Below are 72089 nucleotides of genomic sequence, written 5' to 3'. Positions count from 1 at the left end.
ACAGAGGGGCAAAGGAGGGTGATAGCGGGGCAGAGGAGGGTGACAGCGGGCAGGCAGAGGGGCAAAGGAGGGTGACAGCGGGGCAAAGGAGGGTGACAGCGGGGCAGAGGAGGGTGACAGCGGGGCAGTGGAGGGGGACATTGTGAGAGGGGCAGTGGAGGGGGGACATCGTGACAGGGGCAGAGGAGGGGGACACAGCGTGAGAGGGGCAGTGGAGGGGGACACAGCGTGAGAGGGGCAGTGGAGGGGGACACAGCGTGAGAGGGGCAGTGGAGGGGGACACAGCGTGAGAGGGGCAGAGGAGGGGGACACAGCGTGAGAGGGGCAGAGGAGGGGGACAGCGTGAGAGAGGGCAGAGGAGGGGACAGCGTGAGAGAGGGCAGAGGAGGGGACAGCGTGAGAGAGGGCAGAGGAGAGGACAGTGTAACAGAGTGCAGAGGAGGGGGGGGACATCGTGAGAGAGGGCAGAGAAGGGGGGACATCGTGAGAGATGGCAGAGGAGGGGGACATCATTAGAGAGGGCAGAGGAGGGGGGACAGCGTGACAGAGAGCAGAGGAGGGGGGACAGCGTGACAGAGGGGGCAGTGTGTCTGGATGCAGAGGGGGCAGTGTGTCTGGATGCAGAGGGGGCAGAGTGCCTGAGGGCAGAGTGTCTGGATGCAGAGGGGGCAGAGTACCTGAGGGCAGAGTGTCTGTATGCAGAGGGGGCATTTTTGCATACAACTAAATAAGTATTTCTGTCCTGACCTAAATACTTGTTACATTTTTTGGACCCAACTACTTCTAAAACAGGACTGCTCAATAATTATTTTGGAGGGGTGCCTTGAAAAAATTTGGAGACTCTTAAGGGTGCCGCGAACTGCAAAAGTTTGGGAACCACTGATGTAATGTGTTAGTTCTAGAAATAATGACTCCTTTCACGAAACAGACCTTATGAGCTCCTTGTCAACAATTACACAATGCTGTGGTTGTTTATTCAGCACTGCACACTTATATAGGTTATGCAGAGAGGAGTGAGCTCGGGCAGCTGCTCCAACTCACAGGAAGTAGAAATTTCCAGCAAACCCAGTGATTTCTTTATGGTAAGGAGCTCATTAAGCGATCTATAGGCTTGTATGAAAGAATCTTTATTAACTAAAAGAATATACAAGCCTCCTTAGAAAAGTGCATTAATGCCATAAGTGCGTGAATCTAATCTATGCAAAGGGACCCTATTCATTTCTAGGGTCAGACATAAGAAGGATAAGGAATTTGAGAAAGAGAAAAGGTTAAAGGTCAGAGACAGATTGGGAATGTCAGTAGTATGAGAATTCCCACAACAACTGTGTGGACCAGCCCCATAGAATTAATTTTTTATAAGCCTTTTGCATTAAAGGGGAAGTCAGGCAAAGCTTGAAATACATGTGAGGTACTCATTATGATTATTCAGTGAATCATATTTGTGGAGAGACTCAAGATCATTAAATAAAGGACTGAGTTCATTCAGTGTATAGGGAACTTGTACTGTGCAGTATGCTAATAATTTGTACATACTCACTATCATTGTACATTATGTTCAATGTCAGGATACAGACAGAAAGATGTTATCATTATAATCAAAGCTAACTAATTCTCAAAAGTTCTGTTTTGTCAAAATAAGTGCAGATCACTATTAATAAAAACAAGGTTTTTGTTAATAGATGTGGCGATTATAGCCAATTTGCTGTCGCTTTTACAATTGCGGATAGTAATTTGTCCGCCACTGGCCCTACAAACAGCAACAGCATCAGATAAAATAAAAAGCCATAAACATAATACATACTTAATACTTTTTGCAGTGCAGCAACCACAAAAGTTTAATACACAGTAATGTTATTAAACCAAAAAACTGGAATTTGTTTACCTGATTGTTTTAAACTCAGAAATAACTTTTGTAATTACCTATTAATTTCAATGTCGGGGGTCATCTCTTTGACATTATTAAGATGCTGCTGCATAAATCTCATTCCTCTAATGCAGAGCTGTAACTAAAAATGTTAGCGCCTAGGGCAAGATGAAATTGTGACTCCCTCCAACACTCAATTGTAACCAAATGAAAGTTGAATATTCATTCCCTGCACCCCCTTCAAATTTGCACCCTGGGCAGCTGCCCCTCTCATACAGCCGAGCTGTAATCCACATATGATGCCCATAGCACAGCTAAACAGCTAAATTAAAAGGTAATTAGTATGTATATATATATATATATATATATATATATATATATATATATTTCTGTTGATTTGGCATTCACTAGTAAGCTGATTATTAAAAATGGCGATCCAAGTGCCACAGAGTGCAGCAGTATAATTACTGGAGTGCTAGCAAAGACTAAAATGTCCTACAAAATCTTTGCCTCCGCAAGCCTGATTGGTTGACCTAGGTGGTTGATCTAGTCCAGCCAATTAGAGGAGGAGTTTGTGCACTGATAATATCACCATTTCACAGGAAACGCCAGCACTGGATTGTTAAGGAATAAGGAATTTTCTAACCAGTAATGGTGCTGGAGAAATGCCATGGTCAAAAGTTAGGGCTAGTTTTTACTTATAATCACGCCACTAGGTGACACTGTTCTATTACTATTGATGGATTTTTTTTATCTGGGAAAAACCTAGTACTGCAAGGATGGCCATAAAACACCATAAAGTTAGTCCTGATATGAAGCTTGCTTATTTCCCACTGAACTTGAGGAACGCTAGGAGTATCACGCTTGTTGCATTTCAAACACCTTGAACAATAATATATTGTTTCAGTAATATAAAATGCATGTGGGAGGGGTCCATTGCCTGCACGCAGGCCAGTGCCCATAGTAGTTAACCTCCGCCACTGTACCAGGTACCTATTGTCAAGAGTTTACAATAATCAGACAATTCACTATAAGATATTGCCCTGACTGTCAGCAACATTACAGAATGTTGCACGTTACCAATATATTATTATTGTTATGTAATGATAGGGTAGACAACTTTTCATATTCCAGTTGTTGCTGAACTGCAATTACCATTATTCAGGGTAATAAACCTTGATGGAATAACTTTATTCATATACGCCCCTTGAAAGGATTGAACAACATATAATACATATCATTTCGTTTATATAGTAACCTAAATCTAAGACCAAAAAGCTGTAAAAAAGCAAAAAAAACCTTCATTCACCAGAGTAGGTTTACATAACCACTAACTTTAAAGCCTAGAACAGTGTAATCACAGTATATAACTAAATAGTATTTACCTACAAATATTTTTGAATAGTATATTTGAGTAACATAGTATATTTGACTATATGCATTATGAAATCTGATTAATTAGATAGCAAATTAAATTTCTATATGTAAAAAAATTTAAGTTGCCTTTTGGTAGTAACCAGTTTTGACAATTAGTACTGAGTATGAAGAAAATACATTTAAAAGTTCTTAACATATTTTCAAAAGATATGTTGGCAATACTAAAATGCAAACAAAAACATATGGCTTACATATAGTTACCCCACTGTCTACGAGTATATATGCATATACCTATTTACATATGTGACAATATGTTACACATGACAACAGTAAGCATATGGATTATAAACATAACTATTGTTTTCACAGTACTTAGAATTATATAAGTAATAATTGGAAAACTGTCCACTAAATGTAATGGGGGACTTTACATATACAGCGATAATTGGTAGAAGAGCTAACAATCTGATCAATGAGACTATGCATATAATAGGATGAAGGCAAGTCATTTGCACAGCATAATTGGTGTAAATGTAGGAATGATCTGTTAATCCTGTTAATGCTTCCCAGAATCCCATCATACCGGTTATTGTTTTAACTCACCAGCTGCAGGCAGCAGATCCCAACCAAGGTACATCTCCCTGTGCATTTGCCCATAGTGGATGGATTGTGATCCTACAAATAGCAGGCTTTGGTGTAGAGAATCTTCATCTGATAGGGAAATCCTAAAAATGTCAGCTCCTCAGCCTAGGATATTCTGCATTGTCCCTGTAAAGAAAAGGCCTGATGGGTTACAGGACCATGTTTAGTAATGCCACCCTACAAATATACATGCTATATGGGAGAGGAGGAGCATTAAACCTTATGTCCTCTTTGTGTTGGTCTATTGTGTGTTTTGTGTATGAGAGGGGGAGGATAGGAGTGGCAGGCAGAGAGGACAAGCCACACACACACCCACCCTATAAGGATTCACCCTCCCCTCCTCTTCTGTAGTAGGGAGCATGCTATTCACTCGTTCCTGGCCAGTCCCTGGGTGTGGAGAGAAAAGGAGGAGGTAAACGAGAACAAGAGAGGGGGCTGCAGACCAGAATTCACCATTTGACGCCCCCCTTTAATACCCACCAGAGAACGAGTGCCAGCTGCAAAATCTCTTTTGTTACATTGCAGAAGAAAAGCAGATCCATTCTGTGTGAATGCAGCATTGTACAGACCTTGTACGTTGGTCCTCTTTCACCTCTCTCCTGTATCCCTACACTGCATCCAAAATTCACATTAGCCTGATTTGATGAAAAAAATCTCAGTATAAGCATGTGACGAATCAGTGAATTGCTGTTTTTTGCATAATATAAGTTGCTTGGTAACCCCCGACTTCCTTTCACAAAGCTATTCTGTAATTCATTATGGTCGATGTAATCCATTATTCTCCCTCCTCTGGCTGTATCACAAAAAATAGCTTTTGCTGCCTCTTTTCACCTTTGACAAAAATCTGTGGCTCTTCCTGACCTTAACCAAGTTAATCAACTGTCTAACCATTTTCTTTTAAAGCTCATCCAATACATTTAACATAACTCTACCCAGTCAATACCAGGGATACAAACTGATAATCTGTCTACACAAGTGAAACGTTGCCCTGAATAGACCCAACATCCCAATTTCACAATAATCAGTTGCTCCCTTTGGATTCACTGAGGTCTCTTTTCCCACTTTCAGACTTGGTATCATTTGCTGATTACTACTGAAAAAAATACATGGGTATCTTGTGGACAAGGATGAACTATATAGTATTTGCTTTTCCCAACATGTCAAAATAGCTCTGAAAGTCATTTATTTGCAGAGTGCATATTACCCTATTTCTGAAAAACATTATAAACTGTTCTGTTAGCAGGACAACCAGGTACCAGTAGATCTTTTTACACTTTTCTCACCAGTTCCAGAATAATCAAATATTTTGTTACCATACATTTTTAGTCTTAGTGTACACAGCATTGTATTAGTCACTTTGAGTGAGACAAGCAAATGCTGATTCTGTAAAACCAATATGTTAATAAAATATACTACTCATGGTACATTGACCTGCTCTGTGTTCACTGCAAGATAAATGGAATTTAAGGAGACCTCAAAATAGTGATCACTATAAGGAATGCACTGTCTATACTCACTGGTTGAACCAAATATAGAACAAATTGCATTCAGGGTCTGTACAACAAATGAACAAAGTGTTCCTCATACTGATCAATAGATTGCTATTTGGATGTCTGCTTAAACTAAGAGAAATGTAGTGCAGGGCAACCCTGCATGGGTGCATGTATAACAGCCCATGTGTACATACTCTAGAAACTGTTAAGGAACCCTCTGACTGCTTCCCAACAGCTCCAATTAAAGACCTAGGTCTTGATTCAGAGTGGAACGCAAGTGTAAGTGTAACTCAAATGAAAAAGTTGCATGCAAGTGTATAAATTTGTATGTCGCATTCAGAGTTAAAGATGCATAAGGTCTGAATGAGCAGCAGAAGCGTCCGCTTGACAACAGACACACCCCTCACACAATTACGTTGACTTTGCGAACATGTACCTTTTATTTTATATATTAGAAAAGCAATTGCTATGAAGCATTATTTAAACTTGAATAACCTAACTAATGCAGCAATAACGACTTCACGACATGTCAAAAAAAATGTATCTTTGATTCAACGTGCTCGGCAAATTCTAATCTATGGCTGAGCGACTATTAAAGGCTCAATAAGTTTTTGCGAATCATTTTCGATCTCTAATTACAAGTGGTTCGCTAGTTCAGGTGTGCGTCATCATCTTTACCTGTTATTTACACCTGCCCCTAACACCGCTTTTTCAGGCATATCTGAATCTGTACGCAACTGCTCGAACACGCTCTTACTGTACATTCCCTACGTTAGAACATCCCTTCCCTCCCCCGTTATGCCTCTTCTGGTGTAAGGAAATGTAAGTAGTGGAAACTCGCAGGTCTGAATAGTCGCAGTTCCATACGTTCAGTTTCTGAGCATGCGCAGTGCAAGAAAACGCAAAGATCCTCTATGCAAAGAGGAGTACATCTCACTCTGAATCAGGCTCCTAGTGTTACTTTGCTGTGCACAAATACCAAAATAAGGTAAATAACACATTACCCTCAAAACTAAACTATATTGATTTTAAGATAAAAACTAGGTACATTCATCTAGTCAAGTTTCCATAGTAATTCATTTTAACACATTCCTGAGACCATAGGCAGGAATTGCTATCTATACATATTTTATACATAAGTGATGCTGATATTAACTCCTGTAAATTATAACTCTGAAGATGAGATCATGTCAGTGTTCATTAGAAAAATGTGCGTACTAAGAAATAAAACACCATACTGTAAAATATTACAGGTTTTAGAAGTAAACTCTGAAATGAATGATATGAGCAGCCTCGTGCCATTATATGATTATGTGACTTATAATATCCTTATAATTTACAGTAGAGGGTTCCATTATGCCATATACTGTATAAACCACTTCTGTAATGTTTTTACAACCCACTTACTAAATATATTCCCTACCTGTCTGTATTCATTACTTTTTGAAACAGTCATGAAAACATTTTTTTTGTCCATTTCATCTCTTTTGTGTCTTTTCAAAGTATAGATAGAGGATGAGAACATCCTCTATCCGGTTCGAGCAAATTGACCAACTTTGCATAATTTGGATGCGATTACAACTGTTTAGTGAATGCAATTTACTTTAAAACTCCTCTGGCTGGTAAAATAGGTGTGTCCCAAGCTAGGTGCCCTTGAGGCTTTACCAGTGTAAGTGAGGATTATTGGGGGGATACACTTGTGTGGATTTGCTAACTCCATGAAAGCACAAATAAGTACTTTAAATATTTTCAGTGAAACATTCAGGACATACCTGGGAGACATGGAAATGCTAGCAAAATTAAGAAATACAGATGGCTGTGTATCAATTATTGTATATTATTGAATAGACAAATGACATAACTCTTGGAAATATGAGCAGAAGAAATAGCAAGTACATTGGTGAGCGTAACCTCCTTACCTGGCAGGTAAATAATTGATTGGCCACATAAGTCAGGCCTCACATCATATATTCCCGACTGTACCAGGCAAGATGAATATTATATGAACAGTGAGATCTTCGCTCCAGATTTAACGCCTTCCAACCCAAAATATTTAAATGCTTTCTGGTAAATTGCTAGTAGTTTTCATATGTTGTGTATCTTGCTGAGAAACGACTAGTACAAAGAAAAAACCCTCCCTTGAAAGAGGAACATAGTTTATTTTTTTTTACTGTGTGAATATTTCTGTACTTGGGGAAAGGAAAGTTGTACAATACATTATTTCAATTATTATAACTTCATTAAGGCTACATTGACACAGACTGTTTTTGAGTGTGATCAGGGCACCGAGGGGGGGGGGAGGAGTGCGGATAGGTACAAAGTCCTGGGGGCCCTGGATTGCCGATGTAGTGTGAGGAGCTCCCAGCCTGGTGTGCTTCAGGTATGTTAGGAGCCCCATGTAGTTGCTGTACCAGGACCCTAATTTTCTCTTGGTGGCCCTGAGCATGACTGCAGTGATGTAGCAAGAAGGACCACGAAAATCATGGAAAATTAGGAAAACCGAGCCCACCCAAACATCGCCGATCCGAGCTGGCTCGGCTCAGCACTTTTGCGCGCCCTTGGAACTGAAAACGAGGCAAAATGTCAATGTTGCATCATTGGAGTTTTGGATTCTATAAGTACCATCCTCCACTGAGTGCCGGCGCCATTTCACAGAGAGACACAGAAGGGGTGTCAGGGTGCTTGGCAGTCTTCAGTGCAGTTGGGCAGCATCATTAAAGAAAGTTAAAGATAAGGGGTGGCAGTGTTCTTCAAAGTCTCCAGTGACATTCTACAGAGTTATAGCTCACACAGAAAGAGGGGGCAGTTTTCAGTACTTAAAAAGAAATTATAGGGCTGGCAGTGTTCTTAACAGGCTCCAGTGACATTCTACAGATATATAGCTCACACAGAAACAGGAGAGGTGGCAGTGGTCAGTGCTGAAAGTAAAATAATAGGGGTGGCAGGGTTCTTAAAAGTCTCCCGTCACATTCTACTTGGCCATAGCTCACCCAGAAACAGGAGAGGTGGCAGTGTTCAGTGCTGAAACAGAAATTCAAATAATACGGCTGGCAGTGTTCTTAAAAGTCTCCAGTCATAATCTACTGTCTTATTTTAGCTCACACAGAAACAGGAGAGGTGCCAGTGTTCTTGCCAGTCTACAGTCTACGTGCCATTGTTCATTGTCAGTGCTGAAAGAGAAATAATAGGGCTGGAAGTGTTCTTAAAAGTCTCCAGTCACAGTGAACTGTGTTAATATAGCTCACACAGAAACAGGAGAGGTGTCAGTGTTCTTGCCAGTCTACATTGATCATTGTCAGTGCTGAAAGAGAAATAATAGGGCTGGCAGTCACATTGTACTGTGTAATCAAAATAGATTTACATCAGTCCACAGAAGACCAGGAGCACCAAGCAGCTGCTGGCACCAGTCATGATGATAGTAATCCCTCTACGTCATTTTCTAAAGCCTATGTTGAAGTGCAGTGTTTTCAGGGAAACAAAAATGTAAAAAAACACCTTTCACCTTGCTAAAGAAAAAAAATATGTAATCAAGGCAAAGTTAACTGCAGAAAAATATAAAATTGCCAACATGCCATTCCACACAGGCAGTGGCAAGGAAAGAATCAGGGGTTCGCCTTTCTCTATGAGTGCTAGTTCTGGAACTGTCAGTGAGGCATCTTCTTGGAAGGTCAGTTATAACGATGCAAGTACTTTTTTACATGTAGAAGCCGAGCTGGAAGAAACTGCATGTTCATATTCAGAAATTACACAAATCTCTGAGAGTCTATCCAGGAGTGCTATGTGCAAGCCTGACCTTTCTGATACTGTACTCTTAAAGATCTGCATCTGCAGCATTTCTGCAGATGTGTGGATGAGCAGCCCAAGTGTAGCCGGTCATACACATATTGAGAATGCCACTTTGGAATTGCAACAGAATGAGGGGGATATTTGTGTAGCTGACAACGGAGCTAATGAGGATGTTGATGAGGATAATGTTGTTTGTGTAAGTCCTGCACTAGTGGAAGCAATTCTTGCACGTGATAAAAAGAAGGCCATTGTCATGACTAGGTATAAGACCAAAAAATCCACCTCTTATGTGTGGAATTATTTTTACCCAATTGTCTAGCCATTTTTGCATTTGTAAAGCCACAGTCAGTAGAGGTAGGGACCTTAACCATCTAAGAACCTCATCCATTTTATGCCATTTGAAGCGAGTTCATGGCAAGCTACTAGGAAAATCTGAAACTTATGCTAAAAAAGTAACAAAAAGCAGTTCAGCATAAGCTTGCTCCATTCTCTCAGCTAAATCCTGGCACCTGCAATCTACACCCAGAACATCTTCCTCATCAATTCATCAATATACTCAGTAGCGATTAGAGTTAGACCTGCATCTAATTTGCTATGGCTAGATGACTCTTCCCCTATCCAGGATTCCTCAGAAAAATTCTTGAGTGTTAGTCCCGCTGCTGCTGTTGGGGGTGGATCTTCATCCAGACCAAGAAGAAGACTACTAGTAGTTTACAACAATTGACTATTAAACAATCCTTTGCAAGAGGAAGCAAGTATGAAAGCTGCCAGCCAGTCGCAAAATGGATCACAGACACCAAGGCGACTATGCTAGTATTAGATCTAGATCCTATATCCACTATTAATACAGCTGGTTTTAGACAGTTAATTGAGGTCTTGTTCAAGAAGGTTCATAATAATGTAATTAGGCTACAAAATACCATTCTACCCACTGTACACTTAACCATAGATATGTGGACAAGTCGAACTGGGCAATCTAAAGATTATATGACTGTGACAGCCCACTGGGTTGGTGATTCACCTTCACCAGCAGGAATAGCAGCAGCATGTACCCAACTACATCACATTTGTCAGAGGCAGTGTCACACGCCGGACTCCCACTGTCTCCGCGGGAGCCGGCGCCTGTCCCCGCTGACTCTGGAGGTCTCCTCCACCAGGATTCCCCCCCTGTTTAACAAACTCACTTACCTGGTTCCACGCCGCTGCCACCGTCCAGCGCTGTCTGTTCCCCTCTTCCGTTCAGCGCTCAGTGTTCTGCGCATGCGCAGAACTGTCTAGTCCTTTTCTGTGCTCTCACTGCCCTCTATTGGCTGCCTAATAGGAACTGCACTATATCTAAACCCTATGACCAGAACTCAATGCTGGTTCTTTCAGTCAGTCCCTGACTCTAGTATTGGTTACAGCTCCTGTGTTTTGCTCCTCTCTGAGGTTCCAAGCCGCTATTCCTCCGGGAACACCACCTCTGGTGGCTTCGCTACCGAAGCTCCGGTCAGCACCCCCCAAGTGGCAACTATATTCTACGTCTGCAAGCCAACTTCCGAGTATCTACGTTGCAGTATCTCCCTGCTATTTCCACTCCCAAGTGGCAACGTCGCTAAAACATTACCGGCATCATCTCGATCAAGTGGCAAGTTTATCCCTAATTGATTCTACGCTCTCTCTATTGTGGTTCACTGGGAACTTCCTTAGGGGACCGCGACCTGCAAGTGGAAGCCGCAAAAGCCCATATTCCCTTGCGGGAATCACTGGTGAACACCTTTCACTTGTTAGACTCCGCGCCCCTAGCGAGAGTAACGCCAATCCCGGCTGAACTACTAGGATCCGGTTTTAACCCTACTGGTACGTGACACTAAGAACCAGCCATGTCAGATCCTGATAGAGAACCTTCCGCCAAGGATATGCTTCAACACTTGGTTGGAAGAGTGGAGCGCCAAGATGTGGTTCAGATGCAACTTTTACAATGTCTGCAAACTCTGGCTACCCGTTTAGACGCACTACAGGTGGCTCCGCCTCAGCCGGCTATTCAACCACAACCACAAGTCGCTGAGGGTCCTCCTGCAGCTGCTTCCTCTCTGCGTTTGCCAACTCCCTCCAAATTTGATGGTGACCCTAACTCCTGCCGTGGTTTTTTAAATCAATGCTCCATCCAGTTTGAGTTATTACCTCAGAATTTTCCTACCTCCAGGTCTAAAGTGGCTTATATAGTCTCACTCCTATCCGGCCAAGCCCTAGCATGGGCCTCTCCTCTATGGGAGCGTAATGACGAACTCCTCAACGATGTTACAGCCTTCACCTCAGCATTCCGGAGGATTTTTGACGAACCAGGACGAGTAACATCTGCTGCTACAAGCATCCTAAGACTCCGTCAGAACTCACGGTCTGTGGCTCAATACGTTATTGAGTTTCAGACTCTATCCTCCGAACTCCAGTGGAATGATGAGGCGCTTGTCGCTGCCTTTTGGCAAGGGCTGTCAGAGAAAATCAAGGATGCCCTTTCGACTCAAGAATTACCTCCCACCTTAGACGCATTAATTTCTCTCTGCAACCGGGTAGATCTCCGGCTTCGGGAAAGATCGTCCGAGAAAGACTTTCCTAGACGTACTACCCTCCGGCTAGCTCCTCGCTTTCAGCCACCCACGTCTACGGATGAGCCTATGCAACTGGAGCGCTCCCGTTTAACTCCGGATGAAAGGGAGAGAAGGATGAAAAACAAATTATGTCTATATTGTGGAGATTCTGGTCACCTCCTGGTTTCTTGCACCCGGCGTTCGGGAAACGACAAACCCTAGCCTGCACTGGAGAGGTCAGTCTGGGGACTTTTACTTCCTCTCCAACTTCTTTTCCAGATCTAACCTGTTCTTTTCCTGTCACCTTGCATCTTCTTTCAGGGCCCAGGTCGTCCAAAGCCTTGTTGGATTCAGGAGCAGCTGAGAACTTTATATCACAATCGTTAGTAACACAACTTGCGCTACCCACTGTTGCGCTGAGGAGGCCCATGGCCACTACTGGCATCGATGGCTCCCGTCTCCCTCACGGCAGTATTCTTAGACGTACCAGACCTATCTCCATGCAAGTGGGGGCCCTCCACTGGGAAAAAATTTCCTTTCTCGTCCTGCCATTGACCATCAGCCCAATCATCCTTGGATTACCATGGCTCCATCTTCATTCACCCCATCTGGATTGGCCCTCATCACAAATCATCGCATGGGGCCCAGCATGCTCTCACCACTGCCTGACACCAGTCAAGCCCCTCGGCTTCACGCAAATTCCAGAACCCACTACGGTTATCCTACCGCACCAGTATTCTTCGTTTGTGGATGCCATCGGGGACAAAGAACTTCTGGCCATGAAATTGGCCCTAAACGAGTGGCGCTATCTTTTGGAGGGGGCTCGTCATCCAGTTACGATCTTCACGGATCATAAAAACTTACTCTATCTCCAGACAGCCCAATGCCTGAATCCACGTCAAGCCCGCTGGTCGCTTTTCTTTACCCGATTTGATCTGCGGGTCACTTTCAAACCCGGAATAAAAAATAAGAAGGCGGATGCATTATCTCGGGCTTTTCCAGGTAATCTGGGAACAGACACTTTGCCGGAACGTCCTATCTTGGACTCTAAATGTCTAAAATTATTTTCAACAACTCCAGCTCCTATTCCCCCTCAGGGGAAAACTTTTGTTCCTCCTCATTTACGGAAGAGTCTCCTACGCTGGTCCCATGCTTCACGATTCGCAGGCCATTTTGGCTCCCGTAAAACATCAGAATTACTCTCTCGACAGTACTGGTGGCCCAATTTCCACTCTGAAGTTAAAGATTTCGTGGCTGCCTGTCCTACCTGTGCTCAAAACAAAACCCCCCGCCAAGTCCCACAGGGGCTACTCCACCCTCTTCCACTACCTACCAAACCGTGGACTCATATTAGCATGGATTTTATCACTGACTTACCCCCAGCTAATAAATTCAATACCATCTGGGTCATTGTGGACCGCTTCTCTAAAATGGCACACTTCGTTCCACTCATCGGTCTTCCGTCCTCAGTATGTCTGGCTCAACACTTTGTAAAGGAGATTTTCCGACTGCATGGCTGTCCCGCGGAGATTGTCTCGGATCGTGGGGTGCAGTTTGTCTCAAAGTTCTGGAGGTCCCTTTGTCATCTTCTGGGCATCCGTCTGAAATTCTCCTCCGTGTATCATCCCCAGACCAACGGCCAGACGGAAAGAGTAAACCAAGATCTTGAAACGTTTCTCAGGATATTTTCCTCAGCCAATCAGAGGAATTGGATGGATTTATTGCCCTGGGCAGAATTTGTTCACAATAATTCCTTTCATGAATCCACATCATCCACTCCCTTCTCCGTGGTATTTGGGCACCATCCTCGCATGCCAGAATTTTCAGCCCTCCCTCCCACCCAAGTACCAGCAGTTAACACTCTTGGGCAGGACTTTCTATCCATCTGGTCTCGAGTTCGGAAGGCGCTTAAAAAATCCTCCACTCGCTACAAGTTAGCGGCAGATAAGAAACGCAGAGCTGTTCCTCTGTTGAAGATTGGCGACAAGGTATGGTTATCTACAAAGAATATTCGTCTTAAAGTACCCTGTATGAAACTGGCTCCTCGCTACATTGGTCCTTATAGGATCATTCAAGTAATCAGTCCGGTTTGTTTTAAGTTACGACTACCATCCACTCTGCGTATTGCTAATGCCTTTCATATTTCCCTATTGAGACCGCTCATCATTAATCGATTCACTGTGCCCGTTACATCTACTACTCCTCTTTCCCTCCAACAAACTGATGAATTCGAGATCAGCCATATTCTGGATTCCAAGAGTTCTAGGGGAACAATCAAGTATCTAGTTGACTGGAAAGGGTACGGCCCCGAAGAGCGCTCCTGGGTACGGGCTGCAGACATCTGTGCTCCTCTTCTGCTGAAAAAATTTCATTCCAGTTTTCCGAAAAAACCAGGTCCTAGGTGTTCAGTGCCCACCTTTAAAGGGGGAGGTACTGTCACACGCCGGACTCCCGCTGTCTCCGCGGGAGCCGGCGCCTGTCCCCGCTGACTCTGGAGGTCTCCTCCACCAGGATTCCCCCCCTGTTTAACAAACTCACTTACCTGGTTCCACGCCGCTGCCACCGTCCAGCGCTGTCTGTTCCCCTCTTCCGTTCAGCGCTCAGTGTTCTGCGCATGCGCAGAACTGTCTAGTCCTTTTCTGTGCTCTCACTGCCCTCTATTGGCTGCCTAATAGGAACTGCACTATATCTAAACCCTATGACCAGAACTCAATGCTGGTTCTTTCAGTCAGTCCCTGACTCTAGTATTGGTTACAGCTCCTGTGTTTTGCTCCTCTCCGAGGTTCCAAGCCGCTATTCCTCCGGGAACACCACCTCTGGTGGCTTCGCTACCGAAGCTCCGGTCAGCACCCCCCAAGTGGCAACTATATTCTACGTCTGCAAGCCAACTTCCGAGTATCTACGTTGCAGTATCTCCCTGCTATTTCCACTCCCAAGTGGCAACGTCGCTAAAACATTACCGGCATCATCTCGATCAAGTGGCAAGTTTATCCCTAATTGATTCTACGCTCTCTCTATTGTGGTTCACTGGGAACTTCCTTAGGGGACCGCGACCTGCAAGTGGAAGCCGCAAAAGCCCATATTCCCTTGCGGGAATCACTGGTGAACACCTTTCACTTGTTAGACTCCGCACCCCTAGCGAGAGTAACGCCAATCCCGGCTGAACTACTAGGATCCGGTTTTAACCCTACTGGTACTTGACAGGCAGGCTACTCTGTGTATCACCCGCTTTACTAAGAGGCATACCGCTGACAATTTGTTAGAAAAACTAAGGGATGTTATTGCAACATGGCTAATCCTGCTTGGACTCTCCTCAGGATATGTCATTTCTGATAACACCAACAATATTGTGAATCAAGAGGCGATAACAAGGTGGCATTCCACCCTGTATATGCTTCTAAGGATGGAGTAACAGCGAAAAAACATCTACGCTTACTCCACAAGCCACGACATTGGACACAATGGAGAATACTTTCCATGTTGTGCAAGGTTCTGAAACAATTTGAAGTAGTCACCTGTGAAGTAAATTCAGACACTGCTAGCTTGAGCCAAGTGATTCCCTTAATTAAACTTTTGGAAAAGCAGCTTGAGAAACTAAAGGAGGAGCTGAAACAAAGCAATTACTCTAAGTGTATCAGACTTGTACATCAAGTACTTTATTCACTTCGTCAGGATCCAAGAGTTATCAAAATCTTGAAATTGGATCATTACATTTTGGCGACTGCTTAATCTTAACTTTAAGAGCTATGTCTTCTCTTTGTTTCCAACTGACCCAGATCTCAAGAGATGCATGGAGCTCCTGGTGAGCAAGATGACAGCTCAAGTGTTACATGACAGGATGTCGTCTTCTCCTTCAGTTTCTCACTCAGCTGCTGCTAGCAAAAAAACTTAGCTTTCCTAAGAGACCCAGTAATGATGCAGATGACTCAGCACAACATTTTGACATCTGCTCTGGTCTAAAAGAATTGACCAAAAAACCATGACACCTCTGCCGTAACTCCACCTAATCCTACTATCAACATCCAAAAGATGGTGGAGGATTATTTTAACTACAGCATAGAAATAGACAAGTCAGACAGTTCCTTTACATTCTGAGAGGGAAAAAAAAGGAATTTGGAGATCCATGTACCAACTCGCTTTGCAATACCTAAGCTGCCTATCCTCCAGTGTGTACTCGGAAAGAGTTTTCAGCACAGCCGGGAACCTAGTCAGCGATCGAAGTAGGTGGTTACTTCCTCAAAATGTGGAAAAGTTGATGTTATAAAAATGAACTACAATTTCCACGAGGAAGTCCTTTACTGCCAATTACATCAAAGTACAGAGACTTCTGTAATGATGGATTTCAGCGGGGATGAATAATAATGTGTGAGGATGATGCACACACTGATGAGGGTGAGGATGAGGCTGAGGATGATGACAACAACATCTAGCCACAGTAGAGTTCATTAACAGCATTGTTATCTTAGGTGCCTTAAGCCCATTATTAGCTTGTTTTGTGGGGGCCCAAACAAACCAAGCACTTTAGCCCCAAAAGTGGTATTCCTTGTCGCTGAAGTGCTTGGTTTGTTAAAGTGTGCATTTCCTTTTTAAGATCCAACATAAGGGTGGGTTGGAGGGTTCAAGGACAATTTCATTTTGCACCACTTTTCCTTTCAGCTACCGTTGTGTGCTAATGTTACCAACATGTGCTATAAACTGTTGTGTGCTTTGCAAAACTTAGCTTTCGCCAAGACACCCATTGATGATGCAGATGACTCAGCACATCATTTTGACACTTGGTCTTTTCTACTGTAAAAGAATTGACCAAAATTAGTGACACCTTTGCCATAACTCCACCTGGTCCTACTATCAACATCCAAACAATGGTGTAGGATTATTTTTTTTCATTTTTTTTAACAGTATAAAGACAACAGTTTTATTAACAAAGAACAACGTTGCTTGCAGAAGTAATGTAAGCATGGATGCCTAAATAGACGTGTATATGTATTACTCAAACCTTCCACCTTGCTGCTGTTTCATCAGTATTGCACAAAGTGTTTGTAATCTGCACATTACATCAAAGGTACCTAGCTATATTTACATTTTTTGGGGATTGGGGTCGATTCGACACAGCCAATTTTTGGACAACTGGCATATTTACCCTTGTGAAGTTTGTTTTCAATCATCCATTCAATTGCTTCTCTCTTGTACTTGTGACCACATACTTTTTTTTCCACTGGGTTCACCATCTCCAAATGTGCTATAGGAGTGCTCTGGGTGACGGCGATCTCCTCGTCTTCAACTTCCAAAGCTTCATCTGCAGGGGCCGTTGACACACCAATTTGTTTTATCAGGTCTCTTAGCTGTTCTTTAAACTTGACATATTTATCGCCCTGCCTCAGGGCCTCCTCTGTATTATTCTTCTGAAGCGCAGTGTATTATTATTATTATTATTATTTTTATTTATAGGGCGCCACTATGTATCCGTAGCGCCGTACAGGGACAAAGTACAATACAAAGGTGAGACAGCACGATACAGTAAACAAAATGCACAGTAACTCCGAGATCTCAAAGCACAGCTAGAGGGGCGGGGGAGGGGAGAGGGGAAGGTCCCGCATACGGCGGAGCCCAAGAGGGCACGGAGGGCAGGGAAACCCCCAGAGAGGAGGGAGCAAGAGGGAATGGGGAGGAGGAGGGCAAGGTAGCTGGAGAGCAGAGTTAAAAGTGGTGAAGACAGGAGGAGAGATGACCCTGCTCAAAGGAGCGTACAATCTAAGGGGTGGGGTAGACAGACAGAGAGACACGAAGGAGGATAAGGGAAGGGGAGTGAAGGGGAAGAGGCAGAAGATCTGGTAGGGAGTTAAGTGGGAGACTGGAAGTGTATCTCTCATGTCCAAGCTCTCTTAAATCCGGGATCTCATCCGGTAGGCCACGTTTTAACTTAAGTACGGTCTCCTCAACTGCATCTATATATTGGTTTAAATCTCTGTTCAATGCAGCGTATTCCAACATGTCGGATTTCATGCTGCTCACATGTTCCACGTTACGGTCTGTCTGAAGCAGATCTGATGCCACTCCAGTTCTAATATCTATTCCTGTGTCTACATAAGTTTGGCAGCTCTTCAGGGATGAGAGGGAGGTATCCACAGAGGAGAAGGATATTAAAGATGCAGCACAAGCAGACATGGTTTAATAATGTACAGTTCATTGACAGCACTGTTAAAGCAGCTAAGATATTGGTAGCTTGTTTTGTGGGGGCCCAAATAAACCAAGCACTTCAGCCACAAAAGTGGCACACCTTGTCGCTGGAGTGCTTGCTTTGTTAAACTGTACATTCAATATCTTACATAAGGGTGGGTGGTTGGGTGGGTCCAAGGACAATTCCATCTTGCACAACTTTTTTTTCTGCCACTGCTGTGTGGAAATGTTTAATAGATGTGCTATGAACTGTCATGTGTTTGTGTAGTTGCTATGTCGCTTAGCATCTAGCCAGCTCACTGCAGTCTTTGTCCGAATGTCTATGAACATAATATTGTGGTCTGTGAGGTGGTCAAAATTGACTGTATATGACTGGAAATTATTGTTTTTGAGGTTATTAATAATGTAGGAACAAAAAAGAGCAAAATTACGGGATTTTAGCATTTTTGAGCAATTTTTCTAAAAAATACAGATCCAAAACCAAGACCAAAACACAAACTTAATCCAGATCCAAAACCAAAAACCAAATGACAATGGTCCTGTCACAGGTAGTCCAGTACTAACATGATCACAAGAGTCAATAACCGTCACGAGATCAGTAAACTAATATTCTTGCGTACTATGTTTTATTGCAAACATTGAAAACAATTGAATTTCATGGCAGGAAAAAGCCTGCAGATCCATCTAGTCTGATCTTATTTTGTGTGTGTTTGTTTTCATAAGGGCAGGGTTGGGATATTTTTGGGGTCAGTGGTACTTTGTTTAATATTTTCCAAGTTTTAACAAGAGCAATATGTTTGTCCCATGAATTATTTTACTGTATGATTGGCTGCCATGCTACTTGCAACGGCTCGCTCTGTTCCTCAACTGGCCAGGACGTTATTTCATGCTGCGAGCAGTGCTTGTATAGTCTTGTATATACGCTGCTGTCATTTTTATTGGTTTTTGCGATCATGTGATCGCCTCTGACACTGTAGAGGGGGGGGGGGTGTTCATTGCTGGGAGCCTCCTGACTGGGTAACAGTTTATATAGCAGGGAGGAACTCTCCACTCTGCCGGTTGTGCCTGCACCATGTTTACCTGCTGTTTTGCTGACTGCCTTACTGATTATTACCTGTTGTCTGATTATCTGCCTGTCCCTGGGAATTTTGCCGACCTTTTGGCTTGTCTACGGTTATCTGGGCACGCTGTTTGTTCTCATACATTTGCACCATTACTGGCTTGCTTCTGTATACTGCTGGTGTACTATACTCCCAGTCACTATATCACTTCTTTATCTGGTATCCAAGATAAACGTTTACTCTTTCAGTTTAAGTTCTGGGGCATCTGAGTACCTGTCAAAACATTGCTGTCTGCGGAAAGGTGCTTGCTATAGGTAAAGACCTCTCTCATATTTTGCTCTAAAAGTTATCTAGGAATCAGTGGAAGTCATTACAATGATGCCCCCCACAACTGGAAGACTTTTCAATTTATTTACCACCCTTTCTATAAAAAACTTTCTTAAGGGCAATCCTGGGCATCTTGCCCCTTGATACTCGGATCACCGCAGGGGGCAGGAGATTGCTGATGGCAATTTCCGCTGCAGCTTGGAAATCCATTCTCCACATGTGGATACAGAACACCCCTCCCACTCTCGATTTAAATAAAAAATGTTCTTCCTCCCAAGGATGGACTGGCTAGAGGCATCCCTCCAGAAGGGCAAGTTAATTCGTAGATTTTTCGAGACTTCGGAAAGCTATATCACTACATTACCAGTCTCCCTGAGGGAGCAGCTCAGTGTTTCCAGATAATCTGGTATGAAACTAGAATTTTCTCCAAGACCCTCCAATTCCCCTTTTGGAGGTTGGTGTGTGCCCTTCAACTGGTCTCTCCGTGCCTTGGGCCAATATTACTCATGATGGATAAAGAGGGGGGAGCGGAACCTTTTAATTCTTTTCTTCTCATTTAGTTATTCCAATTTCCTGATAACCCAACGCTATGATATAGGTGATCTTAGCTGCCCGAATGTGTTGAGAATTTATTTACCTGCCAAATGCATTTGTCAGTTTTGAAATTCAGAGTGATATGATATTGTAATTTTTCATGTATCGCACCACTGGCACATGAGTACATATATGTTATTTCTACTTAAAAAAAATTGTCATTATTGCTTAAAACTTGTTTTTATTATGTACATATCTGGACTTCTGCAATAAAAATGATAAAAGAAAAAATAAAAGTTCTTAATTATTGTACATTTTAGTCTTCCTCCAATTTCAAAGTGTGTACACTTGTTGATGTGTTACCTATGACCTATTAAGTGGAATATAGCCTCTCTCATCCTGCTGCTAATATATTTTTCCTGTGCACTCAAATATTCTACCGTTTCCCACTGTTTGGCCATGCTGCTTACTTACCTTAATATAGCCTAATATTATAACTAAAATGTCCCCGTTGTTCTTTACTTTACTTCAGTATTCATTCTGAATTCTCCTATTAGATTTCTGTAACTGGATCACTGATAAATATATTTTGGTATAAATTTATTTAAAGGAGACAGCGCAGGCTGCTTATTTATATAATTGCCAATGCACTTATTTTTGATATTGTGAGATAGGAAATCGTTATTTCTGAGACCAGGGTAGAAAAGTTGTTTTTTCTGTATACCCTTGCTAAAGGAAATACCTTATTTCTGATATATATCTGATACAATGAGCCTTGTTTACAAAGTATTTTGTGTATTGTGATGTGGAAAAATGGCTTGTTTTTGGTTTTTGTTGTTCTATGTGAATATGTAATCCGAACTGTCTGATGAAAGGCCCCATGTTAATTAGATCTTTTGATGTGTGAAGGTCCAACATTTAAGGCAGGAACTTTTAATTAAGACTGGCTCCTTGATTCTCTGCATCTGAAAACTAGATGCAATACATCACAGCGTTTCTAGAATTTCACACATAAGTGTAAATATGGCTAGCTTTCCAATGCATGTAAATCCATGTTTGTGTAAATAGAGTACATCCTGATGCTAAAAATAGCCTGTGTCTGAACTGTATAAAAGATGAGCTGTTTGAACATGTAATGTATCATTCTGATGTTCCATCTGACCTGACCACTGATACCTTAAATCAGTGGAACTGTCCTTGTCAGGACACTTGAGCAATAAACATCACTCTGCTTCAAGAGCCTGCTTGACAACTTCTTCAATATTGCTGTAATCCTGTGATCTGCCAATTAGACCCTAAATCTAATCTGCTCTCCGGCTGTCTGAGGTTTAGACCCAAGCTTTTCCAGTACCACCGCTCTGCCTGCTACCCATGCAGCTCTGGTCAGTGTGATAGGCTAGGGAGGATCCATCAACAGCAACCCGGTTCCATAGCAAGACATCCGGAGTTACCAGCTCAAGTGTACCAGCACAGGAGTACACTAGCAGTGACAGTTACCCAGAAGGAAAGTGGTTCTGAGCGCCATAAAGGAGCTCAGCGGTGGCATTTTAAGCCCTTCCTACTGCGGAAAGAGGGCGCATTTGGGATAACGAAAGGGAACGGTGGCAAAGTAAGCCCAGCCGGTTCCCAGCAACGACAGGGTGGCATATGCGGTCCATCCTGTCACAGTGTCACATGTGCATTATTGTACTTATGATGTTAAGATTCCACACTGAATCCTCTATTTACTCTAAATCACTATGCATTTGTTTTATCCCTTCTGGGGCAAGAACCCTTACTCATTTTTGTATCAGCTAAAAGGTATAGCTTACTATCTTTTAACAGCAATGAAATTCACAAACTGCACACAGGTGTTTGTGTACCTTGTTCAGGAAAAATAAGGAAACACTAGGTCATTGGGGCGTGGCCTCTACCTCAACAAGATAGTGATACTTATCACCAGTTGAGTTATATCCAGTGATAATGATATCATCGGTGGAGAAAAAAAAACATTTAGTTCTTTTAATACGCTTCAATGTTTCCATCTGGACACACTGATTTATCTACTTTTAATTCCGAGGAGCAGATTCAATTGACCGTTTTAGTCTCTAGAGCAGGGGTGTCCAACCTTTTAGCTTCCCTGGGCCACATTGGAAGACGACGAGTTGGTTTGGGCCGCATATAAGATACACTAACAATAACGAAAGCTGATCATCCAAAAAACCATAGAAAAAATAGTTTATATATATATATATATATATATATATATATATATATATATATATATATATATATATATAATCACTTTTTTTTCAAATCCCCCTATACTTACCTTTCAATCGCCCTGTTCAAAAAATCCTCTCTAGTTATTATACTATAATCACTTTTTGTATTGTTTCGATGCAATATCAATAAAGTGCATTTAAGCCAGGCATTGTATATCAGGGTGCCCTGACCAGGCCTGCGGTACCTGACATATACATCACTGACCCCAAATTGTGACCTGCTTTGCGAATTGCACCACTATGCTAGTTAAGGGATAACAACTTATAATGGGCCAAAGAGAATAATATATAATGCCCCATTAGTATTACAAGTAGAAGTATGTAGTAGGGAGATAAGGTCCATGATGCTCCAGGATCAGGTGACTTTCATTCACTAGTCAGCGTCCCTTGAAATAATAAAAAAAAAAATCCCCCTTAACTTACCTTTTAATCGGCTTGTTCTCCTGTCCTCTTCTCTTCTTTTCTCCAATTCTGTGCTGTTGATTGTTCTTTTCGCGCGAGTGACTCCTTTTGTGCTGCGCTCCGCAATGGATGTTGGGCGTGATGACATCACGCTCGACATTCACTGCGAGCACCGCACGGAGGAGGAGACAAGGGAGGGAGCCGGAGTACCAGCTGACGTGACCGCAAGGTAAGTATTTTCTTTTTGCAGGATTTTTTTTTTCCACCAACAGTGCTGCCCCCTTGCCACAACCAAAACTCCTTCTGGGCCACATTTACAGGCGTGCTGGACAACCATGCTCTAGAGTAACGCGCCCTGCACACTATTACCATTAATACAGTAATTTTAACCCAGATTTCTGCTTGCGGCCATGCCTGAGCCATGAGCAAAAATCAGCGTTGACATTACCGTACTAGCAGTAATAATGCGCACTAGTAACGTAGTAAAGGTAATAGTGTGCGCCCGCGTTACTGTCATGAGTAACATGGCCAATTGATTTCCCCTCCCCCCAAGAATTTTAAGTAACATCTTTTCTGTAGTAAATATATTTGTGACTTAAATACAGAAAGGTATGTATTTTCCCCCTAGTGTAAGTGAACTCTTTGAATTTTCAATAGTAAATAGCAAAATTAGTTATTTAGGCAGTCTGTAATTTCTGTATTCATCATATTCACCCCCTTCAGTTCCACCCTTTGTGTTTTGATTTCAGTCATGTATCAAAAGAACATTTTGGCAGTTTTATACTGATTGTGCAATATTTTCTAAAGTTTGCGCTTTAGCACATTGTGGTCTGTGCTTAATCTCTTTTAGACTTTTATATGCATTTTTTTATCCTCCTATGATTTTGATGATCTGATTGGCACAATTGTTCTTAAAAACAGTACTAAAGAGACAAGCAAGAGATAAAGTATAACAAAAAAAAGGTGCTCTAGTCAAATGCACCTGCTGCATTTTGGTGAAAGAAAAACAATTCTAAAGTAAAGGGAAAAATTGTTAAATTAAAAAAAAGTTGCTTATGAATCTCTCCTCGCTCCATTTGAGAGAATGCAGGTTGAAATACAGCCAATTATCTGGAGAAACTGGAAGAAAAAGAAACACTGCTACAGCCATGCAGTGACAAGCATGCACCAAGTAGGGTTTACTTCCAAACATCTCCAAGCTGTTCTGTCTGGAGAAACAGTAGTTCTATATCTCTTGAACTACTGTATCCTGGCTTGGGGAACCCTGAAGCCCATGGAGTTAAAGAACTTTGCCAAAAATATAAAATCTAGCACTCACTGTCCTATTTGATTACAGAACTGAAACCATTTGAGGTTTCAAGAACCCAGCAGTTTGGACAAAAATAGTATCACATCACTTCACAGGTAAGCAAGAGACCAGATTTTTTTTTTAAACAAATTCAATATTACATTTTAAATTCCCCCCATTACTACATTTTAAAGGAAATCTATACCAATATATAATTTTCAATTCCATATTTTCCAACTGTTCCAATTTTAGAATGACAGTCCCATTGTTTGAGGGTCAAAGGGGGATGTGGCCTTTGCAGGAAATGTATATGGTATGAGCAGTTCATGGCCTAGTTTGGGAGAAGGGTGTTGCTTTGTTTGTCTCAATTTTCTATTTAATTGTGAAGTATGATATTGTTGTTGTAGGACTTTGTCTACTTTCCAGGATGATGCTATTAATTCTGCGTGCAGAGTTCACCATTCAGTAGAGATGCCATGTATTTTTATCTCCTCCCAGAACTATCCTGTCAACATTGCAGAGGTGTGATAACCTTCTCATAATACAATAACTTGGGGTCATGGCCTAATGGCAAAAGATGTGTGTGAATAATCAAAAATATAACAAAAAGCAGTAAGAGGTAGTAAACACAGCCCTGGTTTGATATGCTACGCAAACCAGCATAGCATATACAGTCCCCTGTGCGAAGTACAATAAAGCTAAGATATTTTTAAGGTTTCAGTCACTTTAAGTAATCAATGAAGTTTAAAACTGTTCTACTGGACATAATACATGATAATTATCCAATAAGTTTGAAAATATAATAGTCTTGGTTTTCACATCTCTTAAATTCACAAGAGATATGCAGGCAGTTATTACTACTGTTAGAGTTCTACATTGTTGAAACAATGTTACAGCACTCTGAAAAGAATTGATTAACTTTTAGACATGAATATGATGTACCCCAATATAACAAATAGAAGAGGGGTGGTACCTATATGTTACATCACCATTTTACAAATGTCACCTATATGTTCTAAAGAGAACGGAGAGAAAGATGGCTTAGACTGAATGCCACTGTACCCAAGCCGGTAAGCTTAAGAATATCCAGTTTCAGGTCCTGTATAATACAACTAATGCTGCTGCCTTGTAATAACACAGAGTTTCCTGTCAAGCTGCAACAATTGTTATTCCCCTTCCTAATGTAGCAGGTGTTCCCAAAACCTTAGATTATAAGGTTATTTGGCGATGGCCTTCTTTACCTTGTGTTTCATGTCATTGTGTGTAAATTATTTTGGAATCCCCTCAGCATAGAGCGCTGCAAAGTATGTCATCATAAAAGATAATTCTGGTAACATCTCACAGTGGAGTCAGTTTTGTTTCAAGAATTGTTTTATCCAACCTTTATACAGAGCAAATTTTACTGTACATTACTATTACACCGCTGTCTTGTTGCAAAAAGCCAGCCAACACTTTGACTGTCCTATTGATTTGTTGCCCATCACTATGCCTCCCAGGCCAGGATGTAACTAGACTTGTTTGTGCCCCATGTGAGAGAGAATGCTAGTATTCTCCTGCTCTTAAACCACCCACATATCGCTAGTGGGGCAAGCATAATATAAATCATGCCAAATAATGGATACAATAATAGATACGTATCCAAGACTTCACCCGTACTGCTCCCCTCCATTGGAACAAGTTCCCCCGCTCCATCAGAACTTCCCCTAATCTGTCCTCTTTCAAACAAACATTAAAAACACATCTTTTCTTAAAAGCCTTCCAGTCACATGCCTAAACTCCCACCTGTCGGCTGCCTCTCCCTCTCATCCCTTCTTCCCCCCTCATCGACGCAGTCTCCGTTTCACCAGTCTCATCCTTGTGTCTCTGTCTGTCTTCCCCTCCCTTTAGATTGTACGCTACTTTGAGCAGGGCTCTCCTACCTTCCGTTTCCATCACTTTTAACTTCGCTCTCCAGCTACTCAGCTCACCTCCTCTCAGACCTTCTGCCCTCTGACTCCTCACTTCTCTCTGCTCCTCTCAGTGGCTCTTAACCTGTCATCTGCGCCCACCCTCTTGGGCTCAAGTTACCAGCCTGTACTGACTATTCCCCACCCTCTCTTTCTAGCTGTGCTTTGAGCTTCCAGAGATATAGTGCTTGTTACTTGTACTGTGCTGTTTCACCTTGTACTGTGCCATTGTTTGTCCTTGTATGGCGCTACGGATACTTTGTGGCGCCCTATAAATGAAAATTAGTAATACTACATTTATCCCCCCATCTGCCTCCCCTCCTCTGCCACTTGCCTTTGGCTGTAGTACCAAGTGAACAATTTATGCCCTCTCATAACCTATATAAAAAGGATATGCAACAATACATTCAAGAAAATCTTGACATCGCCTTTATCCATCCCACTACCCACTCGTGCAAGGGGTTTTTGTTTTTGAGGAGAAAAAAAATATATAAAATATTTCTACCACTACTTATAGAAGATTAAATGCAATCAGTCCCCAAGCCCTGACAGGTAAGCATTTCTTTTATACATACAATTATATGGAAAAAAAAACAAAACCTAATTAACATTTTTCCCCACACTTACAGTCACAGATGCTCTATTAAACAGACAGCAAGTGCCAATCAAGAATATCAGTGGTATGTCTTGATATAAAAATGTTCTCATTACAATACAGTGAAATTTGTATTGTTGAATTTAAAGGATAGTTCTTTATATTGTCAATTATAAAACAGCCCCAGACCATTATTCCTCCTCCACAAAATATTACAATAGGCAGAATGCACAAGTAGTAAGCGTGCAACTGTCATCCACCAAACTCAAAATCGTCCGTTGGACTGTCAGATGGTGAATGTATTTCCGCTGCTTCCACACTGGCAGCATGTTTAAACACCACGTCATTCTATTATTGTGCAGGTGTGCAGCAGCTTGGCCATGTAAACCCAATCCATGAAGCTCTTGCCGAACAGTTCTCGTGCAGACATTGTTTCCAGAGGGAGTTTGGAAATTGGTGGTGTGTTGCAAATTAGGACAATTTTTACGTAGTACAGAATTTGGCAATCACATTATGTGATCTTGTGTAGCCTACCACATCCCAGACTAGACATTTCCACATCACAATAACAGCATTTACAACGAACAGGGGCAGCTCTAGCAAGGTAGAAAATTGATAGACTGACGTGCTGGAAGGATGGCACCCTACAACAAGGCCATGTTGAAAGTCACTAAGCTCTTCAATACGACCCATTTTATGGCTACAGTTGGACTATGGATATTGTTAGGCTTTATGCATCTGTAACCAATGGGTGTGGCAAAAATGGGCAAACACTAATTAAAATGGGTGTCCGTATAGTTTTGGACACGTAGAGTGCGTGCATTGCCTCACACTGGTCCATACAGTAAACAACCATTATTTATACAATGTTTAATTTGATTCACCTAGCTTACAGTAGGTTAAGCTCGGAGTACCTTGTAGGAGTTCAAGCAATACAAAAAACTTAATTTATTTTTTTTAAATCACACAAATGCCTTCAGAAGTTAGACTTGAGTGGTAAGGTTTGGATATAAAAGGTTATATTCTCAATCAATGTGCAGAAAAGATCCCAGGTATGTTTCAGTCAAATAAACCTATGCAACATCATTTCTTAAGATTTTCCCTTTTGGTCATGAGAAGAAGGTTTTAGTTTATTTAACTGCAGACAAAATATTAATTTATTATCTTGCTTAGGTATGTCACACTCCTGGTTTATTTCTTGCTAGAAATTCACAACCAGCTGACTACCACAACACGTTTCATGTTTTTCCATCAGTCACAATCAGATAAATTAAAGAATGAAGGAGAGGTTGTGAAGTAACTGTACTCTGGCCCTGGTCAAATCTAGCCTCTGGAGAATATTTTAATAGGTTTATACTCTATTGAGCACCCTTGGTTACCTTGGATGGGTGAGCCTCCTTGAACAGACAACTTATGTGGCATGTTTGGTGTAAACTACGGGGCAGACATTGACAGTAGTTGTAGCCTACTTTGTATTTTCTGTAAATCATATATATTTTCCTTAATGAGATGTCAAATTTTATTTAGTCAAACTGACTGGTAGTCTGTTTCTTTAGCAACACACCAGGAAAGAAACAAATGAATCGTAAACTATTAGATGCAAGCCCAAATTAATATTTTCAAAACCAGATAATGCAATAGGTCATCTGCTTTCATACCATAAGAATTCTATAAAAAGTTATTTGTTTCTCAGAGTGAAAAATAAAACAAAAAAACCCACAATTCACACACATGTAATAAAAGCAGTTTATCATACAAAAAAAAAAAATACACAAAAAAAAAAATTCAAAAACACCTCAAATATGAGGGAAACACTATGCATCAGTCAGCCATAAACAATATGTTGACATTATTGGGTGGTCAGGGTATGGAACTATTTTTGTTTTCTTTTAAGAAGTCAATCACAAGTTGATCTTTGTACATTTGCTTTGTACATATGCTAGGACATAAAACAATGCCACAAGAAAATAATGGTACTGGAACTACTAAAATTATGGCTCTAGTACCTAGCTTCCCAACTGATGCAGACTGTTATAAAACCAAAACGCCTCTCTAAACAAATGGATGTGTATACTGCTTGATCACTGGATTTCACCCATGTATAGTCTTTTGTCACTGGAAGCAGAAAGAACTGTAGGGAGAGAAAAAAAAAAAAAAAAAAAAAAAAAGTCAAGATACTTTACATTCTTAAAGAAATAAAATCTGATCACATTACAGCAATATAGAAAGTCTACACAATCACACTGAATTGGCATGTTTATGACATTTCCAGCGCCAACAAAAATAACAGAAAATTGATTAAATCTTAGGAAACTCACCAACTGACTCTTCGGGATGGAAGACCACCTCATTGACAGAGCCTGCATGACCAGGGAGCTTGTAAAGAATCCTGCGGGATGTGGTGTCCCAAACATACACAAATCTGCAGTACAATAAATTAAAAGAAAAGGTGAAGTGAGCAATCTACTGGTGGACAAGGGAAAGAAAGCATCCCGGGAGTGAGAAAACAGCCAAGAAATAGTACAAATATTTTTACCTATCTGCTGATCCCGCTGCTATTTTGCTGCCATCAGAAGACCATGAACAACGCAACAAATTCTGGAACAGAAAGAGATCCGGTTAAATATTTTTAACAGTATTTGCACTGGCAAAGCAAGACAAGGAAAGAAAGCCACTAACCTTTTCAAAATTGTGAACATTCCCTTGGAATATTTTAACACATCTTTCCTTTGGGGCAAACGGTCGAACGTCCCATACGCGAACTATAAAGAAGGACATTGGCAGTGAGTGGGGTACTCTTTCAATTCAGAGGTCAATTTCCTCCTTGTTCTACCACAACTGCACCAATTGCCACCTCCATGCAGGCATAAACATTTACTGCATTGCCTCTTCTGCAAGTGCAGAACCAGAACTGGAGCCATAGCAAAACTAGTGTAAAGGAAAACGGATTTTGGCTTCGATTATAGCTGTCATTTTTGTAGTGCACTTTAGAAATTAATGCAAACATCTGAACAGATACTATGGGCAAAATCCAACTGTGCACTAACTTTCAGAAACATTCAACACTGGTGCATTTTATACACCATTATGTGTGTGTTAGATAATTTTAATACAATGTTGGTGGCACTGCACTCAAAGGGATTTTATTATGCCAAAATATAAAATAGTACAATGCTGTTGACAATGAATGAAGGAAGGAATATGCAACCTTCAATCCTTTCTGGCTCTGTGTAGAGACTGGTGCAGGCAACACCACGCCCTAACAGCCCATTTCAGGGACAGGAAAGAAACCTCAACTCTTATGCAACAGAACCCAACAAACCAAAGAGCTGTGTTAGTAAGAAATGTAAGACATGGAGGGAACAGAGATGGACATAGAGAAGATAGGAATAGAACAGTAATGGGGTAATACTGGGGCAGAGAAAAGAGAACAGTTAGTGGCTATGACAGCTGGAGGAATTGGAGAGGTTGCTGTGTGATTATGCCCCTTTTCATCAACTGACTATTAGCAAAGAAGTATTAGCTACTACTTATTTCTTATAACATGCTTGAAACCTTGATACTGCAGTTTTAGAGCATTAGAATATTACCAGTACAATAAAACAGCCCCTTAAGTCAGAAGTACATTTTACACTTGATGCCACACAAGCCATTTGTCTCCATGAAAATTTCTCTACGGCTATTTACATAATTGTTATAAATTAAAGGGATGCTGTCCTGGCACATGGGCAATAGCAGCAGCTTGCAGACACTGCATGCAGCCATTTTATTCACATGTGTGACCATCACTGCAACTTGAGGTTCTCATTTTTTACTTCTGTGTACAAACCGTTGTTTGTCAAGTCAAACCTGCTAAATTACATTGTTATGCCTCCTAAGCCCCTAATATTTGTATTACCTGTGTTATCCATAGCATTTGAGAGAAGGTAAGAGCCTTCAGAACTGAGGCTGAGGCCTGTTACAGAGTCCCCATGTCCCCTCATTGTGTACATCAACTTGTTCTGCCTCAAATCCCAAACCTGGCAAAACAAAAAAGTCCATTTGTACAGTCAACTATAAAAACCTGTGTTTAAGTCAATTCCATATATAAACAATTTATGCAACTATTTTAAAAAGAGCAATGTATGAAGTAGTAATGAGCAGGGCTTATTTTCTGGATTGCACATTTCAGATATAATAATGCGAGATAAGCTTTAAATTAGAAAAATAATTGATGAGCTCTCACCTTTATGTCATTATCTATCCCACCCGAGATGATCTGGTCACTGGTGTCATTGAAAGTGACAGACAACACCTGATATGTATTTTGGAAGGTCTGTACTGACGCTTTTTTCCTGAAGTCCCAGAGCTGCAGTGCATGAGAGAAGAAAGTTGGGGAAAGAGGCAAGAGATGTAAATCACACCCGACACATTACAACGTTAACCTGAGTCCAAACCAACTATTGCTTCATTATCGCTTAGAACACCTACACTTAGGATAACCTTCATCTGCTTCTACCAATACAATGCTTCTACCTCCCTATAATCAATTCTGACCAATCTATTCACATGCGTGTGAAAAAGAAACCCCCAAAAACCACACACAGAAGGTGATAGCTCCATCTAGAATACAATTGTTTTTAGTATTTTATACAATTCATACTCCTTGCACACGGTCAGCAACACACTTCAGCACAGTAAATAAACTTTTCAAACCTATGAGGCATTTTCTTAATTTCTCAGTTTGTGCTTTTCCTAGTCAAGCAGGGTCCCAATTTGCTCATCAATTTTACCCATTAAATTAACTTCAATGTATTCAACATCCAAGTGTCTACTATAGCCAGCATAACTATACAGAACAGCTGTACTGACCTTCACTGTTCCATCGTCACTGCCTGTACAGATTAGCTGTGGACCACGTCTGGCTGGGTAACAAGAATTCACAAATGATGTGTGTCCTTTCAATCGTTTCACTCGCTCTCCTGTTTCACAGTCCCAAATGGCAACAGTTTTATCAGTTGAAGCAGAGAAGAGCAAGCTGAAAAAGACCCAGGAATACAAGTCACTTATAATGTTCTTAACCAAGCATTAAAACACATCCGATAATAACATACATGAGTTTTTAACGGAACAGCATTGGTCAAAATATTTAAACAGAAACCAACATTACTTGAGCTACAGTTGCAACTCAAAAAACTAAACATTGAGTAAGAAAAATGAATACGGGGAAGACTCCATTTAAAAAGTTGACTAAAGTGTTTTAAAAGGAAACTTTGCCAAAAGTCTACAAAGTTTAGTAAAGATAATACTTGCAAGAGTCCCATGTCTGCACGGAGCAGTTTCCACCAGTTAGCTGCCCACATTTGGTTCAGATGGTATTACTATAGTTTCAAACGGGTGTTCAAGTACAGTCCCTGTTAGATTTTTATTCAAGTTGTCAATGTAAATATAGTAGCCACAGCAGTAGCAACTGTAGTCATTTATAAATACTGGACAGTTATATGTATCCTTGAGCTGCAGTGATGTTTATGTGTTTGTTTCAATAATTGTGATACCATTTTAGATTTTAGTACATTTGTTTATTTACAACTAAGGGTTTCAGTTTAGATGTCTTAAGAATCTGAGCAAATTACAAGATCTGTTAAATTTTATTTTCTTGTTGTATTCTCTTGGAGTTGCAGGCTCTAATTATAGCTGATGTTGCTCAGCACCTTCAAATAATTTATTTTTTATCAAATGATCTGTTACATGTTTTATCCAAATCACATCAGATAAAAACAATGAGCTTCTTAGAAACATACACAAAATGGTTCTAAGCCACGGCAAAATATTGCTATAGTTCTTAGCTTATTATGATCACACAGAGTAAACAATCCTCTATCACTACTTAATACAATTATATTTAAAGACCGTTTATACTGCACTACTGCCATCCTTTATAATCATGGAGAAGAACACTTCGATCAGGGAGAAATGGATTGGTGTCAGCAATGCCACCGATAGGTGGATAAAACTTTGGGAGAAAAGGATAAGCCCCAAGAGGGGTTCTTGTGTTTCAAAGTATAATTCAGGTCTACTGCAGGGAATTCTTACATTGCCCATTTAATATAAATCATCTCAAAAAAGGATAAAAAGCAGCTCTCTGGTCTAAACAATTATCACAAAAGAAAACTTTGATTCTATTACATACATCCGAGGATTTTTATTTCCTCAATTTATACCTCAAGTATGGCTTAACAATATAGACAAACTGATGTGTTTCTGTAAATGTAAAACGACTCATTCACTGTAAATATTACATTATATAATACAGGGTGTTTGGAAAGTCACTGTGCACTTTTCATAAAGCAGTGAAAACAGTGGAGAATTGAAGCACTGGAGAGGTTGCCCATAGCAAACAATCAGCTGCTCCATATAATTTTATAATATGCAAATTAGAAATGTTACCTCAATGCTGATTGGTTGTCATGGGCAACTTCTCCACTGCTTCAATTCTCCACTGTTTTCACTGCTTTACGAAAAGTGCACAGTGACTTTCCAAATACCATGTATTACATTACACACCATATGAATATTTTTTCCAGAAACATCAGCAGCAATGCAATATTATACCACAAAAAAACAAAACCAATACAGATCTCATTTAGTGTTGACAAATATTTTGGTTCCACTAGCCAAAGCAAAGCATAGCAATTATAATTAATTTGCATCAGTCTGTTGTAATGCTGAATGTTCAGTTCATTTATAAAAATATAGCAAGTAAAAGCATTGGCTACTTCATAAGATAAACTATTATACTATTATACTATGGTAGAACATGTTCACTGCATTCATTAAAATATATCAAACAGTGAGGTCCATTGATTAAATCCATTATAGAATGACAGCCATAAGTTTGTATTGAAGCAATAAACGAATGTCAGATAATAATAACTACAACACTGGATGTTCGGACCTCAGTGGCTTTAGTGCATGAATGCACAAGCTGTTGTGGCCCGAGGATTACATTGGAAGATTCTACTCATTTGAAGAGGCCACAATAATATAAAGAAAAAACCTAACAGAACCCACCCCCCAAAAAACCCAGCTTGCTTAAAATGTAAAATATGTATAACTATAGTTTGTGTGTGTGTGTGTGTGTGTGTGTGTGTGTGTGGTGCATCCCATGTAGTGAGTGTGGTCACATCCCATAGGGAGCAATGCCATGCTCTATATACACCAATCAGCAACCACAGCATTAAACCCACTGACAAGTTAAGTGAATGACTGACTATCTCGTTACAAAAGCACCGGTCAAGAGGTGGGATATATTAGGCAGCAAGTGAACAGTCAGTTCTTCAAGTTGGTGTTGGAAAAATGGGCAAGTCTAAGGATCTGAGCGACTTTGACAAGGGCCAAATTGTGATGGCTAGATGACTGGATAAGAGCATCTCCAAAACGTCAGGTTTTGTAGGGGTTTTCCCAGTATGCAATGATTAGTGTCCACCTAAAGTGGTCCAAGGAAAGACAACAGATGAACTGGCGACATGGTCATGGGTGCCCAAGGCCCAATGATGCATATGGGGAGTGAAGGCTAGCAGGTCTGTTACAATCTGACACAAAGCCTACTGTAGTGCAAATTGCTGAAAAAGTTAATGCTGGCTATCACAGAAAGTTGTCAGAACACACAATGCTTTGCAGCCTTCTGTGGATGAGGCTCCATAGCCGCAGACAGGCCAGAGTGCCCATGCTGACGCCTGTTCACAAAGTACAATGGGCACACGACAGCCAGAACTGGACCTTGGAGCAATGAAAGAAGATGGCCTGGTCTGATGAATCACATTTTCTTTTACATCATGAGGATGGACGGATTTGTTTTAATGTCGTGGCTGACTGGTGTATGGCATATATGCATTATTTGTATATGTAACAGTTTTAAATGAATAAATGTAGGATTATAATTATAGTTACAGTGAGTGAGTGGTTTGCATTTAACTCACAACCAGCTCCAAAAAAAATCTAATTCGTTTCACATTTACCTTTCCCACACAACTGTGAAACGACTTTCCTGTTGCTAACCTACCTGCCATCTGTATTGTAGTGCAGTTCCATCACAGCTCCGCTGTGACCCTTTAAGGTTGCATAATTATCACAGTCTCCATATACGCTCCACAGAACTGTAATAAGAAAACATTAAAGTGTATAGCCTATGAAAACAACAAAGACACACAGATTGTACCTCTAAGCTACTTGCAATGAAAGACCATAACATTCTTTGTACAACCTTTGCTATTTAGGCACCCCTCCATCACTATCAATTTCGGGAAATTTCTCCCAACATTAATGGATTGCAGCTACCCATTGCCAGCGCTGAGCGAAAAGAAACTGCAGTGTTGGCAATGCAAACCAGCCAAAGCTGTTCAAATACCCAGTACCAATAAAGTTTGAGCATATTGGTGTCTAATCCTCATCTCTATAAAGTAGGAATGCACTACCATGTGTCAACATATTTCTGGTTCCAATGACCAATGATGTAGAGGGTAGCCCACATCCAAGATTGGAAACCAGCAACAAGTGATCTAGCAAGTTATCACTTATTTTTCATCATAGTCTATATTGTCACCTTTCTCCAGCACTGGCAAAGCAACAGCTGTAAATTGGTAACAATGAGTGCCTGCTACCTGCTCATTTGAAATGATTTGATGATTTGTGGATTATGGTAGAAGTAAATGTTCTCCAAAAAACCAATGGCTGTTCTTATTGGCTGTCATGTCACTAAATAAATATTTATATTATATAAACAAAATACAAAACAGACAATCCACCCAATATTCCCAAAGCTGTGTGCCAATGAGGTTACTTCATACAGTTGTGAGGTATTGGACACATCAGAAATAATGTAATTACCAACTATGTACCTCAACATATTAGTTAAAATTGCTTACGGATAAGTCTGTCAAATCCTGCAGATGCCAAGGTGAGTCCATTAGGGTGAAATTTGCTGCAGTAAACTTCTCCTTCATGTCCAGACAACAGCATGATAGGTGCTTGGAGACTGGATGATCTTGGTGGGCCCTACAAAGAAGTAACTGCAATAAGTTCAAGCTTCAAAGAAAAACCCAATTTCACAACAAGTACTTTGAAATAACAATCAAAAGTCAATGTACAAAATCAGTAGAGCTACTTCTAATTTAAAGTTACATCTACCTGTTGCGGTTTCCGTTATTTCCATGAATAGCCTCATCTAACTCAGGTTATTAGGTGCACCGTATCCTTCCATCCTGTGCGTCATTAGCTTAAGTTCACTGGATTTTAAGTTCCAGCGCTACAAGGGTATTCTTGCAGGGACTTTGAACTCATTGGGGGGGGTATTCAATTGACTGCGAGTTTATTCCCCCCGCAGCGTTAAAAGGAAAAAATAAATAAAATTCTACTACTATAGTGACCATTTTTAATTAACGCAGTGTGAAAACTTGTGCAATTCAATTGAAAAAAGAGGGAATGATGCTCCCTGCCCCCGCACGTTAATCATTGTGTTTGCGAGTTTTTAAGGGAGTTTTAATGCGGTCATATAGAACACAAAAAAAGGATTTGCACACATTTTCACGAGGCTGAAGTTCGCTTCTTATTCGGCCAGCTTCTTATTCGTTTCTAATTCATGCTCCAGCTTCTTGTTCAGAAAAGCTTATTTTTAAAGGATTAAATCAATTTCGATCACTGATTTCACATCAAATTAACACTACAGGGGGTCCCTTATACAAAATGTATTAGTATATCGCCTCACCCAACAAGGTTATGGGCATGAAATCAGGGGGCAAAGTGGGCAAAGTCACCATATTTTATCATTTTGAATAAGAAGCTGCAGATTTGCAGGGGTTAAATGCCGTTGGGCCAGCAATTTGACAGTGGGAATCAACACAGGGTGGTCAGTTACATATAAAACATCTGTCTTTTGCCTGGCCCAACGCTGTTTTGGGCATGCAATCAGGTGGCAAAGTGGGCAAAGATAGCATTGTGAGCATTTTGAATAAGTAGCTGCAGATTTTCAAGGGTTAAATGGCGTTGGGAAATTGTGTGTACTGCTGGTGCAGAGATGGTTCTGAGGCCCAAAGCGCAGAGAACTAGGGCAAAGGTTGGTGTTAGGCAGGCTGAACCCTTTGTTCAAAAGGTGGTGGGTGCCGAGGTTGGAACAGGTGGTGTAGCAGGGGGTGAGAATTGTGGGGAGATCAATATTGTGGGTGTAAAATTTCCGTTCAAGTCTGTAATTCAAGTAGGTGGGGAGCCTACTAAGGTTTCTGAGGATACTGACACCATGTTTGAGGTAGTTCGTAGTTCAGGTGGAAATAATCAAGTGGATAGGGAGCAGGATAGGAGGGAGGTGGGATGGAACCAGGGGGGGAGGGGGAGGAAATATATCCAGAAGGGGGGACTCGGGGGGGGACAATTCCTGGGATTGACGGTGTGGTTCGGTCAGAAGAGTCTTTGGCCAGAAGTGATGGTATACAGGATCCGGGGATAGGGTCAAAGGCCTTATAGGTGTTAGGTAATATAACGCTGAGAGGTAATGCCCATGCCTTGGGCGGCCAAATGGAATTGGGCGGCCAAATGGAATATGAGGTTTAACACAGATATATGTAAGGTTATGCATTCAGGGATCAAAAACAAGAACGCAATCTATAAATTAAATGGAATTAATTTAGGAGAATCTATAATGGAAAAGGATTTGGGAGTGCTCGTAGACAGTAGAATAAAAAGGGGCATAGATGCAAGGGAAGACAGTGTAATTTTGCCACTGTATAAATCGTTGGTAAGACCTCATCTTGAATATGCAGTACAGTTCTGGGCACCACTCTATAAAAAAAGATAATTTGGAACTAGAAAGGGTTCAGAGAAGGGCGACAAAATTGATAAAGGGTATGGAGTCATTAAGTTATGAGGAAAGGTTAGCCAGTTTAGGCATGTTTACTTTAGAAAAGAGGCGTCTAAGGGGAGATATGATTACTATGTACAAATACATTAGGGGTGAGAAATGTGATTTTGCTAAGCTGACGCCATCTTGTTGCCTTCTAGCCATTTTGTTCTGTTATAGTTTAAATTCAATTAGATGCACCTGTTTTGTAGGAGTAATTTATTAGTTGCAAGGCTAAGCTTATAACCTTGAACATACCAGACAGGAGATAAGCCAGCCCCCCTCCTGGGGAGTTCTAGTGTGGATAATGAGAGAATATACTAACATCTGTGTGAAGGGAGCATGAGTGGTTAAAACCTTTAGGGGCGTAGTTTTCTGCAATACGTGATTTTTGCTATATATATATATATATATATATAGATAGGAACTTGTAACTAATAAAGCAGAGTTTATTTGTACACTCAAACCATGCAGTGTATTTAATTCTCTCCAGCTGATGAGCTCATAACTGAATCTGACACTTACAGGTAAACAATCTGATATAGATTCGACAGCATTCAATACAGAGAGCTTTCATTGGAACTTTTTACCCCAAGGACCATACACAGGACACGTGGTCATCCCCTAAGGTTAGAGGAGAGGAAATGATATGGAATTCATTGCCAGGGAAAGTTGTGATGGCAGATTCAATAGATATGTTTAAGAAAGGGTTAGACAAATTTTTAGCGGAAAGGTGTATCCAGGGATACGGCCGTTAATTTAAAATGAAGGATAGTAGTGGATATAGGGTAAAAATAGGACTGCAATATTGAGTCTGGGGGGATTTTCACAATTGAGATTGGCGGTTGCTTACTCTGGATTAATTTCAAATATAAGTGCAGGATCGCAGGAGATCCAAAATAGGTTGAACTTGATGGACTGGTGTCTTTTTTTCAACCTCATCAACTATGTTACTATGTTACTATGTATAATCTTTATTGATGGCTCCCCAACCCATACAGTTTGCTACCATTAATGTGGCATCTGTGCGTTCTGATCGAGCTCGTTATTTGGCCCTTGATTTTTTCAACATGCTTGAGGTTGATTTTTTGAATTTGCAAGAGACTAGGGTTGGGCGCCTCGCTGATCTCCACAAATGCAAATGAGAGTGCAGGCGAGGTCCCTCCTATTGGTCTCTTGCGGCCGAGCCGTACGGTGGAGTGGCAGTCCTTTTTACTGACATGGTAACCATTCAGCGGATTATAGAAATAAGCATGGGCAGATGTATGGTTATGGATGTTTCCATAAGGGGGCAGGTCCTGAGGTTCATAAATATTTAAGGTCCACAGACCGGCAGGAAATGCCTTTTTTTTAGGGAAATTAAACCTTACCTTACGGGCCAGCAGATTGTCTTGGGTGATTTTAACAACATTGTTAGGCCAGAGGATAGGGAAGGCTCGTGGACATCGCTGGGCCATGATGCAGGTTTATTAGTCAATATGGTAAGTCAGGCTGGGCTGGGAGATGTGCATATTCGTCACTCTCCAGACCTCACGGGGTTCACCTTTTTTAGAGGTAGAAGTAGGTCAAGAATAGATAGGTTTTTCTTAAAGGGAGCTCTGTCACATCAACTCCAAAGTTTATAGCGGTAGAGTTCTTGGATCACGTTCTCACCCCTCAGAAAGGCAGAGGCCTGTGGCGTCTGAACTCCAGCCTTCTGATTGATGAGGAGGTTAGACAATCCTTTAGGGACTTCCTTGAAACCCAAGAAACACTTTTGGACACAGGTTGGGCTAGGCCAAAGTGGTGGGAGGAATTCAAAGGAAGAACTCGGAGGTTCTTTAGGGAACTGGTAGTTCAGAGGAATTGGCTAAAAAAGAACGTCTGCCATGCCTTGAGACGGAAGCTCAATTTCCTGATTTCTGTGGGTGGAGATAGTGGGGAAATCTCCCGGGTAAAATCCCAGATAAGAGTGCCAGTATGACTGTTATGCCTCTTTGGTTTTGGAAAGGGACTATGGTAAGTACCACTCTCCGGATCCCTACCTTAACTGTAAGAGTTCGGTTGATACGAAGGAGGTGAGGGAACTGCGCGATGACAGAGGGGTCCTCCAGAAAGACCAAGGAGGTAACTTGTCAGTCATGCACTCCTTCTACTCTGGCTTTTTGTCTGGGAAGGTACTTATCAGAAAGAAGATGGAACGGTTTCTGAGGGGGGTGTCTGGGCTTGGTGGCCATCAGGCTTCTGTTTATCCCTTGGATTCTGAGATAACGGTGGACGAAGGTCAGGAGGGCGATTGATAGTTTATCAAATAAGAAATCCCAGGCCCGGATGGTTTAACGTCCGAGTTTTATAAAGCATTTGTGGACCTCCTGGCCCCGCACCTAGTGGCGTTTTTTAACGAGAGCTTGGGTAGAGAGTTACTCCCTCCCTCCATGAGGCAGTCCGCCCTTATTTTGCTATCCAAGGGGAAAGACCCATCCAGGATTAAGAATTGGCGCCCCATCGCTCTTGTCAATTCTGATAGAAAGATTCTGGCAACGGTCATTTTTAACAGGATTATGGAAGTATCAGGCCTGTTGCTTTCCATTTCTCAGCACTGTACGGTGAAGGGTCGAAGCATCTTTAATGCTGTTCTTGGCGTTCGGGAGGCCGTGGAGCGGTGCAGGGCTGAGAAGTGTGGCAAGTACCTTCTGGCGCTGGATCAATCTAAGGCGTTTGATTGTGTCAATCATGAATATCTGTGGGCACTTCCTGAGAGGTATGGTCTGCCAGTGAGGTTGGTTGATTGGCTACGTACCATTTATAGACAGGCCGAGAGCTTCCCTCTTGTAAATGGTTGGGTGGGTCCTACTTTTGCGGTGTCATCTGGAGTCAGCCAAGTTTGTCCCTTGAGCCCTCTCCTCTATGTATTTGCGATTGATCCTTTTATCAGGAGGATTTAGAACGGTGCAGTGAAAGGAGTGCAGCTGGCTGTGGATGTTCCCTTGAAGGTAGCGGCCTACGCTGATGATGTCACAGTCGTCTTGTCAGACATGGCCGAGGCACGTGGCATTGAAAATCTAATCTGCGAATATTCTGAGGCTTCGGGCTCAGAGATAAGCCAAGAAAAGAGTCAAGTTCTCTGGTTAGGGGAGGTAGGACAGCAGTTTGTCTATCCGGATGCGCTCCCTCAGGCCAGTCAAGAGGTTAAAATCTTAGGCATTCTATTTGGTTCGGGTGATTATGCCCAGTGAAATTGGGAATTGAAACTGGCAGATGCCGCCTCTAAGGTAGATAACTGGAAGAAGTGGAAGCTGCCCTACAGAGAACGGATTGATTTGATCAAGACTTACTTGATCTCAATTTTTTTGTACGTCAGTTACATATGTCTTGTCAGAATCATTAAGGGTCAAGGTCAGTTCCTTGTTCTTTCAGTTATTATGGGGGAACAAGTTGAACTTCATCAAGAGGAATGTGACCTATAAACCGAAGGATGAAGGTGGCCTGGGAATGGTGGTAAACCCAGTGCTGTTCTTTAGTACTTCTTGAAGCTTCATCTCAGGAGTCTCTTTTTGGAGTCTCCCTCTCGGTGGGTAGCTGGCTTTCGTGTGTGGGTGCACCCCTTTCTCAATGCATGGTTGGAAGGGGGTCCCGAATTTTTTTTCGAGTTAAGCATGGATACCTCCCGGCCTATGTGGTTCAGGGTTTAAAGGTGACAAGGAAATGGCAGATTGAGGTGGATGAGGCAAAAACAGACAATGGACCACTTCTTGCTTCAGTGTCCTTTTAATATAGAGGTTTACAAGGGAGTGTCCCACGCCTTATGCCTTCCCTGTCTTTCGAGGCTTAGTTACCCTGAGTGGGTGTATGGAGCGCTGAAAAGGTGTGGGGATTTTGATTTAAGCACTCGTTTTTTAGTTAGCGTAGTTGTTAGGTTTTACACATGGAGCGCACGGTGTTTAGTGTCCATTAGGGGCAAAATCCTTCCCTATAGTGAGGTGGTGGATAGTATTCTGCACGAGGTTTCGAAAATAAGGGACATGGAGAGGGGCCAGATGGATGCTGCGAGCTGGGGTACACTTTGGCGGGGGCTGAGACCTCCCTAAGCGGTAGCTAACACATGGCAGTCTCTCCATTCTTGGCTATCTGTCCTGTTTTATCACTATTAGATTTTGTGGAAACCCTTTTTTCTAGTAAGGTTTACATACATTTAAAGTTTGCTTTCATTACCTGACAGTAAAGGATGTGAGGGTGGTATTCTAGATTGCTGGCTGGGTTGTGGTAATGAAAAGTGCTGTGCTAAGGGTTGGCATGTTTCTCTCGTGGAAAGTTTTTGTTTTGTGCTTTTTTGTCTTTTTTTATATTTGTGAAGTGGTGTTTAGTTGTTTTGAGATGGGATTGTAGTAGAATTGGGTATGAAGTTTTTGCTCATATTGGTCCTTTTTACCCTTTGGATAATGTATATAGTCTATTTTATCTTGGACAAAGTGATACAGGATTTATTTTTGTGGCAATTTTTTAATAAAAACATCAACCACTGCAAATCTGCAGCTACTTATTCAAAATGCTATTTGTACCCACTTTGCCACCTGATTGCATGCCCAAAACAGCGTTGGGCCAGGCAAAAGACAGATGTTTTATATGTAACTGACCACCCTGTGTTGATTCCCACTGTCAAATTGCTGGCCCAACGGCATTTAACCCCTGCAAATCTGCAGCTACTTATTCAAAATGATAAAATATGGTGACTTTGACCACTTTGCCCCCTGATTTCATGCCCATAACCTTGTTGGGTCAGGCAAAATAGTAATGCATTTTGTATAATGAACCCCCTGTAGTGTTAATTTGACATGAAATCAGTGATCTAAATTAATTTAATACTTTAAAAAAAAGCTTTTCTGAATAAGAAGCTGGAGCATGAATTAGAAACGAATAAGAAGCTGGTCAAATAAGAAGCTAACTTCAGCCTCGTCACATTTTCATACAATAGATTGCATTACATTGATAATATCTACATTACAGTAGTTTCTTTAACATATTTTTTTTATTTAACTATTTTTTACTATAGAGTCATCTATTTGTATCAAAAACATTCATAAATATATTTAATTAGTAATTTTTTTATGTTGTTTTTTTCCCATTATTTTTTCACCAGAAAATCAACTTTTACATGTTAGGCATTACTAATAAACATAGCTTATCTATTTTGTTTTCATTATTACATGATTTCAAACAGTTTTACTACTTAATAGTTTTAACTAGTTACTGTCTGTTATATCACTGCATGTGTAGCCCACATAAACCAAAATATATTTTTATCTGAAGGGAGAATATTATGGATACACTGGTATCACCACTCACCGACACCACCAGCTCAGTGCGCGGCTTCTTGGCCGGGAGCGGGACCAGCTCCATCCCTTTCCTCTTGCTCTGCTCGATCATCTTAGTCTACTCTACAGATACCAGATAACAACATAAATAGACGTGTAGACCTCTCACTGCTGCTAACAACCTGGGCCGCTCTGTTCCGAGCTTCCGGCACCTTATGATTACGTACTCGTCCTGCGACGGCCGTTTGTCTACGTCATAGCATTAGAACGCAGTGATTGAATAATGCTGGTCTCGTGGCCAACCAGTGGAAGCTGAGCGACGAACACAATAAGAGGGAGGGTGGAGTTTAGTCGCTCTGCCATTGGTCCGGATTATCAGGTAGCGTGTGGCCGTTCCTCTGTGATAGGGCACTGTTATTTTATGGGGAGGAGAATTAATATGGCGGCGGCCACAAGGTAAATACAATTTATGTAATACTTATACTTGTAGATACAGGACAGATATGAGACACCCTGGGGGCTCCTATCAAAGCGATGAGATATAGACTAATGTCTTCCTAATGGTAATTGTATGTGGCTTGCATTTCAAAAAAACTACAGCCATGGATATGAGTTCATAACATGTCTATTTTGATAGTATTACATAGCTGATCTTGTAGCCATACATGCATATCACAGTGGTTCCCAAACTGTGTGCCTAGGCTCCCAGGGGTGCCTTGGCCAGGGCCAGTCGTAAGCAAGGTGGGTGACTACTTGGTAATTATTTTGGCTTAGGGGTGCCTTGAAAACTTTATGAAGACCCTAAGGGTGCCTTGAACTGAAAAGGTTGGGATCCACTGACATATCCTATTGTATTTGCATTGTATCTCACAGTCATGTGAGATACAATTGTTTTTCATTTAAAAATTGTTTATTTGATATGAAACGACCTTAGATTAAATAGCGGTCAAACTAGACATCTCCCGTGTGCTTGACAGACCATCAACACAACAACCATTATTCATAATCCATCAAGTGTTCAGGAAATTATCAGTGTGTATTGAATTCACTGTACAGAACAATAATTTCTATTTTGACAGCTATTCAAGCTGCAGGAAATGTAGTACGTGCTGAACGTACCAGGAGTGCATAGCAAGCATCTGTGGGTATGCATCTTAAAATTGTTTACAGTATCTAACGCTTATCTGTTTACTCTGTTTCTTGGCAAAACAAAACAAACATTCCTTTTTTCAGTGCAGATTTAGTGTAGCACTGATTTAAAGAATTGGTTGCTATGACGTGACCTGCATAGCAACTGTCTGCTTTAAACGCCATTTGGTGAACACACCTTCTCTAGGTGACCTCCAGCATGCAGCTAAATTCTTAGCCACAAATTACAGCCTTTGGCTATACAATCCTATATTCCAGGGTTTCCCAAACCCAGTCCTCAGGGCTCCCTGACAGTGCAGGTTTTCCGGATCACATGTGACATAATTAGGACCACCTGTGGATCTGTTACAATGTGTCAGTCAGTAATGAATACACGCAAGGAGATATGGAAAACCTGCACTGTTAAGGAGCCCTGAGGACTGGGTTTGGGAAACCCTGCTATATTCAATTCTGTATGTAATTCCTCTGCCCCCACTGCAAACTCATGATATGATTCTATTTGAATCTGGGTGTAACTACACTCTGGTAAACGTTACTCCATACTTGCCAACTCTCCTGAATATCAGGGAGACTCCCTGAAATAGGGGTGATCTCCCTCACTCCCTGAAGAGTCTGGCATTCTCCCTGATGCTGAGCCAGTACAAGATGTGGTTGGCTTCGCCATCTGTGGCATGATGACACGGTTCAGAAATTGTGTCCTTTGTCCATGTATTGATGCCTATGGAGGTGGCCATTTTCATGGAGACCAAGATTTAATCAAAGACTGACAGGTAAGACAACATGACTTCAGTAATGGAGACAGAAATGTAAAAGACAGTTCAGTCTCTAGAGATTCATTAGCTGCTTTTCTTCAACGCATAGTTGCCTACTCTCCATGAATGTCTGGGAGACTCCCGCATTTGTGGGAGACCTCCCGGGAGAGCAATGCAACCGCCCCCACAATAGATAAGTGGTGGGGGTGGGGCTTAATGATGCAAATATCACGTCATCTTAGCCCCCTGCTGTAATTGCCCAAAATTGTGACAATTGTTTAGGGGTGGGGCCAAAATGATGTGATCCATCAAGCCCCGCCCCCACACGCCCACCTTCCCTGGGATTTCCCTAAAGCCAACGAGGAAACGTTGGCAAGTATGTGTTACTCGACTTATGTAGACATACACAACAGACTGCAGTATATGTACACACATATCTATAATAAAAGGTCACAGCAGAATGCATAGAAAATTGTAATAATAAACAAAAGATCAACTCCAAGACTTCTGTCGTATTTGCTTGGGAATGTCCGAGTCACCCCCTTACTGTGCATGGTCTACATTAATCTGTTCCTTCCCTCCCACATTTAACCTCTCAAGTTGTAGGCAGTTGTAAGTGTAATTTGTGGTTGAAAATGCAATTATATTCATTGGCATAAGTTCAGTTTCTGAACATGAGCAGAGCAATTTTATGCAATATACACTATGCAAATGGCCGTATGTCCAAACATGAATCGGGCCCGTAGTGTATTGCAAATATGCATTCGATAGATATGTTTCTCACCTGTGACAACATTCAGTTTGATTGCAAATTGAATATTGCTGAAAACTTAACTAAATGGAATACTACAGTATTTTTTCCTACATTTCTCTAAGAAATTGAGTATCTTTTCTAGCGGCAACTCACATGCACTCGGGGTACATTTGGTCTGCGCTGCATTCACCGTTTGCCAAGGGATCAGGATTGCAATGTAATGTGCTGAATATGAGTAGTAGTATGATTTGGGTATATGAACAAAGCTGGGCTGCAGACTACTGTGTTATAGTTGCCAGTCCTCACAATGTTTGCAGTGCCCTGCAATTCTACTGTATTTGTGTACTGCGAGTTGCTTATGTTAACTGTGTTGTTCTGAGAGCCGAAATATTCACTTCTTTACACTTCAGCAAATTAATGCATAAACATAGTTTGTTTTTTCTCTTTAGTTAATTCACCTCCTACTGGTCAATATGACCAAAATGAATAAAAGTAATCTAACCATTGCACTTTCTTTTCTGCAGATATGTACAGCATATTAAATAACAATAATCTGACGCCACTGGTTTAATACAGCAATGGAAGATGTACCAGAATTGTATGAAATCTTTCAAGGGGAGGTAAAGGAAATTCATGTGTCAAGATAATTTATATGTATTGAATCATCTACTGTATTACACATTTTAAAGTTTAAAATATATTGTTTTAAAAGAAGAATGCACTGCCTGATAGAATGCTTATACTAGAAAAAAATCATTGTAAAAATATAACATTTGAGACTTTATAAACCAGTCCATCCAAAATATTGCTGTAAATAACCAAAAGCCTTTATATTGGTGATAGAATATACATTATCTGTGTTTCTGTAACTTTGAGATGAGTACAGATTACTATCCCTTACTGTAGCTTATTCTAAGCTACAGTAAGGGATAGTGTTATGTTTTTATTCATGACAAATCCTTCTCTGAAAGTAAAGAATTAAGGCCATAACTTAGGGGGGAGGGTTAATGGTCTGTGTGTATATTCCATGCATGAACATCCATTTGTGTAAGTACTGCATGCTAGCATAGCATTTTATATATAATAATTAGCCCAGCATATACCAACAGTATCCAACATATCCCGGATGAGTCAATGTTATTGTGTCCATCCTGCAGGTAAGTGGTGTTTACATGGGAGGAAAATACATGCCATATTTATAGACATTATTCTAATAATGAAAGTGTTCTTTATAGTTGGTGATATAAATAAGTGTTCTTTATTAGGATATAACCTGCAGGAGTTAATAGAGTCTGATTTCACTTGAAAATCTAAAATAGAATTGGATCATGCCTTTTTAACTGCTAAATACATCACTTTTTTTATTTTACCTAGTTATGATGTTTGAACAATACTGAAACTTATACCAATTCTATTTTTACATAGGTTGCAAATGTGACAGATTATGGAGCATTTATCAAAATTCCAGGGTGCAGAAAACAAGGTGAGTAAAGACACACACCGATGTTCTGGTCACCGGGGACAATGGAGAAAAGCAATACAATGACTTTATAAATAAAATATTGAGTGAGTTGCTTTGTCTTTACCAGGCCTTGTTCATAGGACTCACATGTCATCCAGCCATGTTGACCGCCCTTCAGAAGTGGTTGATGTTGGCGAGAGAGTGTGGGTGAAGGTCATCGGTCGTGAGGTACAAACAAAATCAGGTCACATTTTTGAATAATGTATAGACTGGAAAATGATTTAAAAAGTACACTGAAGTGAATAACCTATAACCAGTTTCCATGGAAAGTATATATGTCCTGTCACTGATATATAATATATATCCTGCGTATTGTGTATTTCTGCATATTACATATTGGATAAAGGAAGGAGGCATATTTTCCTGAACCATGTATGGCTCCAGATCAACTTCTGGTTGCTACAAATGCAACATAAGCATATGATGTTCTTCGTTGCTATTCACTCTCTTTTCTGCACACTGTGTGATCTTACTACAGTATGAAACTGTGGCAATTGAGTAGCACCTGCTACTTTCTGATTTCTCCTGTTTTGCTCTTTTGATGTGTTACTGCCAGGTCTGTGCTGACTAAGCTTGGTTAGTACGTCGTAGATCAGTAATTCTGCAAACACATCCCTCATGACTTTTTTTGGGGGGGTGAGCCATGCTGCCCTTTTCGGCTCATATGGTAAATATAACTTTGGTTACAGCATTGCCTTCTATTGTTTGCTATTTATGTGACCTGTGCCATCTATGATAGTGAGTACAGATCTTGCTGTATCACAAGCAGGTGAGAGATGTGTTGATGTTTTCAGCTTTTTCTTCTGGTGCAGCACGCTGCAAATATTGAAGCCTGATTTTTGAATAAACTTAATGGGAAATTAACCTGAAAATTTTGGATTTCCTGTCATGCGAAGAGAATATTATGTATGTCCTTGTTAAGGAAGTGTGTGCATAATCCTTTCCAATGTGCAGCTATTACGGGGAAATGAATTCATTGCATTGTTTTACAAAATGACTGCGATACGTTGAGCAGAAGTAGACTGTAAGCTTCAATTTCTATAATAGACCTAATTGAAATATCTAACTGTAGTTTGCTGTTTTACAGCTTAGTATAAATTGAGTGACATTATGATTAGCTGTTATTTCTTATATGAAACCCATGTTATCCAAAAAGTTCAGAAAAAAAAGTAGAAAATTGCTGCTTTTCAGGAATAATGTCATTCACATATACATGATCACTGAGATTCTCAGAAACACTGCTAAACAATGTTATGAGGGGAATAGCACAGGAAAGTAAACATAATGTAGTGTATTTTGGTTACAATTCTCCAAATGACAGTAAAAAAAGCTCAACTGGAAAACACTTAGTCCCAATCATTCTAGACAGTAGATCCCAGTACTTTATAATGTTTTTGTCTTATAATGATCTATTCTAACTACTGTATTACTACTTGTAAACAATAGGTGACAGGACTCTCCTTTATAAGGTTTTGCAGTTCTTAAGGTCTGACAGATTTCACTATTCGCTTTCCAGATAAAAGATGGAAAGGAAAAAATTTCCTTATCCATGAAAGTTGTGAATCAAGGAACTGGGAAAGATCTAGACTCAAACAACGTGGTGCTGGAGTAAGTATTGTCCATGTCTACACCATTTCTCTCTTAAATATGGCTTTTCCATTTAATTCAGTGGAAATGTAATTTTGCTGATATGAAAGGTGGTATATACTGACTTCTTTGTTTTCTATTAGGCAGGATGACAGGAAAAGACGGCAGTTTCGGGACTACAGCAAGCAGAAGATTATACTGGAAGCTGTGCTGAATACTGTGTGTAAGAAGTGCGGCTGTAAAGGTTGGTTCTCCGTGCATTAATCTGCAGCACGATTTCATGGTGGGAAACACTGATGTGAATTGTTTTAAATGGATTGACAACAAAAGAGTAAGGACTACTAACCATTGTAATTAGGATGTGTGTTACAATACTTAGTCTTAAAATCTTAATTTAGATTTAGAACCATTGCATTGAGAAATATAGGGTTGGTAAATCATCAGTCCAGAAAATTTGATAAGGCATTAAAAAACTTGATTTTATTTTAAATTTGTAAGTGATACAAATGATATCAATAGGTACATTTTGCGACCATAATGACATTTTATGTACACACGTTAGGGATATAGGTGTTACTGTGTGAAGGTTGTAAAGACATCACACACTTTCACAGGTGGCTCGTGGGAGCTGGAGAGATACACAACTTGACAGTTATGTATGATGTATTTACAGAATGTGGTGCTATCAGCCATAAATGTAGACTATATCAATATAGCAAGCCCATAGATACATACTGTATATTTATGTTCTTGTATAGACAGATGCTACTTCTACTTGCGTAAAATACACACCTGAAAAAAAATTGCTCAGAAGTTTGACCAAATATGACCAAAATAACAAATATAAATAATAAAACATAGTGTAGATCATCTTTAATAATGTTTGCCCTGTGTTATGTAACTAAAATATTTGATTAAATACATTATTGTACTGGTTATTCCAGGTCACTTTGCCCAAGACTGCTTCATGCAGCCTGGAGGAACTAAATATAGTTTATTACCAGAACAAGAAGAAGAAAATGAAGGTGATCACATGAAGAACGACAGGCCTGCTAAGAAAAAAAAGAAGGTAAAGTGTGGAGCTAATAATTGAGAGTTGCAACAAAGGGGTTGTGGAGTATCTATCAGTAATAATAGGAGTTCTAAATCTAAAAATACAACCTCAACTGTGGTACCTGTGAATAATGCATAGTATTTAAAAATATTACTACCCCACTTTATTATTATTATTATTTTAACCTTTATAGGGGCCCACTTGAGTTCCCCAGCGCAGTACAGATGGAAAACAAGGCAAGACAGTACACTATATAAAAGTACAATTCAGTAAACAAAAGCACTACAACTCTCAACACAAAACCTGTGCCCATTAGTGTGGGTGCAAACAACAGGTTTACAGCCCTTGAAGGAGGACTGTAGTCAATGGACAGAGAGCCCAAGGACCAGACAAATGGTTGACACATGGGGGTGAGCCAATGTAAGGTCATATGAGGGCAAGAAGCAAGTGTGGGAGAGATGGAGGATGAAAAAGGGTGCGGTAGACTACATGGTGAAATGGTTAAAGGAGGACTGGTAGGCTTGTGTAAACAGGTGGGTTTTCAATGACCATTTGAATCTAGGGGATAGTCTGGAAAAATGAGGGAGATCGTTCCAGGAGTGGAGTGGCAGTACGGGAGAAATCTTTCATAATGGAGTGAGATGTGGTTACCAAAGGGGAGAGAAGGCAATGGCCATTGGTTGACCGGAGAGGAGACTTGCTTTTTCAGGCCCGTGGTATCAGTGCATCTCTGTGGTTGTAAAACGACAATCCCTCTCCGTATAAGCTTGTATTCACGATCACCCACTGGGGTACACTTTACCATGTGGTATAGAGCCTCCTTCAGGACATGGGCACTTTAAATAATTCTAACAACTAAATGCTCCTCACTCTTATACCTCCCCATCCTGTAGGGAAGTCCGTTTTTTACAGTGCCCTCAGGACGGCGTTTCTTTTTGTGGGCTGCCTCGAAGGCCTGTTCCTTTTATTTATTTTTATTTGATTTTTTTTTAGCGGCAGGTAGTCTTGCTGGACTTTCTGCAAATGGGGGCAGGGAAGAAGTGTCATGTAGGCAGTCTGCTGCCCAACGTGGGATGTCTCACAGGGCCTTGCACCTTTTCAGCTGCAGGTTGTAGCTGAGGCCCGTTGCTGCCACCTCACAATCGGGTAGCTAGAGCAGCACCAGACCGCACCAGGAGAGTGGCATGGTAAGTCCTCCATCCCAGCACGGGGAAGTGGATGTTAAAAGACTGTCAGCTTCTGTGTGGTGAGGCCTGGAGCCTGCTAAGCAAGGCCGCTGCAGTACCAGGGCTCCACTTGGGAATCAGGGTTAGGTGGGGCCTCCTCATGAGATAGTCCCACACTAGGCATAGTCTCAGCACAGGGGGGGGGCTGTCCTCTAGGACGCAGGCTTCTTATGTGCTGGGCCCTGGGCGGAGATGTAACAAAAAAAGACCCTTGCACCATATCATTCACCTCTTCCCTGACTGATTTCAGCTGTGTTCTGATGATCAGTCTAAACTAGTCACTTTGCCAGCATCCCTGCTGCCTCTTTACCTGCTCTTCCTTATGATGGGGATAAAGAGAGGTATATGACTGAGAGTTGCAGGTACAAGCAGTATAATTTACACTGCCCTCTCTGACTAATTTCAGGTGTGTACTGAAGATCGGACACTGTGACCATTAGCTATGCTCTCCTCTTATTTCTACAGCATCAGACGATTGCTTTGGGATTGTGTGCTATATTTGTACACAAATTCTGCTGAGTTTTATTGATACCTGGTACATTTATCAATATTGTGTACTTTGTATCTGCTGGTTTTTCCAGCTCTTTTTCTCATCAGGTTGGATAAAGAGAGGTTTCTGACTACATGACCCTTGGGGAGGTGCAGGTACAGGTAGCATAATTTGCACACCCCCCTGACTGGTTTCAGGTGTGTACAGATTATCAATATACTGTAGAACAGACACTGTGCCAGCAGTGCAACTCTCCTCTGTCTCCCCAGCAGCAGGTAGTTACTTCTAGCTGGAGTGGGATTGCATTGGGGATGGTGTGGTATATTTCTGCACAATTTACTGAGTGTATTGCTGTCTGACGATACCTGGTTCTTCTTTTCTGTATTGTGTATTTTGTATTTGCCTTGGTTTATCTTCCTGTCCTGCCAAATAAAGGGAGGTCTAGGATGGCGAGGCTTCATCTGTGACTTGTCATACTGTAAAATATCAGGCTGTGACCAAGTGAAAAGTCAGACAGATGCCTTTGGCGGGAGGCCAGCTGTCAAATGTGCTGGCTGGAATCACCTCTGGTTGGGTGGAACCAGCCTGGACTAAGGCACTAGCACAATCTAGTTATGCGTTTACCCATCGTCTCGCTTCAAGTCCACTGGTTGTAGGAGAAGAGACCCAGTTTTAACCAGGCGATATGCCTGGTTAAAACTGTACAGGGTCTTGTAAGAGTTTCCTTCTCCTTAGAAAATATCAATAAGTGAGAACACTTCACTGACTAAGTTGTGGAAAAACCAGTCCTGTCTTTGTCAGGTCCTGGAGAATGTTGGTTTCTGAGTGCTCTTCCCAAGTAGAGGGGGAGGTAGCAGAGCAATCCAACAAAAAGAGTTCCTTGTTTGTGACAAGGAATCTACAAGACAGCATGGTGTGGATGATTTAGTGTGGACAGTTCCCAGGTACTATACATCTAGGACACTGGGTAGTCAGCAAAGTCTGCAGGATGCTGTTTATAAGAAAGAAAAAGTAGTTTCTTTCCTTCCTTCTTCTCCGCAAAATAATTGCTGTGCGAGTTGAGGACCCATCCTGTACATAGGTTAGGTTATATGCAGATATCAGACCCTTTATCACTTACCAGAGTAGGTTACAAGGAAATTCCCCCTAGGGGGTTGCCTATTTAGCGCAATTGTCTAATGCCAAGTCTTTTCTTATCCACAAATACCACAGCACTTAAGAATGTTACAGACAGAAAGTTGACACCATTCTTAAAACTGTTAGTGGCTGGTGCTTTAAGGAGACCCATTTTTAGCTTTAGATTGGGTCAACTAGAACACAGAAAAGTGGCCACAGCAACTCTTTGCAGGCTTGCAGTCTGGGTGACATTGATCTGTAATGGCGACCTTGTCGGTACACATCTGGAAAGAAAATGTATATCTGAGGACAAAGCCCTGGATGCTGATCAAACCAGGGGCCATAATTTTATCTTGATGGCTCGCCAAGCTGAGACCAAACGGCTCAATGCTTGGGAGGCAGATAGAGTCAAAAAGACTCTGGTGTCCTTGTCTTTTACGGTGATGTCTATTCAAGGTTGACTTGTATAAGATTATTAGCCAGGCGACAGGTGAAAGAGTTCCTTACTGGTATATCTGCCAAGAGCTCAGGACTCTTGGTTTCATGCCTTTTTGCTCTAATGGTAAAGGCACAAAGGTATCACTTCGGCAGTTCCCGGCTCCTCGTGGAGCACAGCAGGCTATGTTCCACTAAGATGCCATCAGCCAGGTCCTCGAAATAACAGGCTGCATGATGGGGTCAGTGGTTCAGTTCCACTTCAATTTATCCCCTCACACAGGAATGTGATTTCCTCCCTTCTCACTACCTGCGCACCAGCTTTAATTGCCATACGTTTAGCCAATCCCACATTACTTACAGCGAGTGTGATTTTCCTCCAGTGTTAGTATGACGCAGAGGGAGGGGTTATTTTCCCAAAAGCTGGATGATCCTCAGGAACTCATTTTCAGGTGGACATACTCAGGGTGTCTGTTAGCTCTCAGATGCTGCTCCTCAGGAAGTTGAGATGGCAGCATTAACAAGGCCTGTCCCCTAGCTATATAAAATTGGACAGTTGGGACAACAGATACTTGCCCCAAGTGCTGAGGCTGTCTCCTTTCACTGTCCATTCTTGCAAAGCTTCTGATAAGTGTTCTAGAATTAAAAGCAATGCTAAATGCTCTAGCTCAGGGTTACCTTCTGTCATCCCATACAGATTCAATTAGACAATGCCACCGCAGTGACATACATCATCATCAGGAATGTACAAATAACTCTATAGCAATAGGCTTCAAGAATTATTAGTGGTTCCCTCTAATGGTTTTGCTTCCCGCACCCTAAAAGGGTAAACAGGAAGGAGTCTAGGTTCAGTTGTGGTACCAGACTGGCGAAGCCGGTCATGGCAGATATTGGCACAGCTGGCTTCAATGGTGTAATCGGTGAGCTCCTTGTGGACGGCGCAGCATGGGGCTTCGGCCGAGCAGTTTGGTGGGGCAGCCACGTGGGGCTCCGTACATACCTTTACAAGTCTAAGGATGTTAGGTTTGGGTATAGGGTGCTGCGCAGTACAATGTTGTGAGCAGCACCCTACCCAAAGGGAGTAGCTTTGGTACATCCCCATGGTCCAGTGTCCCCCTGTGATGATGGAGAAAATGAGATTTTATACTTACATTAAATCCTTTTCTCTTAGTTCATGGGGGACACTGAGTGCCCACCCAATTACGCTCTAGTTATCGTGGGAAGCAGTTTACCAAAGTTAAATGTTTCTTTTTCAGGGATGAAGTTGTTTTTCTCTTTCATGTTTGTTTCTGTTCCTGTCATGTGTGGCTTGGTACTAAAATAACTGACTTCTCAGCAGGATGGGGAGGTATAAGACGGAGGAGCATTTAGTTGTTAGAACTATTTAAAGTGTCCGTGTCCTGAAGGAGGCTCTATATCCCATGGTCTAGTGTCCCCCATGGACTAAGCGAAAAGGACGTAAAACATAAGTATAAAATCTCATTTTCACGTCTTGCCTCCTGTGAATATGGCTTGAATATAGATATAATGGACAAATTGTGTCCTGTCTTCTGAAAATATTATTTGGCACTGATAGCATACTAGTATTTTAAAGAAAGATAGCCACAGCCACTATAACTTTAGGGTGGATTTGAAATAATAATGAAAAAAAAATAAACATTACGTCAACCAGACAGCTTGATATACATGCTATTTTAATGAGAGAAATTTGCTGTTTTTGTCTCGTTTTAGTAAGTAGCAATACATGTAATATGCTAGCTGCCTTTTGGTAATTTCTTTAGATCGTAGTTGAAAATATTTGTTTGTGTTTGATATAATAACAGTTTGGCAACTGGATCATGTGACAAGACCACATGCTGATCTTAAACAAATCTACAAATTAATGCCTAAATTAAGAAAACAAAGCTTTGGAATGGCCAAATCCAGACCTCGGCCCCTTTGAGATATTGTTATTGTGACCTTAAGACAGCTGTGTATAAGCAATTGCTAACTAGAATCTAATTGGTTGCTATAGACAACATCTCCACTTTTTAAAACCCGCAGTTTAGTAAATATATCATCAGATAGCATAAATAGTTTGGGGAATGAGGGGGAGTATTAATCAATCGGCCAATGGCTGAATGCAGAAAATTATAAAAGAATCCAAGATGACGACCGCATGGGTGTTTCTGCAATTTTGACTGCCTCATCAGAGGACCACTCTCTTTCCACTACAACATGCCTGGATTTTGGTGTTCGTGCACAACTACAGACAGGTGCCTTCTTCAAAAAATTCATCCGATGATGGAGGCTCCAATGCCTGCTTCTGTCCTCCTGTCCACAGTTACTTCTGGCTTGGTAGCGTTTGTGGTGCACAGAATGGATCTGGACAAGGCTGGCTCAGGCTGAATGGTAGCTGCAAAGTTTCCTGCCTGCACTGTGTGACTGTGGCGCTCCTAGTGAAAGTTAGTGTCTTTGATGAGGTTGTTGGGGCCAAACGGAGGTGCATACACTCATTTGTAATTGCTTTTGTCAGTGCTGTGGGATCGGGGTTTCTGTTCCATCTGCACAGTTCCACGTAACACCAAGATAGGAATATGTGAGATGGCAAATATCCAGTTTGTGTACCTGTTTGCTGTGTTATGAATAGGTGTTCTATGGTGAGTGGGATGCAAAAAACACTACTGCAACTTCAGACATAACACATACATATCTAGCCTATGGAATGTGAGGCTGAGCAGTGAGTGACTTGTCCTGAATCGCTGTACTCTGTCACATGAATCTTTAGGTTCCAGTGCTGGAGGTCTGCCATCCTGTTCAGCACAACCACGGACTGATTGGATAAAGGACTTCCTTGTGATTTTACCAATGCTGCTATTGATATGTTATTTGTTTTTACAGCCATTAGTGTGTTTGCTTTGTGTTTGTGAAATGTGTAAGGCAAAAGCTAAATCCGTACTGTTTAACATAACAAATGCAGCATGTACAGTAGCATGGGCTACTAATAATTTTTCAGTACAAACCTGGAAGAACGAGTGCCATGGGACATCTTATGAATGAGAGCAAATTTCCCTCTGCTCTGTCTTGTGTTACAACAGTAGCAATTCAAGCCTGAAAAGTGCAATGGTTAAATGCTGCTGTGCAGGACTTTCCAAAGGCATAATAATAAATAAAATGTCACTCCTCAACCTGTCCAGGCTGATAAAAGCCAGCACAAGTTTATAAGAGACTTCCCAAAATGTTGTTTGAGAAAACAGCAACAAAATATATCTCATAAGTGTGCCTTCTTTTTTTTTAGTTGTTTAAAAACAAAAACTGTTAAGATTACAGAACAAAGTTTTATTTCAAAACTATTGTGCTTGTTTTGTGCAAAGCATTCATGTCATAGCATTAAAACAACTAATTATGATTTTTGACCTTGTAACTACAGTAATTTTACTACACTGCAAGCATTGTTTAAACTTGTGTAATTGGATTTGCACTTTGAAAGCATAGAAATGTTGAACAAATCCATGTTACAATGTACAAGGAAATGTTCATGTCTCTGCTTATTTTCTGGCTAACACAGTACTGCAATAATAATAATAATAATAATGAAAAAATATTTTTTGCTACACATTTTGCTTATTAGATAGCTATGCATAAATACACAAGATTTCTTATTATCTACAAAATATTATTCTAAACAAATGTTAATGCATGATATATTTTAATTTTTTTCTAAATAAAAATGATATGTTTATAAACAGTAAGAAGCCTGTTTCTTGTAAATCCTTATCCTGTCCTCTCCTTTCATTTTTTTTTCCCATCAGGAAAAAGAAAAGAAGAGAAAAATACATCGGCGAGACAAGGAAGATTCTTCTGAAACGGACAACTCCTCAAGCTCCAGTTCTAATAGTTCAGACTCTGAGCCCTCCAGAAAGAAAAGGCGCCACGTGGAGAAGAGCAAAAAGAGGTCAAAGAAAATGAAGAAGAAACACAAGAAACACAAACAAAGGGAATGAGTAAAGGGACCACTGTTTGTTTACATTGGTCTAGTCCTGGTGAGCCTGGGACTGGCTTTATATATCCTCTAGAGTAGCAGGAATCCGTTTCTCATGCAAGTTGATAATAGATGATTATGCGCAACTCAAGCAATCAGATTCTCATAGTCCAGGATTTAAGAATGTAGTCACAAAACAAAAACTGATCTTTGAAAAAAAAAAAAAAAGTGGTTCTAGGCTCCAAACAAACCGCATTATAATTATATTCTATAATTGGGTATTGCGTGTCCTCTTTTTCCTCTGGGGAGTCTGAGACAAGGAGAAGATGTACATTTGGGATTATCATGTATGCATTTGTGCAGTGTTTAAATGTTTTGGGACGCAAGTTAATCCTCTCATTGTTTGAAAAGTTTTCCATAAACTGTGTACATGAGCCTTACTATCTGTTCATTCGCTTTTCTTCTCCTCAAAAATATGTCATTAAATAGTATAAACACTTCTTGCAGGTTTCGCTTTTCCCAACCAATTTTGTTCCTCTCTGATACATGTCCATTGAAGGAACTGAACATTGTACAAAGTGGCCCTTAGTTTTCTGCAGGGTTGTGCATAGAAAGTTATGTCATTATTGCCACCATCTTACTAAATTTTCTCTGAAGACTTGTATGTATGTGTAGACATATGTTTGCTAGAATAAGATTCATGAAAGATTATGTAGTTATAAACTGGTTAAAAAAATATTGCACAGAAGATACAACAATTTATAATTGAATATACTCCTGGCTTTTTCCCTTTGACTTTTTTTCAGTTTTTTTATGATTTTTTTTTTGTTTTAAAGTGTATTTTCCTTGAGTTCTTGATCTAGTTCTAGTGAGTACTCTTCATTTTATGACCGCTAGACACGAACCTCATACTAAGAGATCGTTTTTGGCAATAGAAAATTTATGCAACTTATAATGGCGTTAGGCCTAGGTGACCAGGATCGTGCAGCAGTGAGAAATGGATGACAATTTATACAACATGGAAAAAACACTGCACTCTAGATTCTGCAAACCACCCAGCGTGATAGAGCTGCTAGCAGTTATTCAAGGTATCCGCCCTTGACATAAATATACAATAATCAAACAATAATTTCCGGCACTTATACCAGATGATGTAAAATAACAATATTGACAGGATGTTCAAACTAGAATATAATGCTGTACCCTGACGAATAATCTGCTTTAATGCTCAGAAATATGTGCTGGTAACAATAATGAGAATAAAAATGTGACACGATATATACCACAATTGTAAAATGTGGGCTTGGTCTACATCGTTAGTCAGGAGTCTAGATCGGTTAAACTGTTTTTTGGAGACCCCAAGACAGCTACCTAGAAAGAAGAGACACGTTATTTGGCCCGGAATTGGATTCCATCATTTCCCAGGCTACAGGAGACAAAATTACTTTTTTGCCTGTCAATGTTCTAAGGCCTAGGACTCCCAGGTTCATTTAGTTAATTTGGTTAATTTAGACAACCCTTTCGAGGGGGCCCATCTGGTAGGGGCCAGACACTCGGGTCCAGAGCTTCTGGCACCAGGGGACACTCGCTCCGGGGTAGGTCCTCCTCCTCCACAAGCCGTCCCTCTTCTAAGCTCCCGGATAAGGCAGCAGCATGACGCCCAGCCCCCCTTGTTGGCGGATGTGGGGGAACGTCTGCTACTGTTCAAGAATCAGTGGGCAGAGTCCTTGGAGGACAGTTGGATTTGCAGGATCATGACAAGGGGTTAAATAATGGACCTAGTGGGCCCAGCCCCTCGAAGGTTCTTTGCAACCAGCTTGCCCCGCCATCCACAAAGAAGACTCCAAAATCTTTTTGGTCCAAAAGCCGGATGGCTCCTTAAACCCAAAGCAGTTGAACCTTCACCTGCAGGTGGTCTGATTTCGAATGGAATCCCTGAGGTCTGTTATCAACGGACTGGAGGCAAATCAGTTTATGGCGTCAATAGATATCCTGTTCCTATCTGGAAGACACATCAGGCTTTTCTCAGATTCACGGTAGGATCTGCTCACTATCAGTTCAGGATTCTTCCATTCAGCATGGCGACTGCACCAAGGGTGTTTACAAAGATTATGGCGGTAATGGCGGCTTATCTTCATTCCAGAGGTGTGCAATTGATGCCCTATCTGGACGGCTTACTAATAAAGGCTGCCTCGGCTCACCTGCTCGAGCAACATCTTCAGCTTACCATCAGAATTCTGGAGAGGCATGGCTGGCTCATAAACCACCCAAAATCCTAGTTAACTCCTTGCCAGAGAATGACTTTTCTGGGACTCATAATGGATACCAACAGTCAGAGAGTGTTCCTTCCAGAGGACAAGAAACAGTCCCTGCGGGACTCGGCGATTCGAGTTTTGTCCTGCCGGAGACCGTCGGTTCTCCTGTGCAAGCGCTTACTAGGAAAGAGGGTGTCGACCTTTGAGACTCTCCCTTATGGTCGAATCCATTCTCAGTGCTTCCAATGGGACCTCCTAAAGAAATTGTCAGGATCCCATCGGAAGTTAGAATGGCAATTGATTCGCTTATCACCGGAAGCGGGACAATCCCTCAGATGGTGGATAGTCTGGGACAACTTGTTAGTCGGCAGGTGCTTTGCCTCTTGGCCTTGGATCTTAGTATCCACGGACGCCAGCATTCGGGGGTGGGGTGCTGTGGCCCTTCATCTGAGACTTCAGGGGCTCTGATCTGCTCAGGAGACCTCTCTCCCCATAAATATATTGGAATTAAAAGCCATGTTAAAGGCCTTGCAGGAGCACAGTTCATACTTCAACGTTTACCGGTCCATCTTCAGTCCGACAATGACAGGCAGTGTCGTACGTCAACAGACAAGGAGGCACCAGGAGTGCAAGAGCAATGGAGGTGACGTCTCAGATTTTCACCTGGGCCGAAAATCACGTCCCCGCCATTTCAGCAGTCTTTATTCTAGGCATCCAGAACTGGCAAGCCGACTATCTAAGTCGGCATGCAATTCTGCCAGGGCAATGGGCTCTTCATCCGGATGTTTTTCAGTCCTTGGTCGCCCGATGGGGGGTCCCGGACCGAGATCTAATGGCGTCTCGCCACAACAGAGAGGTTCTGCAGTTTTGCTCAAGGGGCAAGAGATCCCTTGGCAGTGGCAGTAGATGTAATGACAATGCCCTGGGACTTCACGTTAGGATAACTATTCCCGCCTATTTTCCATGATTTTCCGCGTCCTTCAGAGAGTCAAGCAGGGTGGACTGCCTGTCATTCTAGTGGCACCTAGCTTTGCCGCGGAGGGTTTGGTATCCATAAATTCTGTTGATGGCGGTAGGTCCAAGTCTTATGTTACCTCTTCGAGAGGACCTTCTACTTCAGGGGCCGTTCCTACATCAGGAAATACCGCGGCTGAATTTAACGGCACGGCTGTTGAAGCTAACCTTTGGAAATCCAGCGGGTTCTCTTTACGAGTAGTGGATAACCTCCTTTAAAGCTAGAAAACCAGTCTCTGCTCGGATCTACCACTGTATCTGGCTTACATACATTAAATGGTGTGAGAACCGGACCTGCCATTTGGATTCGATTCATCTCCCTAGGTTTCTTGACTTTCTCCAGGACGGCCTGGATGGAGGTCTTCGCCTATGACCCTTGAAAGGGCAGATTTCAGCTCTTTCAGTGTTTTTTAATCGTCACCTGGCTGATATACTGGATGTCGGGTCCTTCCTACAGGGAGTCTTGCATATCCAGCCTCCATATGTTCCGCTCATGGCACCTTGGGATCTTAATCTGCTCCTTTAATATGCTTCAGGAACCTCCTTTTGAACCGTTGCAGACTGCGGAGTTACGGTTCTTAACATGGAAAGTAGTTTTCCTACTTGCAATTGCCTCAGCCCGTAGAGTTTCCGAGCTGGGGTTGCTATCTTGATGAGAACCTTATCTGGTGTTTCATGATGATGAAACCGTTCTGAGAACTGTTCTATCTTTTCTGCCAAAAGTAGTTTCCGGTTTCCATGTAAACCAGGAAATAGTGGTTCCAGTGTTCACGGAAGACCCACATGGCTTACGTTGACTATTTAACAGGCTTATATCAATGCTAACCGACCTGTGCCAGATCGTATTATTGCCCATTCTACCTTTTCTGTGGGTACCACTTGGGCTGCACGGAATGGTGTCTCAGCAGACCAGTTATGCAGAGCAGCCACCTGGTCCTCGGTCCATACCTTTGCTAAATTTTTGCGTTGGCAGACGCCAGTTTTGGCTGTAATACAGTATGTGCCGGACTGTCAGAGCGGTCCCTCCCTTTAAGGGGGCTGCTTTAGAAAGTCCCTATGGTGAGCAGTGTCCCCCAGATTGGATGAAAGAGAAAAGAGGATTTTTATACTCGCGATAAATCCGTTTCTTTGACTCCATCTGGGGGGCACTGCGTTCCCTCCCTTCTGCTCTTCTGCTGTATGTTCTTTGGTTGATAGGCCAATCTTCTTTGGGACTTTATAATTAAACTGAAGACTACGAGGGGGGTTGCAGGGGGGAGGGGTCGGTCAACAGCTCACAGAGTTGACTAGTTAAGTGCCAAACTCCTCTCCTCACACAACCCCATGGCAAGCAGTGTCCCCCAGATGGATTCAGATTTATTGTGAGTATAAATATCCTCTTTTTTTAATTAATGCCAAGGTGGTTTGAGTCATTTTAATTTAGCGTGGGAATGAGTTTTGGGAGAAGGAGCGGTATTTATTAATTGTGAACACCAATTATTTAATATTTGGGGGATATATGTTTAATAATTAAGTGGAAATCGGAATTAATCAATATTTTGGCTGTTTTGGGGGGGGGGGGGATAGGTGTATTTATTAAATGTGAATACCATTAATTTAATGTCGGGGCATGGTGGGGGGAATTTGGTCTGTATTAATTCTGAATGCTATTTATTTAATGCTGGGGCTAATTGGGGGGAAATAGGTATATTTATTAGATGTGAATACTATTAATTTAATGTTGGTCTGGTTTCACGTAGGGAGGCCTAATTATTGAAGATGAGTGCTATTGATTTAACATCTGGGTTGGTTGGGGGAGGGAGGCCTATATGGGCTCATTCACTGCTAGACTTTCCATATTTTATGCATTCCATGAACCAGACAAACAGCAACCAAGCTTCAGAGACCAGTAGCCACAGGTAGGGAAAACTACAAGAACAGGTAGGAGAGTGCAGCACCACAAGCCAACTGTCCTGATTCTGGTAACTACAGTCCTGATTTTATGTGACTACGCTCAATCAGGAATTTGTCCTGACTGCAACGATAGTTGGGATGTATGTCCCGCTTCACACTGTACTGGTCGTTAAGGGCAAGTAACATGGATTACAGTTGGATACAATCAGCTCACCCTTAATAACAAGTACAGTATGTAGCAGCACATCCATCCCAACTATCCTTGCAGTGGGAACAAAGTCTATTGAAGAGGTATTTCTCAAACAGGTAGAAATAATGATGAAGAACTTTGTAGACTGAGGGTACCCATTGGACCTGGTGTATCAAGCACTCAGAAAAGTAAAAAAGAGAGAGGGGCTCTTTTGATCTCTGATAAAAGGAAAAATAATGAAACAAACGTTTATGGTTGAACAACAGAGAGAGGCCATTGCTCTAAATATAAAAAAAAATAAAAAGAAACCGGATGATAATCTTTAATGGGTATTTATTTCAAAATACAAAAAAGCATCTCTTAATATTAAAATAATTATCTTTTTTAATTATTCCATTTTAAAACTGGATCACTGTTAAAATCTACCTAAGGATCCATTAGTGGTTTTTAAAAAAGCCAATAATCTGGGGAACATGCTGGCCCTTATTTTTTTTTAATTTGTTTTTTTTTTTTTTTTTTTTTGAAGCCCCAAAGGGAACTGATGGTTAGAAAACCCCTAAAGACATATGATCAGGATGAGAGGGTGATTGGCTCCCACCCACTTCATATGGTTCTTTTAGATGTGGGGGACAACGCTTCATTGCATGTAAGCATATTGAGAATAGAGTGTATTCTGTTAAGATTGATGCCAAGGAACATAGTATTAGAGGTTTTATGAATTGTAATGCTATGTTTGTAATCTATCTGATGAAATGCAGTTTATTCTATACTACATTGGGAGAATGACTAGAGTAATAAAAGTAAGATTTAACGAACATAGAAGGAATTTTCTGAATGGGCTAAAAACCCAGTGTATTTAGACATTTTTCTGTGAAACATATTTGTAATCCTAATTGTCTTTTCATTACTAGTATAGAGTTTATAAAAACCACCACTAGAGGTGGAGATAGATTCAAGAGACTCTGTAAACAAGTGGTCTTCTGGATCTATCAATGGAATACATCATCACCTGCAAGTCTAAATGAATCATTTGTACTTTAACAAAATAGTTTAATTGAATACAATAAAATAAATACAGTAAAGGGTCTCTAGTTTCATAAGACCTAAAATTAAGAATTAAAAACCAAGTATTAGAAAAACTATTTAAATGAGGGAAAAAAAATTGTACGCATTTTTTATGTATTTCCATGTGTGTGCTCATAAGGGTATTGAGATGTGTATGTGTGGGTCAATATATGTATACGTACACTGGATATGTCATTAGTAGTATAGGGTGTGTTGTTAACACTCTGGTCTACTGTAGTAGTAGTATGTATATTAGTCAATTAGATATAAAGGTTGGATGTGATTACTGATTATTAGGTTACTTTGATCCCTTTCATAGTGAAGAAAGCTTCAACAATATTGGGTAATATAGATGAAAGTTATATTGAATTTCATTGTTTTTATTGTATTTTGTATTTTTTTTTTTCTATTTTGCATAGTAAATAACAAATAAGATTTTTTGTGAATAAAAAGGTTTTTTATATAAAGATTTTGTTTTGTATAATAATACTGTCTCCTAAGACTTATATTAATTGTTACGAAGTTGTTTGTGCGCTGTGGATAGAGTGTTGAAGTATACCAGGTGAAAAGAATTTCAATTAGCTTGTGGTCAGCTATATAACGAGACCTCTGGAAGTATGAACTACATTTCTGAGGAAATTGCCTGATAGCGATGAAACGCGGCACGCCATTCCTATAGAAGAGCCTTTTTTCCTGAATTTACCACAGCCTTTAAGCGAGAAGCGGGGATACTGCTGTGGATTTTACAATTGTTAATACATCCGGCAGCCGTACAAGACACGCTGCTGTGTACACAGAGCCGATGCATAGAGGAGTACTAGGAACCAAGCTTCGGAACAAGTGTGTAAGGGGGAATTCTTTTCATTACTGCACACATTGAACAGAGTGGCGGCACAATTCAACATAAATGGTGAAAATTGAATAACATTATTTCTCTTACTTCCACCTGGGGGATCCTGCTTATCATGGGGTTGCATGAGGGAACTTGCAGTAGGCACTCAAGTAGTTAACTTTCCTGCTGACATGCTATATCCCCTCTGCAACCCCATGTGAACTTCTGTGTGTACATTTGAGTGCCAGAGGAGTAGGACCTCTGGCGTGCTGTGCTGCAGCCATTTCCTACTTATTACATCTTTAGAAGGTGTATGCACTATAGGCAGAACATACACAGCTTATGTAGGGTTTTCAGCTTGATATACTGGTGCGCAGCAGCCACTGACAAGAGGAGGCTTCTGCAGGGATGTTTTTTTTCATGTAGCACACAAATACTTGATAGCTTATTTGTACACTGAAATTTAAAGTTGATATTTATGTGCTACATGAAAAAACAATCAGTATTTAACTTATGTGCAAACAGAAAACTAGTTTGCACCCCTTGCATTGAAACATGGTTTTGTCCAGGAGACTGAAATAAGATACCTGTTTATTTAAGATCCATAAAGAATCAGCCCAGAGGGGATATATATATATATATATATATATATATGCATATGCGCTCCATGGTGGGCCATGATTGGTGACAGGTGGATGCGGTGGTCAGATGCACCTGACCACCGACATGCAGGAGAAAGAAGCGTCCCGTTGCAACGGGATGCAGCCACACTGCAGGGGCGGCGAGACCCGGAAGTAGTAGACTGCAGGTGTCCTTTCCCGGCAGCTATACACAGGGTGGGGACGGCTCCTGACAAGAACATTTACTGATTATTTATTTACTAATAAGTCAAAGTATTTGCTGACCAATAGGTGCACTGATCATTATTTGTGGCTTAAATAACATCCAGGTTTTAGTAGTTTATGCATATATATATTTTCTATTCTCGGATTCTAAATAAGAATACTAATTGGAGCATAATAACCAGAATTAAAAATGCCATACCATGAGCAGTGGGTGAAAAAGTTCTTAATTCACTGACTCACATTATCATTCTTGCAGCTTTAATATTTTCCCAAATTGGGTATGTGAGTCGGGATCTTATTTTAATTATTGTAAGTAAAGTTTATGAATTTTATACATACAAAAATAATTTTTAAGCAGACATCCTAGTGCCTTGTTAAAGAACATTCTACATCTTTGAAAGTCACTTCTTATAACCAGCCAGCTAAGTGTAGCCCTGTACTCCCTAGGGAGCTCCACCATTCTCTAAGAAGAGCCACTGTTTCAGCACTGTTAGAGCTGTGCTATCTGTTAGGATGAGAGGTATGTACTGAATAGGACATCTGATGGAATGACTGTGACTGTTGTCCATTCAGATGATGGGACTCCTGTCCAATCAGATGATATATCTGTAGCATCTAATGAGTCAGTTCACATGTAAGCAGCAGTTTGCCAGTTTATGAGCTCATCAGCCGGAGAGAATAAAAGACACTGCAAGTTCTGTGTGTGCAATTAGCTCTATTTTATTGTTTACAAATGCACAAACTTATAGCACTCTGGTTACACAAAATCACGTACTTCAGCAAACTACAAATTTTCAGCAAATTCTCCCACGGCGGCTGGTGGTTTATCTCCCGTCTGCCATATCCAATGTCATGGGCACAGTTTCTTGCAAACCACAAAATAATAATGAATAACTTCTACAAACTAGCTGCATTTAAGCTGTCTTTAAGCTGCACAAGTACAAAATGGCTGACATGTAACAAGATGGCGTCAGCTCAGCAAAATCACATTTCTCATTTCCCATCTTTTTAATTGTTATTTACCCTATACTACCTATCAGAGATCACATTCTTGCTGTCGCTTACAATGGGTACATATACACATACACCCTTCTAACAGAACATATGCATAGGGATGCCTAAAACTGGATACATAGAACAACCCATCACCCACCACTAGCAAGGTCATGATCCCTCTTCTAGCTAATATTAATAGAAGGTCAATGAATTGACAACCGTCTTGCACCAGCTGTATGTCCTGATGTCAGATCTTCACATATATGAGTGAACATGAGAGGCTCTGGGGCCTCTTGTGCTTTGTTTTTGTCTCCTAACTATAGATTTCATAGGAAAGGATAAAAGGAAAGGGAGGGAGAAAATACGCAGTGCGCTCGGCAATTGTTATATGTCACTTATTTCACAATTGAAGGGATTGTCCATTGTGCTGTATATCTTCATAAGGATAGGCTTCAGTAATGAGCATGTGGATTCCAAGGAAAAGGTTCTTGGTCTCTGCACTGATCACAACTGGCAGTAGTACTGAGAGTTCCACAAGGTTCACACTCATTAGATGAGGTGTACAGTACAGCGGTTAAGACAGGTATGGTAACTTACATTTTTCTGGAAGAGAAACAGTTTGCTTTAATACACTTGTTAATAAGCCACATAATCAGTTTCATTAATATATATATATATATATATATATATATATATATATATATATATATATATATATATATATATATATATATAAGATAAGGATTAGTAACAGTCCTTGAAGTACAACATATATGAGACCTGATACCAATCCTCCTATACCCTCAAAACAATCGGCCAGGTACAGGCATGAAAACTATCCTTCTAGATAAGCATCTCCAGCATGCTCCTTTAAAAATTTATATTTCATGTCTTATTTTTTGTAAGTGTTCATCAATTATTTTCTCTGGATCATCTGTGTCATTAATGAAAAAGGTGCTACCCTGGGCTCCAAATTGAGTATTTAGGGTCAGGCAATACACTCCAGAATAAGCTGTCAGGTAGTCCAATATTAATCTACTGTCTTGTGTAAATGTAATAATGTGTTGGGCCACAATACTCATAAATATATTTCTGTATTGGGTGTAAACCCCTACAGTTATGGGTTGCTCTTTTCTTTATTTGGTTGGGTTAAACTTTCATATTGGAATTTTTCTCATTACGTATAATGATCTCCACATTACTATTGGCATGAGTCTGGTTCTTCCAGACCTGGCTTTCCTTTCTAGACACAGCTACAACTTACAGCAAAAGAAAATAGAGTGTAATCAATATGCCTCCTGCTAATATCATTGAACACCACTCTCTGGTGTCTCTTGGACCTTTAAGTAACCTGTAAAATATATTTTACTCAGACTCCCCTTGTCTGAAGATTTTGCAGTGGGATGCGTGTATCCAGGTGTCATTTCCCTGTACTTCCACTGCCATGGGAGTTGTCAATAAGACCTGGAAAGGACTCTCGTATCTGGGTTCAAGACTCTTCCTGATGTGCTTTTTCACGACTACCCAGTCCCCTGGTTGCAGTTTATGGGTACCTGCATCAAAATTAGTGTCTGGAATGGAAGAGAACGCTTGATCATGTATCTCAGTTAGCTGCTTCTGTAATAAGGCAACATAGTTCAACAAATCACCATGTACATGCTGTAGTTGCTGTGGAAAATAGTAGTGTGTTTGCTGTGCCAAACAGGATATCATATGGTGTTAAACCTGTGTCTTTCCTAGGAGTGTTTCTTACTGAGTGCAGGGCCATAGTTAAACATGAGATCCATGGCAGGCCTGTGAGTACCATTAAGGCGCTCCACACATCCCGATCTTTGGGGTCTGTAGGGGGTGTGAAGGGCAGATACGGTTCCCATGTCTTTTAACAGTTCCTGGAATCCTTGGCCCGTGAAGTGTGTCCCTCTGTCACTTTCAATGACCTTTGATACCCCATATCTGCAGATTATCTCACTCATAATTTTCTTGCCTACTGTTTTAGTATTTGTTTTCCTATACAGCCATGTCTCCAGCCAGTGACTAAAGAAGTCAACACAGGCGAGCACATTCTCAAAGCCCAAGCATTTTGGGAAGTATAAAGTCTGTATCCTCTCATAAGGATACTGTGTCTGGGGTGTGCTTTTCTGTGGAGTTGGGATAGACTTACCCGGCTTTTTTTGTGCACAGATTAGGCATCCTGCCACTAACACCTGTGCTGCTTGGGCAAACCCTGGTGCTATTCATAACCTGCTAGGTGAGTGCAACGATAGCATCTTTCCCCAGATGCACTTTCCTGTGTGCTATATTGGCCATAATGGGATAAAGTGCTTTTGGCAGACACAAATGCTGACCTTTACACCACTCTCCATGAACTTCTAGTGCTCCATGTTTTGCCCAAGGCTTTTCCTTATTCTCTGTTGCTTGTTTATGCATAAGTTGGAGTTTGGTACGGTCAAACTTGGGGTCAGGGGCTCACCATGTAAATAGACTTCCCTTGGGGTACTGGGGCTAAGGCGGCTTTTCGTGCGGCCTGGTCTACCAGTCTATTTTCCTTAGCTTCAGGGGTAGTGTCTCTGTGTGTGCCTTCATCCCTGATAGTCTGGAGGGCAGCTGGAATGCAGTGATCAGTGCCCTGGTATGTTTAGCATGTTGACTGGTTTGCTTGCTGAACCACAGTCATGCGGGCCACAGTCATGCGCAATTCCAAACGCATACCTTGAATCAGTGTAAATGTTTACACTCTGTCCTTCTGCATATATGCATGCAAGTGGCAGGGCCTTCAGTTCAGCTTCTTGTGCTGACATGTGACTCGGTAGAGTCTGTTGAATCACTATTTCTCTGTGTGTGGCTACAGCACACCCTGTAAGAGGAAGACCATCCATGTAATAGCGTGAACCATCTACAAAAAGAGTGATGCGTATCTTTAATGTCAGATAAAACTAGAGATTCTTGTCTCATTAGTTTTACACAATCATATGCAGAAAAAGTTTGTGTGTATATTTTCTTCCTTCTGTTTCAAACTGAGATTCTCCCGTTAGGGGAACCCATCTTTTGAAAAATGCAAAAATAATACTATTTCATATTTAGTAAGTCTGGCTGGTGACAAATGTTTTGTTTGTGCTAGGTTTAAGATTTCTGTCACAGCATGCGGTACCATTAAGTTAACTGGATGTCCTACCACAATATCTATACTCTTTTCAAGCACTACAGCAGCTGCAGCTACTACTTTTAACACAAGTAGGTGCAGCTCGTATGATTGGGTCTAATTGTGCAGAGTAGTATGCAAGTGGCCTTTGTTTGTGACCATGTATCTGTGTCAGAACCTCTTGTGCATGTGCACTGACTTCATGACAAAATAATGTGAAAGACTTGTCATAATCTGGCAAAGCCAATGCTGGTGCTGAGGATACTTCAGCTTAAAATTGGTTAAACATGTGGTTCTGCTCAGAGGAGAGTGTAAATGACTTACTATCATCCAGTAGTGCCAATGCAGGAGCACGGATATATGCTCATAAAGTCTTAAGTTTTTTTATTTATGTACAAACATTGAATTCCCATCAATGCATTACCATACTCACAATACAAAGAAGTATTTACAGTATATGATGATTATAGCACAGTAAATAAGGGCAGTGAATGTCTTTACAGCACTGATTAACTCAAAACTATTATGAGGATAAAAATAAAAACCTTTTGTTATCTACCATAATTTGACATTGCATTACTTTCTTTCAAACCATGTAATATAAAATTTGGTTAATAAACAAAAAAACAAAAACAAACCAAAACACTATTTTATATTGAACTATGTGAGTTAATTTCTCCTTTTCTCTTTAAAAACATACCTTCTGACCTTCTACGACATACAAAAAAACCACCTAGTTCGGCGGTTCCTAAAGTGTGCGCCACGGCTCCCAGGGGTGCCGCGGCGCTGTCACTGGGGTGCCGCGAGCCAGACATAAAAAAAAGAGAAGACAGAAACTTACCAATCAGCGCGGCGCCGGGACCCAGCAACCTCCTCTCTCCCGCAGCAGCTTGTCACTGACGTCTATATTCAGTGACAGCTGCTGGAGAGAGGAGGCTGATTGGTAAGTTTCTGTCTTCTCTTTTTTTTATGTCTGGCGTGGGGCAGAGTGTAAAGGATGGTGGCACCGGAGGGGGACAGTGTGGAAGCGGAGGGGGACAGTGGACAGTGGAGGGGGACAGTGTGGCAGCGGAGGGGGACAGGGTGGCAGCGGAGGGGGACAGGGTGACAGCGGAGTGGGACAGGTGGCAGCGGAGGGGGACAGTGTGGCAGCGGAGGAGGACAGGGTGGAAGCGGAGGGGGACAGGGTGACAGCGGAGGGGGACAGGGGGACAGCGGAGGGCGACAGTGGGCAGCAGAGGGGGACAGTGTGACAGCGGAGGGGGACAGTGTGACAGCAGAGGGGGGCAGCGTGACAGAGGGCTGCAGATGGGGCAGCGTGACAGAGGGCTGCAGAGGGGGCAGCGTGCCTGGGGGTAGAGGAGGGGGACAGCGTGGCAGAGGGCAGAGGAGGGGACAGCGTGGCAGAGGGCAGAGGGGGCAGCGTGACAGAGGGCAGAGGAGGGGACAGCGTGACAGAGGGGGCAGAGTGCCTGGATACAGAGGGGGCAGAGTGCCTGGATACAGAGGGGGCAGAGTGTCTGGATGCAGAGGGGGCAGTGTCCCTGGATGCAGAGGGGGCAGTGTCTCTGGATGCAGAGGGGCATTTTTGCATACAACTAAAGAAGTATTTTTGTAGTGACCTAAATACTTATTACAATTTTTTGACCCAACTACTTCTAAAACAGAACTGCTCAGTAATTATTTTGGAGGGGTGCCTTGAAAAAATTTGGAGACTCTAAGGGTGCCGTGAACTGCAAAAGTTTGGGAACCACTGACCTAGTTCATGCATTTGCTATGCGAATAGCCCATAAAGTCTAATATCTCTTTCCAAAACACAGTAATCATTACTCAGCAGAGTCTACGTTATTTAAATCATTCATTAGTTTCTACATATGTTTGTTGTGGCTGTGGACCAAATATTGCAAACTTCTATTCATTGAAAGTTGGATAAATTCAATCTGGATTGCCTAAAGGGTCTTTCTCTGTAGCTGGAGACCTTCTGTGAAGAGAAAAAAACTTTTTTTGCATAGAGATAAACATTTATTCATTAAGGATTACAGCAACTGTCATTAAATCATATTTCCCAATCAGTGCGTGTTATTGCATGTAACAAACTTGTCAATATCAGTACACCATTATCAGATAACCATTAAATATTTTTGTGCAGTAAACAGCTGCTAAATGTCAGGCCGCAGGCCTTCTGAGGAGAATAATAGAGCAAAACACTAACCGGTATTAGCACTACTGAACTAGTAGGTGCGGAGTCTAACGTACCCCTGGTGTTCGCCAGGGACCACCGCAAGGAGATTTGGACTTCGCTGCACAGGGTACGCAGGTCGCAGTCCTATTAGTCAGTTGCCCGTGTAGTGTAGAAGGGTCAGACGGTCCGGGTCACGCCAATCAGGAATATACGGTACCAAGGGGAATCCGAAGGAATAGTCGCCAAGCCGAGGTCGCAGTACAATATGGGTCACACAGATAACGGGATAGTCGCCAAGCCGGGTCACAATGGAGAGCAGGAACTGTAGAAGCACACACAGAAGAACTGGAGCAGGGGAACCAGGAACACAGACTAGTAAACCTGTTACTCTGGCACCCTAATGGCGCCAGAGCCAGGTTAAAATAGAGGTAAGAAGCCGCTGATTGGTAGGCTCAGGAGGCGGCGATGATCGGGAGAAGAAGCATCCCGTTGCCTAGCAACAGGACGGAAGCAGGGCGCATGCGCCTGACACAGTAGCAGAGCCGGAACCGGAAGCCGCAGTGGGAGGTCAGACGTCCATCCTCGTCTGACAGGGAATCAGCGGGGATGGCGTCTGACAGTACCCCCTCCCCTCCTCCCTCTCGAAGAAGGATTAGTTCTCTTCAGGAATTTAGCAAGGAGATGAGGAGCATGAAGATCGACCTCCGGAACCCAGGATCTCTCCTCAGGACCGTAGCCCTTCCAATGTTCCAGAAACTGGGGTTTGCGCTGGAAAAAACATCTCTTTAGAATCCTCTCTACTTCGAATTCATCACCTAGAGAGGTCTTGACAGGTGGAGGAAAAACAGGTTCCTTGAAGAATTCGTTGAGGATTAGAGGCTTCAGCAAGGAAATGTGGAAGGCGTTATGGATCTTGAGGGAAGGAGGTAATGAAAGCTTGTAGGAAACAGGATTAATGACTTGCGAGATAGCAAAAGGACCTATAAACTTAGGAGCCAATTTCATTGATGGAACTTGAAGACGAAGGTTGCGAGTAGCCAACCAAACAGTCTCCCACCTTCAAAACTGGAAAATTTCTCCTATGACGGTCAGCGGCTCTCTTATGTCGTTGCACAGAAGTAGAAAGTGCTGTTTTAGTCTGAGTCCAGATT

The 72089-nt window shown here is 41.4% G+C and overlaps 3 protein-coding genes across 6 annotated transcripts in view; 1 reads left to right on the top strand and 2 right to left on the bottom strand.

Moving 5' to 3' along the window:
- Positions 1-4273, bottom strand: part of NKAIN1 (sodium/potassium transporting ATPase interacting 1) — a 22048-nt gene extending 17775 nt beyond the window's left edge. Inside the window, exons 1-2 of one of the 2 annotated variants that reach the window (XM_075195891.1) lie at positions 4200-4273; positions 3845-4009 (exon numbers count right to left, since the gene is read on the bottom strand). In XM_075195891.1, the coding sequence (XP_075051992.1) occupies positions 3845-3898 (54 nt within the window). In that variant the 5' untranslated portion in view covers positions 3899-4009; positions 4200-4273. Of the gene's footprint in view, positions 1-3844; positions 4010-4102; positions 4130-4199 lie in introns of those variants that run through there. The other variant, XM_075195890.1, reaches the window with a different exon arrangement.
- A 23784-nt stretch (positions 4274-28057) lies between these two features.
- SNRNP40 (small nuclear ribonucleoprotein U5 subunit 40) lies at positions 28058-42717 on the bottom strand. Its single transcript, XM_075195886.1, has 10 exons — positions 42513-42717; positions 35227-35356; positions 34365-34458; positions 31175-31340; positions 30549-30671; positions 30222-30342; positions 29003-29085; positions 28860-28921; positions 28642-28745; positions 28058-28454 (listed from the first exon to the last, which is right to left on the bottom strand). The coding sequence occupies exons 1-10, from the start codon at positions 42591-42593 to the stop codon at positions 28405-28407; spliced, it is 1014 nt and encodes a 337-aa protein (XP_075051987.1). The 5' UTR covers positions 42594-42717; the 3' UTR covers positions 28058-28404.
- A 92-nt stretch (positions 42718-42809) lies between these two features.
- On the top strand, positions 42810-57027 carry ZCCHC17 (zinc finger CCHC-type containing 17). 3 transcript variants are annotated; one of them, XM_075195887.1, is made up of 9 exons: positions 42810-42937; positions 43561-43626; positions 45661-45756; positions 46562-46619; positions 46726-46826; positions 48175-48266; positions 48389-48489; positions 49190-49314; positions 56358-57027. In XM_075195887.1, exons 3-9 carry the CDS (start codon positions 45715-45717, stop codon positions 56547-56549), a joined length of 711 nt encoding a protein of 236 aa, XP_075051988.1. In that variant the 5' UTR covers positions 42810-42937; positions 43561-43626; positions 45661-45714; the 3' UTR covers positions 56550-57027. The 3 variants fall into 3 exon arrangements, with proteins under 3 accessions (XP_075051988.1, XP_075051989.1, XP_075051990.1); XM_075195888.1 differs by lacking the exon at positions 43561-43626; XM_075195889.1 differs by lacking the exons at positions 42810-42937; positions 43561-43626 and adding an exon at positions 42949-43044.
- The last annotated feature ends 15062 nt before the right edge of the window (positions 57028-72089 follow it).

This window comes from Mixophyes fleayi, chromosome 2, assembly GCF_038048845.1.
Source record: "Mixophyes fleayi isolate aMixFle1 chromosome 2, aMixFle1.hap1, whole genome shotgun sequence".
Taxonomy (NCBI): domain Eukaryota; kingdom Metazoa; phylum Chordata; class Amphibia; order Anura; family Limnodynastidae; genus Mixophyes; species Mixophyes fleayi.
The sequence above is the reverse complement of the archived record's forward strand: the minus strand, read 5'-3'. Positions and strand labels throughout refer to the sequence as shown.

Bases quoted from the DNA above. Each gene is read 5' to 3' on its own strand.
- ZCCHC17 (XM_075195888.1), top strand. From the start codon at position 45,715: ATGGAAGATGTACCAGAATTGTATGAAATCTTTCAAGGGGAG. The intron at 46,827-48,174 runs GTACAAACAAAA...TTCGCTTTCCAG, and splicing joins TGAAGGTCATCGGTCGTGAG to ATAAAAGATGGAAAGGAAAA. The intron at 48,490-49,189 runs GTTGGTTCTCCG...TGGTTATTCCAG, and splicing joins TAAGAAGTGCGGCTGTAAAG to GTCACTTTGCCCAAGACTGC.
- SNRNP40 (XM_075195886.1), bottom strand. From the start codon at position 42,593: ATGATCGAGCAGAGCAAGAGGAAAGGGATGGAGCTGGTCCCGCTCCCG. The intron at 31,341-34,364 runs GTAGGTTAGCAA...GGTCTTTTTCAG, and splicing joins CACTACAATACAGATGGCAG to CTTGCTCTTCTCTGCTTCAA. The intron at 28,746-28,859 runs GTAAAAATATTT...ATTGTACTGCAG, and splicing joins GCAGCGGGATCAGCAGATAG to ATTTGTGTATGTTTGGGACA.